At 41.1% G+C, this 60,717-nt stretch overlaps 1 protein-coding gene across 1 annotated transcript; it reads right to left on the bottom strand.

Moving 5' to 3' along the window:
- Positions 1-16,876: 16,876 nt before the first annotated feature.
- LOC137255238 (D-3-phosphoglycerate dehydrogenase-like) lies at positions 16,877-44,276 on the bottom strand. Its single transcript, XM_067792676.1, has 11 exons — positions 44,068-44,276; positions 33,172-33,323; positions 31,621-31,686; positions 31,063-31,216; positions 28,172-28,304; positions 26,775-26,923; positions 25,906-26,058; positions 23,770-23,902; positions 23,068-23,201; positions 17,535-17,754; positions 16,877-17,089 (listed from the first exon to the last, which is right to left on the bottom strand). The coding sequence occupies exons 1-11, from the start codon at positions 44,200-44,202 to the stop codon at positions 16,929-16,931; spliced, it is 1,590 nt and encodes a 529-aa protein (XP_067648777.1). The 5' UTR covers positions 44,203-44,276; the 3' UTR covers positions 16,877-16,928.
- Positions 44,277-60,717: the final 16,441 nt, after the last annotated feature.

Below are 60,717 nucleotides of genomic sequence, written 5' to 3' on the forward strand. Positions count from 1 at the left end.
TGGCCACCGCGATGGCGGTATATGGTCACCATGATGGCGGTATATGGTCACCCCAATGGCGGTATATGGTCACGACGATGGTTGTATATGGTCGCCACGATGGCGGTATATGGCCCCCATGATGGCGGTATATGGTCACCATAATGGCGGTATATGGTCGCCACGATGGCGGTATATGGTCCCAATGATGGCGGTATATGGTCACCACGATGGCGGTATATGGTCACCACAATGGCGGCATATGGGCACCATGATGGTTGTGTATGGTCGCCACAATGGCGGTATATGGGCACCACATTGTCGGTATATGGTCCCCATGATGGCGGTATATGGTCACTACAATGGCTGTATATGGTCACCATGATGGTTGTATATGGTCACCACAATGGCGGTATATGGTCACCATGATGGTGATATATGGTCGCCACCATGGTGATATATGGTCACCACGATGATTGTATATGGTCGCCACAATGGCGGTATATGGTCACCACAATGGCGGTATATGGTCACCGCGATGGCGGTATATGGTCCCCATGATGGCAGTATATGGTAACTACAATGGGGGTGGTTGTATATCGTCACCACGATGGTTATATATGGTCGCCACGATGGCGGTATATGGTCACCACATTGGCGGTATATGGTCGCCACGATGGCGGTATATGGTCACCACATTGGCGGTATATGGTCGCCACGATGGCGGTATATGGTCACCACATTGGCGGTATATGGTCGCCACGATGGCGGTATATGGTCACCACATTGGCGGTATATGGTCACCAGGATGGCTGTATATGGTCGCCACGATGTCGGTATATGGTCACCGCGATGGTTATATATGGTCACCACGATGGCGGTATCTGATCCCCACGATTCTAACTAGGTCTGCCTCCTCGTGCTTTAACTATAATCAATTAGTTCAGGGCGAAAGTGTGCTTTATTACACTATACACAGAAAGAAAAGTATATCTTAAATACATTACTACATATTTTGTTACTGTCATATACTATTGCGTGTTACAACTACATCATTTAGTATGTGTGAAATTTGATTTTCATTCTCTTAATCAGTGAATCCAAACTTCAGCTGTGTGATTTTCATAATATGGTTTATGTATTGTATACATATTGTTGTCGAAATTGATATCCTTAGCTACTGCCTTATCAACATTTCACATCATGTGGTTATGTAGAGATATGTCTCTGATAAAACTAGACCACTGTACGATTCCGGTTAAGTCATAAGCGTGTGTCGATGAATCACTGTCTTATAGTCATGAAACCACACAGGTGACAATTATCACAGACTCACCCAGAGGCAAGTCAAATGTTCACAAACAGTTAGGCAATGAAAAAGTCAACATTCTCTTCATTAGAATAAATCAATAAGAAAATAGCTGAAATGATTTTAAGGCAGTCCGAAAACATTTTCTATGAATGTCGGCACATGGATATGCGTGTTTATACAATATTGTTATGATTATTATGTGATATATTACTATCATATAACATGACATATTAAAATTCAGTCACATGGCCCAGTAAATGTGAAGATTGCGTCTAATCAGTTGGAATCTTTTATGTAAAATCTTTCAAGCAATGAATCACCCGTGTGATAGTCACAACCCAGTTTCATCGTTAATATTCATGGATGGATGCATGGATGCGTGGATGGATGGGTGGGGTGGATGAAGGGATAGGTGGATGGATGGGTGGGGTGGATGAAGGGATCGGTGGGTGGATGGATGGATGGGTGTGCGGTGGATGACGGGATCGGTGGATGGATGGGTGGGGTGGATGAAGGGATCGGTGGATGGATGGGTGGGGTGGATGAAGGGATAGGTGGATGGATGGGTGGGGTGGATGAAGGGATCGGTGGGTGGATGGATGGATGGGTGTGCGGTGGATGACGGGATCGGTGGATGGATGGGTGGGGTGGATGAAGGGATCGGTGGGTGGATGGATGGATGGGTGTGCGGTGGATGAAGGGATCGGTGGATGGATGGGTGGGGTGGATGAAGGGATAGGTGGATGGATGGGTGGGGTGGATGAAGGGATCGGTGGGTGGATGGATGGATGGGTGTGCGGTGGATGAAGGGATCGGTGGATGGATGGGTGGGGTGGATGACGGGATAGGTAGATGACGATGGATGGATGGGTGGGCGGTGGATGAAGGGATCGGTGGATGGATGGGTGGGGTGGATGACGGGATAGGTAGATGACGATGGATGGATGGGTGGGCGGTGGATGAAGGGATCGGTGGATGGATGGGTGGGGTGGATGACGGGATAGGTAGATGACGATGGATGGATGGGTGGGCGGTGGATGAAGGGATCGGTGGATGGATGGGTGGGGTGGATGACGGGATAGGTAGATGACGATGGATGGATGGGTGGGCGGTGGATGAAGGGATCGGTGGATGGATGGGTGGGGTGGATGACGGGATAGGTAGATGACGATGGATGGATGGGTGGGCGGTGGATGAAGGGATAGGTGGATGGATGGGTGGGGTGGATGAAGGGATAGGTGGATGGATGGATGGATGGGTGGGCGGTGGATGAAGGGATCGGTGGATGGATGGGTGGGGTGGATGACGGGATAGGTAGATGACGATGGATGGATGGGTGGGCGGTGGATGAAGGGATCGGTGGATGGATGGATGGGTGGGGTGGATGACGGGATAGGTAGATGACAATGGATGGATGGGTGGGCGGTGGATGAAGGGATCGGTGGATGGATGGGTGGGGTGGATGACGGGATAGGTAGATGACGATGGATGGATGGGTGGGCGGTGGATGAAGGGATCGGTGGATGGATGGGTGGGGTGGATGAAGGGATAGGTGGATGGATGGATGGATGGGTGGGCGGTGGATGAAGGGATCGGTGGATGGATGGGTGGGGTGGATGAAGGGATAGGTAGATGACGATGGATGGATGGGTGGGCGGTAGATGAGGGGATCGGTGGATGGATGGATGGGTGGGCGGTGGATGACGGGATAGGTGGATGATGGATGGGTGGGGTGGATAAAGGATGGGTAGATGATGGATGGATAGGTTGGTTGGTTTTGAATGAAGGGAAAGGTAGACTGGTGGAAGGATGGGTGGGGTGGATGAAGGATGGGTAGATGATGGATGGATGGTTTAGGTAGAGGGATTGTGGATGAATGGATGGTATTTGAAGAGATAGGTAGATGGATGAATGAATGGATCGACGGGTGGATTATTGGATGGATGGATGGATGGGGTGGATGAATGGATATGTTGATGGAGGGGTGGGTGGATGGATGAATGAATGGATAGTTGAGTGGATTGACGAATGGTTACATTTCTTAAATGATGCACCTCCATCTTCTTTCAAAATGGATACATGGTGATTATAAATCTACGTTGTATCTGGCTCTCTTGGAGACCGGTTGTACTGTCTCTCTTTGACTCCACTCAGAATTAACACGATCCGGGCCACCATGAGCCTATTCTTTTTACTTTTGCTTCTGTGTGCGTGACTTTGAAACTCAACCGGAAACACTTCCATTTAAAAATGCAAAACGAAAGCATCCAAAAGAACTCTTGACATAGGGACGTGACCAGATGTATTATGAATAATTAAGCACTGACGACGTGGTAATATTTCTTCCTGTTCAATAAACATAGGTGCAGAAAACAGAGCAGGTAAACACGTAGTAAACACATTAATATTCCATGTACCCGTGAAGGTCCGGTTTGATCTTTAGTAAGCCATGCTTGTCAAAGAAGCGACCAGTGACCTCACCAGCTATTCTCAGATCAGCCGTGGTCAGACAGCTTCAAATCCACTTATTGCGCAGTTTAATTCAAACATTGAATATACGAATATTGCAAGATTGAAGGGGGCGATGGGTAGCCCAGTGGTTAGACCGTTCGCTCGTCAAGCGAAGACCCGTGTTTGATTCCCCACATGGGTTCAGTGAAGCCCGTTTCTGGTGTCCCGTCGTGATTTTGCCGGAATATTGCTGAAAGCGGCGTAAAACCGTCCTCACTTACTTACTCCTGACTAGAGAACAAAAGACTGGAGGTGGTTCGAACTTCGGTTGTTCTTGGGGATAGACTCACTCACTGGGAAATCATTGACAAAAGGTTTTTGATGGCCGAGACGTTGGAACGGATACACCTAGCCACGGATGCTCACCTTCAGTAAAATAACATATAAGAAGTTAGCCAGTGCCCAAAATGCATATTTTGTACGAAAAACATGATGTGATGTATCTGCTGAGACAATGGGTAGATGCTTTTATTAAATTTACCCATCTCAAAATATTCACATTTGAACCGTGGTACATAGACGTCTTGGCCGCATTTAGCAGGTGCCTCAAAGTCACAGAAAAAACACATGCTGCTTGACAACTATTAGATGAGCCGGCGCAGTGAACGCGTTTGTGACAAGCACACGTGGCAAGTAAACTGGACGAATACACTTGGTTGCTGCGGGCAGGTTGGCGATTAAGCACGTGCAATACATGCTGACCGTGGCGTAAAAGCAATACCTCTACTTTTAAATACGTGTCTCGTAGATTTAGTCCAGCAAAACACCATCACGACACGATTCGCACGAGGAAATTGAACTTTTCAATATATAGACGACAACCTGTTTCCGTCATGTTTCAAATGGAATGTTCTGCAGGGCGTTCCCATATATGCAGATTGGGGTCATTTGTCAGGTCGTGGCTCGTCTAATGCTTGTCAAGCAGTAGAAACACATAGTGTCATTCTTTCCATAGGTCGTGATCCCGGACCTGACAAACTGGTTGTTGTCGTTAGTGACTGCTATCTCAAACTTTCACATAACCCGGTAAAACTGGTCCACTGTACGATTCCGAGTAGATCATAATCCTGTGTTTATGAATAACCATCTTACGACCGTGAAAAGGCGAGGGTAGCCTGCCCCACGGTTGACACATTTCACGAACTCACGCAAACAAGAACCAAAAATTCAGCTGAACAAGAAAAACAGTCAAACAATGAAAACATCAACATTCTCCTTCATCAGAAAGATTAATTGTACCGATTTCAAAGACAGTACGGGACATTTCTTATGTATGCGTGCGCACGTACGTGGGTGTGTGCAACCAATACTAAAGGGCAACATAGGGTTGATGAACACTGACAACAATCATTATTAAGCAGACAGACAGAAAGATAGTTTAGTTGAGTCTCACCTCATTACAGTCAAATACATACGGATACATTGGTACAAGACACGCGTTTAAAAGGTAATGAGCCACTCTATACAGAGTTATGAGAGACTATCATTATGAAACATAAGAAGTCATTAAATGAATAGACAGAATAAGAAATATATATGTACAATAAATATATAAACGTTTGTAGAACATTACGAGTGATAAAAGAATGATTTTCTACGCTTTAAAATATGAGCGAAGGCTTTGGCAACTGTAGGAAATATCACAGGATCTGAAAGTATAAAACTAGCACGCTCTGCATCCTGGCGTTCAGAGAAGTTGTCTAGTGCATCACAGCGTTCCATTAGCTCACGTCTGATATCATCATAGAGTGGACATCTTAAACGGACATGACATTCGTCTTCGACTTCATCTGTACAAACAGAGCATGTTCTTTCCTTCGAGTGGTGTACAAGTGTATCGGCCGGTTTCTACTCTTAAAGGCGCAACTCCGCTTCTGAACTTGGCGAACGCACTCCTATGTGATCTGGGGATTTGTGCTGAGACGTAAGGTTCTGTGACGTAAGAGTCCTTGAAGCGGGCGTACAATCTCAGCTTGTTCCCTCCCCTCCCTGACACACCCTGGGTTTGTGTTACTGTCTTCTTCCACTGTGTAGTGAACTCCTCCAGCACTTTACTCTCCACACTTCTCACCACGTGTCGGGGACAGTATCTGTGATGTATAAGGTGGCCGAGACCGAGGTCGCTGAACTTGTGTTGAACTCTGTACGTCCAGTTACGTTTCCGTCTTACAGTCCTCCGCTGGGACCAGAGCCAGATCTGGCGTGTCGTACGACCACTGTCCATATTCCTAAGTCGCATGTAGTGTCTACTGACAGAACACCACTGTCTCGCGATGGGCTGGGCCCAACCCATGTCGCCTGCAACCGCTCCATTTGGGGCATTTTTTCAGTCCAAGGAAGAAACGTTTGCCCCTGTTTTCTACCGCAGTGATGCATGAATACTGACTGGTACCCCATATTCAGCTCCATACTGTAACACAGACCAGATCATGGTGTCGAATAGCGTCGTATACGTCTGATACTGCATACCTCCAAGCAACTTGTATTTTGTGATTAGCAGATCAGGGCTCGACTCGCCGAACTGGCTGCAGATTTAGCCGTCCTGCTGTAGTCTAGGAATTGTGTGAAGAGTAGTCCTAGGTAACTGTAGAATTCCGCTAGGTCCAGAGATACATCATCACATGTATACAGAGATGAGGTTCTTGGTACAGAACAGTTTCTGAAATGCATCACTTTGGATTTCTCACTATTTACAGTCATCTTGTTAACTTGACACCATACTTTAAGGCACTCCAACATTTCATTCAATTCAGCTTCAGATTCTGCTAAAAGGATTATGTCATCTGAATAGGTCATTATTCCGATTTTTGAGTCATTAACAGGCACTCCGAGATCAAGAGAGGCAACTGTAGTTAAAAGGTCATTTATGAATATATTAAATAAAAGTGGGGAGAGTAGACACCCTTGTTTCAAACCACACTTGACATCAAACCAGAGAGTATAAGCACCATTTATACGCACAGCACATTGGACATTCTTGTATAATGAGTGAATAGCGTCAAACATCCTTCCTCTGACTTCTTGATCGAGAAGCCTTCTCCATAAAACATTCCCATCAATACAATCGTAGGCTTTACGAAAGTCAATAAATGCTACAAACGTCGATTTCTTCATGCCCTTTCGTATTTCTATGATGGAAGTTAGACTGGAGATGTGGTCCGTTGTTGATCTGCCCTGTATTAACCCGTTTTGTAGGTCAATGATCAATTCACGCTCTTCACTGAATTTAATAAGTCTGGAATTCAACACTCCACAGTAGAACTTCTATGAAGCACATGCTAAAGTGATCCCTCTGGGCGATAATGGGTCTTCAAGGTTACATGTGGACGACTTCGCAATTGGATTTATTATACCCTTACACCATACATCCGAGATGATCCATGTTTTAAAACGTAAGTTAAAAAGTTTGTGCAAAAAGAGTACTTCATTTTCATTTTTGAGGGCTTCCATGGGTATATTGTCCACACCACATGCTTTTCCATTCTTTGCTTGACTTAAGGCTGCTCTAATTTCCTCCATACTGTCACCGTTCAGATCTGCATCCCCAACTTCATTATTCACAAGTGGCGAATCGTCTCTCTCGTCAATATTAGCATTCAACAGGTTGGAGTATGCGTTCTTCCACGTGTCCAAAACTTCACTGCGCTCTGAACTCACTGATCCATCTTCCAACTGTACTTCCATTGGTGTTCCTTTCCTGCGTTCCCATTCCACCAGAAGTCTCTTCTCTCCAGAAGTCCCGTTTGCTTGACTTACATAAACTGTCCAGATCTGCAATCACTCTCTGTGTATGGGATCGCTTAGACTTTTGCACTTGTCTGTCCAAAGTCTTTCTTTTCTGAACGTAGACTGCTTTCAACACATGCTGGCTCCTCGGCACCCAGTCCAGTTCCTCTCCGCCTGACACATATCCTTCCAGAGCTGGTACAGACAGGGAGTCCACCACTACTTGCTGCGACGTCTCCGCTTCTTCTGGGCACCACTACAGTCCATTTGATTCCATTTGAGACCGATGAATTGCTCACTAACACAAAATCTAATAATTACAACAAAACCAAATTTTGCACAGCCGCGTGAAATCGACAGACCAAATCTGATGATGTGTCTCATAATTTGGGACACCCGACTAAAAAAGTTGTCTAACAAACGATCATCATTTTCTTGTCACCTTTCGCTATTTTGTACGAGGGAGGCCCCTTGCTGGCAGAACAGCCAGGTGGGCAAGGTGCACGTGTGAAATTGAGAGATTATCACACGACGCTAAATCAGTTTATTTGCAAAGTATTTAACTTTTTTAAAAACGAAGGTGAAAGGGGTAGGCCTCAATTTGCTTTGGCTAAGTATCGTTTACGAACTGCACGTGCTGTTGGGATGACGGAAGGGAAGTTAAAAACTATCTTGAAAAACTGTTCAACCTGCACGGACACAACTGAGGGGACCGTCTCAAAACCCACAAGACGTCAGAAAGTCGATTCATTTCAACAACAACTGGTTAGAAACGCCATTAAGTCTCTATATAAACAAAATACCTTTGTCTCTCTGCATATTCTGAAAAAGCATATGGAGACAAATCATTCTTTGGTCATTTCAAAATATCAGGTATGGAAGTTGCTTCACAAATTTGGTTTCCGTTACAAAAACGTAGGCTCAGAAAATAGACGTGCACCGTGAGAGAGGTCTGATATTGTTCGACTAAGAGACCAGTACTTATGCACAATTCGAAAGAAACGTACAGAGGGTTACGGGCCTGTACATTTGGACGAAACATGGGTAAATGCTTCCCAAACCACAGGGACACAATGGTTCGCTAGCTCCTCTTCAGAGTCCTGTGCCAGAAAATTACCACTTGGCAAGGGAGAGCGACTGATTGTGATCCATGACAGTTCCAAGAGTCGGGGATTCCTACCTGGCTGCTCCCTAGTCTTCAAGGAAAAATCTAAAGACAACCGAGACTATCATACCGAAATGAACGGGGTGGTTTTCTTAGAATGGGTACAAAATCAACTGGCACCAGCACTGACCCCCAAAAGTCTGATTGTCATTGATAACGCTCCATATCATGGCGTTCAAGCACCTAATACAAAGGCCCCAACACCTAACAGTAAGAAGGGCGACATGATAGAATGGTTGCAAAACAAAGCAATATCGTATCCAGAAAAAGCAATCAAACCTGTTCTGTATGACATCATAAAGTCAAATAAATCCACACCTGTCTATAAGGTTGATGAGTACCTTACAGAACATGGTCATTCAGTTTTGCGATTGCCACCCTATCATTGCGATTTAAACCCAATAGAACTCATTTGGGGTATCATGAAATCGGATGTTGGAAGGCAAAATGTAACATTCAAACTTCGGGATGTACAGACGATTGTGTAACAGTCAATAGACACCATCACGCAGGAAACATGGCAAAAGTGCATTGAGAAAATTGAGAATGAAATAGAAAGACATTATTGGGAACAAAGTGGACTGGACCATGCCACCACCAAGCCAGTCGTCATCAGGGTAGTCTCTGACAACAGCGACACCGATTCGGACAACAGCGTCTTCTGAAAGTGGCAACACTGACTCCCACTGAACATCTCAAGTGGTAACCAGAGAACGGCTTTTAAGATGACACTATCTTCACCACACACGCTTGTTGATTACCTGGATGTTCTACCAGCAACTGCCCCCTCCCTCCCCCCTCCCCTCGTACAAAATAGCGAAAGGTGACAAGAAAATGATGATCGTTTGTTAAACAACTTTTTTAGTCGGGTGTCTCAAATTATGAGACACATCGTCAGATTTGGTCTGTCGATTTCACGTGGCTGTACAAAATATGGTTTTGTTGTAATTATTAGATTTTGTGTTAGTGAGCAATTCATCGGTCTCAAATGGAATCAAACGAACTTTAGTACTGTACTCCCCTCGCTGGATCGGGAGCTGGGAGTGCACAGTGTTTACAACATAGTCTGTGAAGTCATATACAGAGTTCACATCACATCGTTCCTTAACAGAAGAATCCAACTTGACAATCAATTCTGTTACCATCGCCCTGTCTGCCTCCGACATCTGGCCGAATGTTAGACGTATCACACTTTGTGAACACCACCTTGTCTTCAGCACTCAGTGGAGTCTGTCTCACCTGCCCTCTATCAGACTGCACATTCACATCCCATGACAGAAAAGAGTGATCCAGCTTCAGTATCACAGGTGGATCTATCACACCCACACAGTTGCACCTGTTTACAAATACACTTGATGTTAAAACTTCAAAATTATTAAACATATTAAAACATTCATAAGGGCATAAGCAGTAATCCACCACAGACATACCTCTGGATGGTAAAAAGGTAAAGTCATTCTTCATGTTAATTCTCCCATTGAGCATACAGAAATTTGCATTGATTAGAAAGTCTGTAAACAATCGCCCATGCGAGTTTGTTGCTGAATCTATAATGTCTCTCTTGGGGAGAGAATCAACACCTTCAATACAATCAGACAGTCCAACACATCTGCTATTAAAATCTCCACAGATGTATGTAATACCATCACAATAATAAGAATAAATGTGTTGCAATAAGTTGTCAAAAAGGTCCGATCCATCTACATGTCTGGTAGAATGTTCGGGTGGTAGGTAACACACACACGCTAACAACACAGTATTATTGGTACTTTTAGCCACCAGTCTAATCCAAAGTATACCTTCGTAATCGTTATCTGAAACTAAAACATTAAACAATCCAGTCAGCAACTGTGTGACAATGAAATTGGTAGCGTAGTATGGATCTCGAAATTGGTTGATTTTTACGTTTTTGTGTGTACCTCTCAGACTGCAAAGTAAACTGTCACCAAATTTCAATTTCAGTTTGTTTTGTTTTTCTTTTCTTTCTTTTTCTTAATCAGAGTAAAATATGATAATTACCATTTTAAAAAGTGGAGTTTGGTTTTCAAAGCATAAAAATATGAAAATTGAACAATTAACGGACACATACCTATATGTTGAAGTTTGACTAGAATTCCACAAACCTATGATATAGGTATTACCTGAGATATGCGCAAGCGCCAACCATAGGTTTGTCATCAGTTTGAAAAGCAGAGTTTGTTTCCCCAAAATTAAACAATATGTGTGTGTTGCTTTACATGATGGGGTTTCAATGGAAATGTTGTTTTGTTCCGTCAACACCCCCTTCTATCTCCTCAGCTTACAGCAGGGTGACGTAAAAATTTGATTTAAGGCCGCGTTCACGAACATACTGTAGTGCAATCAAACACCAGGCAAGGCAACGACAAGTACCGTTCAACGGATTTTAAACATATTTTTGTGCACACGAGTGAATGTACTTATTTACAGAGATGAGATAGAAAAAAATAACTGGAGACGCCATACTGGACAAGCGACACGAGTTAATTCTGTTGTCATCGTGTGGTGTTGGTGTTAGACCATGACGTGTAAGAAGCCCACAACATCATCACCCAAAGGCACAAGGAATTCAAAATCCGTTTGGTCTAAAGTGTGAATATTTGTTTATTTTTTTTTACATTTGTTACATTTGACAGAGCGAATATGTTTGTGTGCATAATTATACACGCTGACAAGGATTCTAGTTTTCTTTCTGTGTTTTCATGTGGTCATTGACTGTCCCAGCGGTGCCTCTCTTGCACTTCTGGTGCATGTCCAGAATGACATCACCACACTGTGGTATGAATGACATCACCACACTGTGGTATGAATGACATCACCACACGGTGGTATGAATGATATCACCCCACTGTGGTATGAATGACATCACCACACTGTGGTACGAATGATTTCACCCCACCGTGGTATGAACTAAAAGTTCTCCAGTACTTGCTGGTTCCTCAGCCCAGACATGAGTTATGTTGAGGAATATTTCAAGATTATGTTAGAACAGGAAAAAAACTCTTTCCATTTTCCATCCTTTCCCCCCTAACCATTTCAGGACTGATATATAAATATTACAACAATTTGTGTTATCAAAATGTCTTCTTCCCATTTTTGAATTACATTTAGTTTTTCATTATTGGCTGTAAGAACAAAATAATAGTTCTTTTATCCTTTTTTACACGAAAAAAAGTCTCTTTACGCATAAAATTGAAGTGCCATTTAATTTAATTTCAGATATTTCCAAGCCTAGCATTCTACGGTATGTATGAATTGCCTTTATGATTCACGAAAATTTATCCTAAAGTACACACGACAAAATTGTTTAAAATTCATCAAATGACCACTATCATTCAAAAGGCATGATATACTAACTACGTCATGCTCGTAGAAACTTACTTTCAACTGATCTTAAGTCAGCAGGGATATCGCTAATATACAAAAGTGGTTCTCTAACAAATTCTTCATAGGTACATGGCTTAGTATTAAAACTGTATTTAGTGAAAGCACTCAAAACATCACTATTTTGTAGTGATTCAGATAATACTAATGGGTGTTCATTGCCAAAGGTTAGTAAATTTAAGCATTGTGGACAGTCTTTTATGAAAATGTTGTCCACTTCCTTTGGTAGTCAACACAAAACAGTTTTCTAATCCATGTGATTTTCAGAGCATCAACATGAACAAAGATATATTTATCATTCCAAGCTCTCCTTCCACAACAGGTTTACAGATTACTGAGCGCTTTTTTTGGTCAGGCTTGTTATCCCAAAGGAATCTGAATAAAATACTGTTTAGCTTCTGAGGAAACTCCGCAGGTGAGTTGGGAAAGAGAGAGAAAAAGGAAATTTAATTTGGAGATGAGCAGCCACTTTATTACAGCAATTTCTCCGAGAGTTCCGATGGTTCTTTTCATCCATCTTTTGATGAGTTCTTCAATTTCATAGATTTTACTTTCATAATTAAGTTTGACCATTTTGTCATTATTTCCTGAAAAAAAGTATTCCAAGAATCCTGAATTCATCAGGGTTCCAACGCAAGTTTAAGTCTGGTCTGAACTTCACTTCAGTATCACTCCGGCTTCCTATCCAAACAACTTCTGATTTGTCATAATTGATTTTAAGTCCTAAAATTTGTGCATATATATTTAAAGTATCTGATACTGCATCAAAAGATTTTTAGAGCCATCAAGGATAAATTCAGTGTCATCTGCGTATTGCGCAATCAAATATTCAGTATCATCAATACATATTCCTTGAATATCTTTATTTTTTCTAACAAGTCTAGATAATATTTCTGCACATAGTAAAAGTATAACTTTATATCTCTGTACAGTATGGACACCCATTCACGGATATTTTTTTCCAAATCCAAAAGTGTAAATATTGCTAGCGATAACTTTTTGATTTTTGGTACAGGATTGTCACGTTTCCTGTTTACTCGGTTCCGTCCTAATGCATAACTTATATTGAAACTACTACATTTAACTGGATACATAAATATTAATCGGTATGATTTGATCCCTCTAAGCACTTGTTATATTGCAACACTACGCTCCTTCTTATCCTTGCCCCGTCGTACAGCGTGCCCTGTCATACAGCGTGCCCTGTCGTACAGCGTGCCCTGTCGTACACCGTGCCCCATCGTACAGCGTGCCCCATCGTACACCGTGCTCTGTCGTACAGCGTGCCCTGTCATACAGCGTGCTCTGTCGTACAGCGTGCCCCATCGTACACCGTACTCCCCTGTCGTACAGCATGGTGCCGTGTCGTACAGCGTGCCCTGTCGTACAGCATGGTGCCCTGTCGTACAGCGTGCCCTGCCGTACAGCGTGCCCTGTCGTACAGCGTGCTCTGTCGTACAGCGTGCCCTGTCGTACAGAGTGGTACCCTGTCGTACAGCGTGCCCTGTCGTACAGCGTGCCCTGTCATACATCGTGCTCTGTCGTTCAGCGTGGTGCCCTGTCATACAGCGTGCTCTGTCGTACAGCGTGGTGCCCTGTCGTACAGCGTGCTCTGTAGTACAACATGGTGCCCTGTCGTACAGCGTGCCCTGTCGTACAGCGTGCCCCGTCGCACAGCGTGCTCTATCATACAGCGTTCCCCCATCGTACAGCGTGTCCTGTTGTACAGCGTGCCCTGTCATACAGCGTGCCCTGTCATACAGCGTGCTCTGTCGTACAGCGTGCCCCTCGTACAGCGTGCTCTGTCGTACAGCGTGCTGCGACAAATGTGAATCTGGAAATCGTAGGAAATCTCAAAACGAGGCTCTGCTGGTAGAAAACTTTGCCGGTATGGTACGGAATTAATATTACATCAGTCTCATTGTCTGTTACGGAACTACGATGAATAAGCACTAATAACACATAATAGATGTAACCAGTGAACCAGATGCACTGTGAATCATTTACGACCTCATCAAACAGGAGCTGTCTGTGATTTTTTAGTTAAAGGAATTGGAGTTCGTGTATTTTCACACGAGAATATTCGGATCAGCTGAAAGGTAGGTCATTGTCTGAATAGGTTAATGTCATCAGATACTGTCTATACTTAAGTTCCCAGATATCAAAACGTCACCCAGAGAAGTTATCACAATGCAGACAAATACTTGAATTTTAAATTTCAACTTCTTTATTCCTTCATGATGGCGTTTCGGTATATAAACAACATAAATGTATGGATAATTTTACTCCATTAAAATCAGCAATCCGTTTCACATATTCATCCAAGAGGATCTTCTGTAGTCCAGCTACACGTTTATGAAAGAATATGACAGAAATTGGGATATTTTACTTCCGTTTCATCTAACACTTATAGCGCATGTGAGTTTCATCCAAGTCAGGACTTAACGCAAAAAAAATGACAATAAAAGAACAACAAAAATACATGCAAAGAAATAAATCACTCCAGGAGTCAAATCCACTCAAACCAATCCATTCGTCGTGCAAATGACGTTAGTGCCAAATCAGGTTTTGCACGTGCAACCGATCACGTGATCTTCTCGTCGAAGTTTTCTTAATTTGCACGAGTTTGCATTGGCCTCAAGAATTGTAAAAAAAAACACTTTTAAACCACAGTTCTAACGGTACTTTAAATGGTTCACGATTGTCAAATGTGCAACGTGAACGTGTCGTTGGCATGTTGCAAGCGGGTAGATCAGTTATTGACGTGGCGAGAGCAATGGGATGCAGCTGTCGTACTGTGTATGACTCACGTGACAGATTTCTGCCCGCTGCACGAACCAGGGCCGAGATGTCTGGAGGTCGTCTGTCCTCACAGATCATTCGAAATCGGTTGGGGGCTGCAAGTCTCCATTCTCGACTTCCATATCGTGGGCCAATATTGACGCCAACGTCAATGTCTGCTGTGGGCCCAACGTCACCTCTGATGGACCCAGAGAGACTGGAATCGTGTTGTCTTTAGCGATGAATCCAGGTTTACCCTCAGATTCGCGGACGGCAGGCACAGAGTCTGGGGACAACGTCGTGAACGGTATGCCCAATGTTGTGTACAGGAAATCGACAGATTCGGGGGCGGAAGTTGCATGATGCGGGGTGCTTTCTGTGGGAACAACCGTTCTTGACTTCTGGTCATCCGTGGAAACACCACAGCTGCTACCTACCGCGACCAGGTGCTCACCCCTGAACTCGTTCCTTCCATGGCGGCTCATGGTCCAGATCTGCAGTTCGAGCATGATAATGCTCGGCCGCATACCCCGATGTTCACACGAAATTTCCCTTGAAACACTGGAATCAACGTCATGGACTGGTCATCGCGGTCCCCTGACCTTAATCCAATACAGACGTTTGGGATGTACTTGGGAGAAGGCTTCGTGGTCTTAGGAACCAACCTCAGAAATTGCAGGAACTTGGCGCTGCCTTTCAAGGGCAATGGCACAGAATCCCCAAACACGTGTTCACAAGCATCAGGCAGTCAATGGGGAGACGGTGTTGGGCAGTGGTGAATGCATCGGGCGGCCATACACAATAGTGAACTGAGAAATTTCGAATCTTTTATTCTTGTGACTTGACATTTTGTATACCCATATTTTGGAAAGGCGGTGTAGCCTAATGGAATTGATAGTGACACTGCGAGTGTTTCGAGTACATCACACAGATCTCAGCAAATGAAATAATAACAATTTAACCATCTTACCATCTCTTCTTTTATAGTGCCCTGAAGAAAGAATGTGAAGTTTCTTTTTCGACTCAGTATACTTTGGCGAAGCATACAAGCTGCACATCTGATTTCTGAAAATCCGAGAAATGAAATAACACCCCATGTCCCGAATGTAAATTAATAATTATAATGTTGCGATTTTGTATGCATGCGATTCTCAATCTCAATCTCAAAATAAACTGCTTTGATTTCCCTTTGGCAATTTGATTTTAATTACGTTTAGTATCAATCAGAAAGGGGATTTGAGACCAGACTAACAGCTGTAAAGGTTATTGCCACAATGAATTATTATGATCGAGTTCAACAAAAATCATCACATGTCCTGTCTGATTTGGTGCAATTCGCAAATGGACTTTCATCAAGAAACTGTTTTGGACTTCTCCTGAAAGGGAAAAATGACTATGGTCGCTATATATATATTTGTACAAAACAACCTTAGTGCTAAGTCAACCTTAAGTATATGTTAAGAAATGGGGTGAGTGAGTTGGGTTTTATTCCGCTTTTAACAATATTCCAGCAATATCATAGAGGTGGACACCAATAGTGGGCTTCACACACTGTGCCCATGTGGGGAATTGAACCGGGGTCTTCAGTGTGACGAGTGAACGCCTTCACCACATGTGGTGGGTAAGCTCCATGTTTTGTGTGTGGAAATTTAGAGAGCTGGCCAGACATGCAGGTTGATGCTGAAAGTAGGGTGTGTGTCACTGCTTGCATTCCGACCATGTAACAACAATGACTTTTGTATCTCGAAACTGCTTAAGTAGAGTTTACCTTATCTGAAAGTAATTTTATTTTCTCATATTTTGCAACTGACTTATTAAAAAGCTGTGAAAACCTCTGATTCTCTGATTTTTCGATAGTAAATATATGGCATGCCGTCCAGTAATAAAGGCTGCCATTGTTTAGTCCTATCTGGGATTAGCAAAGCACCTACAACCATCAAAAGCTTGAGGCAGCACACCTTTCTAAGCTCATTCAGAAAAAAAAGCAAAACATTTGCCCCTACAACAGATATTTTGTATTACACAACAAAGTCTGAAGTGAGTTACAGATGTCTAAAACACAATCTGGTGTGCCGCCTGCAGTGAGTCTCCCACCACGGTGCTGAAACTGCTGTTAAGTGACTTGTCTAGGTGAACCACACCCCACAGGGCAGAATCCACCTCCTGAGACAGGGACAGGCTTGTCAGTCTCGACCCCACCTTCTCCAGCCCATCTGAAAATAGGGAACATCAACATTTGGTGGCTGGCTCTTCACTTCTTGGGAATGATAATTTTAAGCATAATTTATCAATATTTTAATCTTAAAAGTACAAAAATTGCTAACACTCCCTGTACCATAGGTTTGTCATAGGTCAAAATTCTCTCTCTCTCTCTCTCTCTCTCTCTCTCTCTCTCTCTCTCACGCACGCACGCACGCACGCACGCACGCACGCACGCACGCACGCACGCACGCACGCACGCACGCAAAATGAGTACCTTTCATGATTACTAGATTTTTTACCCATTATCTTCAGTCATATAAAAACAAAATGAACTGCTTCATTACAGTGAACAATCATCAAAAACTTGGGTTTGATGGGATCTTCCTATCCAGGTTGTTATTGCAGATATGTATAACATGATGCATGTTGACAACTTCATGGAGTTTCGGTACTTACTTGCTACTGAAAGCAGAGCAGAGTTGTTCCCCTTGAATACTAAAGCTGGCCCTCTAAGAACTGGGGGAATGGAGAAAGCAGCTCCCTGGATCTCAACCAGAGTGGCATTGGATCCAGACACAGTTCCTTTAAAAGTGATTGGTCCCTCGCTAGTCTGTATCGTCACGGCAACAAGACAGCAGAAGGAACCTGGGACGGTATCTTCATGTTTCACATCAACCTGGAAGGACAGAAGCAGTATATGAATCAATCAGTGAGTGAGTGAGTGTTATTTTATTGTAGGGGTGGGTATTGCACAGAATTTTCATACTGCGACTCAAGAGGATATATTGCAAGGATTGCAAATTTTACAATAAATTTATGCAGCTCTCTTCTTGTATTATAGCATATGTGGAAGGTGCTTTTGCTACATAGAACAAAAGTTGTTGGCCTTTGATCACCTGACCTCTGCCCTCTCGCTATGGGCACCTGTCAGTCATCCTACATCTCTTGCAGCATGCTCAAGCCTCACGAAACAACCCGCAGTTGTCCTTCTCAACTTGGCGCCGCTGTAATCTGTGATGTGGGGCAGGTCGGATGGGAATCCATCTTGTGAGATAGGATAAGTATATAAATATACAACTTATTGTAAAATTTACAAATTTTTAAACTTATTCTATCTCTGAGGCCGAGAAAAGTATCCTTCCTTCGATACTAACTCTACACTTGTGATAGGTTGCTTCAAAAAAAACCTTGGCTTACACAGAACAGAACGCCAGGGAGTGGGCGCTCCCAAGTACCTGTGGTTTTCAGACGCAAGTTTTGACAAGCAAATGGATGCAGTTTGGCAAGTAAACCCCGCTCCTACGCGGATTTGTCAGGAAACCCCAGCTCGAACAGACGCCCAACTGGTAAAAAAAGGCATCGCCCGGTCAATGCTCAACTAGTTTAACGTTCTGTTCCAATCTCCCTGACTTACCCCAAGTACGAAAGGATTAGGAACACTTAGACATCCACAAAGGGTAATCGGAATCAACACTTCACAGACTTAATTGATCAGAGAGTAGAGGTCAACAAGTGGAATAACAATCTTCTCAGCATGTAACGCCAGACTAGCCCACAGTCTGTCAAAGTCATGCATGACGGTATGTCCATGCCCTAGTTCCCTAGGTGAGTTGATCTCCCCAGTTGAAACAGTACTTAAGATGTGGATAACATCGACATCTTTTATTAAGTACATAGCTATTCGATCTCACAAACGAACGCTTATCTGCGATTCTTGGAGGAAGAAACTTGCTGTGCCAAGCCCAAAGGCCTAAACTGATGACGTCCCTCAGCCGACAGATAATGTAGATAGTGTGAGGCAGAGACTGTCTCTGACAGCCAGAAACAACCCTCCAGGATGCTCTGCAGTGAACAGTTCCTATGTAGTGCCATCGTAGATGCTAATGCTCAAGCCTCATGAAGTTTCGCTGATGATGGTGGTTGTAGTCCTGTGAAGTTGTAGACTCTCAAGATGGTAGAACGGAGCCAGCAAGCCAGGGTGGTCCGAAAGACTTCCCCAGTAAAGGCCGTTGATCAGGTTGATGAACAGTCTTTAGCGTAGCCTGCGACGACTTCTAGATGCGACGACGTCCAGGTAGATCCGCAAAGCACGTACTGGGTACAAGGGCAAGTCTTCCGTGTCTTCTGGACCCACAATTGAGTACAGAGGTGGAATAGAGAACAAGCAATCCTGCTATCCGCGCAACTGGTTCTTGGTGATAAAGTCCCACCTCAAGCCAAGGAAGACCTTACCAAGATGCGTCCTCTCATCTGAGACACATCCAAACCATGCAGCTCAGATTTACAGGAAGCAATCGCCAGAGCTATCAACAAGGTTTTCAATGTGACTTGCTCAAAGTCCTTCTGTTCCAAAGGTTCATAATCCGGAGACGTAAGATGAGCCTACACCACTGATAAATCCCAAGTCAGAGGATGGAATTTAAGTGTATGATCAGCTAACTTGTAAGACCTTCAGGGGGGATTGTAGTCCTGGAACAACAGAAATCTTCAGTCCTGAGGCTGCCGCAATAACTGTGTCAAGCACTGCCAGATATGTTGGTAAAGTAGAACCTTTCAGCTTCTTAAGAGTTCCTCAGATGCTGAAGATACTCAGCAACATCTGGGGTGTTGTCGTTGTAGGAGATCGGAAAACCTTAGAACTCCATCGACAGCGAAATGCGTTTCTCTGCAACCCCTTCTCTGATATGCAGTTCTAAGAACAGTTGAAGCAGATGTAACTGAAGCTGTCCTCAAATTGTCAGTGCTTGTAAAGATGACAGAAGTCCTAATAATTCCTGCCATTGATGAAGGGATCCGGGTTGGGTCAACGCAAGGGGAATGAGCCGAAGCATCTTGAGAAATCAGTCCCTCGGAACAAACAGTTTGTTGGCTTGCATGTCGAACACTGCTCTGATGAACTGTAGCCATTGATGGGATCAGTTCCGACTTCTGTCGATTCACAAGCCATCCCAACTGGTGAATTCCATATGGCAAACAAGTAGTGACCAGTCGCTCTGAGCTTGTATGCAATCGTCTATGTATGCCTTGAACACAATCCCGATGGGATGAAGGAAGCTGACTATGGGTTTGGTGAATGTGGAGCCAGACCTAGAGACTCTATGGCCAGTTTCTGCAGAAGTGATGCTATAGTAGAGCGCAGGACCTCCATCTATGAATGGGATAAGTCCGAAGTACAGGGGAACAAGCAAGCGGAGGATTGGCTGTCACTGAGGTTAAGATGTCTTGAACATACTGGTCTCCTAGGATCGTCCAATTCGGGGCATAGACGCCAAGGCGTCCCCCCCAATAGTGATAAGTGAACAGGAACTGATGGAACTGGAAGCACTAAGCCTGAAACTGTCACCTTTGAGTCATTGTCTATCCTGCTTGTGAGACCCCAAAGATACAGACTTGACAGCTGTCTGCTCTGTGGAAGAATGTCGTCGCTTCCCTCTACGACCTCTTGAACCATGGCTACGAAAGGACTGAGGTGAACCAGAGCGCAGATCGTGGTTCATCAGGGTGTACCGAGCATCTGCTTTAGTGAGGTTCATATTCAGAGCGGGTATCATCTTACGAATCGAAGCGTCAAGATGCTAAAGTTCTCTATCCTCGACTAAAAACGGCGAATAGGTGCATTGTTTGGATCCAAGCAATGAAATGTCATCATCCACCGGTGGTGAAATGAGCCATGCGGCGCAGCAAAGCCATCCTTCACTTTCCAAAGATTGTCAAACACCGAATCCAAAGAAGACACCAATTGCGCAATACAAAGCCTAGGAGGGAATGTAATGGAAAAATCACCGGCCTTCATGTCAAAACACATAAGCAGATCAGCAATAGTAGAGCTGCACGGCAATGGCAGATTATCGGCAATCCAAACTAAAAGTTGAGAAGTGTCCACTCTGTCAACACACAAGTCCGATACCGCTGAGCCATCCGAAATATGATCAATTGGAGGTAAAGATGTAGGAGCCGACGACAGAACCAGTAAATGGATTGCTGAAGCCATTGCCTGCACCAACGCATTGAAGTTTGACGGTGGAGCCACCGAGGTATCCACCGTGAGTGACCAAGAGACCGGGATGATAGTCTTAATTGTTTTCTTTCAGCATAAAGCATAATGGCACATCTGTACACGCCATGTGCTTTTGCTCGACAGCCTGTGACAGGGAGAACAGGTGGCACTCTCTCACATACTTGCAGCCATGTGCAACTCAGGGAAGCCTGTAAACATCAAGTTCTCAGATACCTCACGCTAGTTAACAGATAGGATGCATAGGCGGAACCACAGTAGGAGTCAGTTACAATAGGGGTAAGCTCTCAAGGAATACATCTATGCCTTGTATCCAACATATGCGTTGAATCCAAGGTGAGCAGCGCACTGGTAGTATTCGCCGAATGCCCATTAAGCGACAGCCGAACTTGAGAACCAGTGTGGGTTGAAATTGACAAGAGCAGCGGACAGGATCCACATGCCTGGGAGGCGCTTTGATGTGAGAACCGTGAACTCAAGGTGATATCATCATAAGTAGGGAGCAGTGCACTCGACTCACATGAAGATATCTGTGCCGTAACAATTAAATGATGGCATAAATGTGATCTATGGCAACACTGTAGACGAATTCGGCAATGAATCAACTACTGTAATCGCCGGTCCAGTCATATAAGCACCAATCACAGAGGAGAGATGAGACGAACAAGACTGTGGAAGGACTGGCATTGATCAATGTGAAGGACTTGCAGAGGATAACAAACCCACCCTAAATGGTGACGGATCATCCACTTGAATAGGTGATGATGATGGCCGGAATAATTGAGACAAATTCTCACTCAAGTAAGCTTCAGCTAAAAATTCTTCATCCGCTGATGCAGCCTATCCATTAATTTCTCGCAATGGTCAACTTTCGATCCTTCTTAGATGAAGGAGGTAAGTCATCCACTTTCCGCTGATCATCATCAGTAAGACAACAAGTTTAAGCTGCAACTCTCGTGCATTCATCACTCAGCTGTTGGCAATACATGCACCTACAATCCCAATCACAGCGATGCCATAGGGAGAGAGTGAAGTATCATGGCTGATAAGCTGACCATGTGCTGGGAAGGGAGGTAATACATGGGTGAGTGTGTATTTTACGCTTCTTTTAGAAGGGAACTTCAAGGGATTTCAGGTGTTCCACTACCTTCGCCAGGAAAAGGAGATAAGCAATTAAGCATGAGTCAGGATAAGGAAAAATAAAAAAACTTTTAACCATGTCAGAATGTAGGACACCAGAAACAATTGACATCACGAATTAACATCAACACACCGGAATTTTAGACACAACTTGACCTGGTCAGGACATTTCAGAGATCACTGGTCATTAATGAGTAAATATTTATAACATCCAGATCCAAAACATTGCAATGCACTTGAACAAAATATTATGAACACAACTTCAGAACATAAATATCCGCAGATATCCAAGAGTTCCAAATGCATGTCGAAAAACTGTTTTTCAATCAGGGTATCGCAATACATATCAATTTCATGTCTTAACCAGTCAATCAGTTTTATAAACCCGTTTTATTGTGCAGCCCCATGATATTGCACACAAAACAACATTGTTTCAGTGTATAATTGTTTGTTTATTATTTAATATTATTTAATACCACAAACGTCAATCTACCACCTTGGCAAGTACAGGTGAGTTGAGGAGGGAACTTAATGGCAGCGAACTTCACCACTCACCTTCAGGCCTGCTTCTTTGGATAGTACAGGTGTGCTAACAACTCACCTCTAGGTCATCCCACTTTGCTGGTACAGGTGCGTTAATGATTCAATACATCTCGGACTTCACACTTCAGATGTATAGGTGGGTTAACAACTCACCTCTAGGTCATCCCACTTTGCTGGTACAGGTGCCTTAATGATTCACATCTCAGACTTCACACTTCAAATGTACAGGTGGGTTAACGACTCAACTCTAGGTCATCCCACTTTCTTAGTACAGGTGATTTGATCACTTACCTGCAAGTCTGCCTCCTTGGCTAGTACAGGTGAGTTGACAAGATTGAGCACATGGTCACCAGATGCTAGGTTGCGCAGGTAGCCGGCCAGCACAGCTGCATTCAAGTACTTGCCCGCATTGCTCAAAGATGCACCTGGAAATAATCGTATTAGAGTCAGTGATTAGGATTCTTCAGCAATATTCCAGCAAGATCTCAAATGCACTGTGCCCATGGTGCATGCACAGTGAATAGGTTCATGCCATGAACTGGGAAGACGACTTCCTAAAATCACAGCAAGTGATGCATGCAAGGATTATCCCAGGGGTCGCAGTTAGAGGACAAGACATTTTTCTTATGATTACAAGCATCTTCGGTCTGCAGTTGGGGTTGAGGAGTTTGACCCGACCTTTTGAAAATCAACACATTGATATTTTTTTTTGCATTGCCTGAGCCAAGGGGGGTTCAGAGGGTTCAAACCCACTGTACCCCATCTTTTAAAATTCCTGGATCCACTCATGATGCAGTTGGGATATGACATGACGTGTGTTAACCAAGTCAGTGGGCCTGATCACCCGATAACATTTATCGTCTGTGATGACATGCATCTGTTCCTGAAGATCAATTCTAACCCGTACCTTCACAGGTCCACAACACAATGAAACCTAAGCTGTTCAAAGCAACCGAAGCTTGCCTCACTCACTCAATCAATCTAAGGCATTACCATATGTTGTGAGCTGGACACTCTTGGAGGCGCCAGCAGCAACAGCTGAAGCCAGACTACCCAGACTCTCTCCTAAACTGACCAGCGGTTTTGTCTCTGGACTCAGGGCATTAGCCAGGGCAGGAGCATTTATCTGCAACAGAAGGTTAAATCTACATGAACATCAGCAGCATCTTCACCTACTCTACACCAACATCAACAACAGTAACACCATCTTCACCACCATCACCTACTCTACACCAACATCAACAGCAGTAACACCATCTTCACCACCATCACCTACTCTACACCAACATCAACAGCAGTAACACCATCTTCACCACCATCACCTACTCTACACCAACATCAACAGCAGTAACACCATCTTCACCACCATCACCTACTCTACACCAACATCAACAGCAGTAACACCATCTTCACCACCATCACCTACTCTACACCAACATCAACAGCAGTAACACCATCTTCACCACCATCACCTACTCTACACCTACATCAGTGGCAGTAACAGCACCATCTTCACCACCATCACCTACTCTACACCAACATCAATGGCAGTAACACCATCTTCACCTACTCTACACCAACATCAATGGCAGTAACAGCACCAGCTTCACCACCATCACCTACCCTACACCAACATCAATGGCAGTAACAGCACCATCTTCACCACCATCACCTACTCTACACCAACATCAACGGCAGTAATAGCACCATTTTCACCACCATCACCTACTCTACACCAACATCAATGGCAGTAACACCATCTTCACCTACTCTACACCTACATCAACAGCAGTAACAGCACCATCTTCACCACCATCACCTACTCTACACCAACATCAACAGCAGTGACACCATCTTCACCTACTCTACACCAACATCAGTGGCAGTAACAGCACCATCTTCACCTACTCTACACCAACATCAACAGCAGTAACAGCACCATTTTCACCACCATCACCTACTCTACACCAACATCAACAGCAGTAACACCATCTTCACCTACTCTACACCAACATCAATGGCAGTAACAGCACCATCTTCACCACCATCACCTACTCTACACCAACATCAACAGCAGTAACAGCACCATCTTCACCTACTCTACACCTACATCAATGGCAGTAACAGCACCATCTTCACCACCATCACCTACTCTACACCAACATCAACAGCAGTAACACCATCTTCACCTACTCTACACCTACATCAATGGCAGTAACAGCACAATCTTCAATACCATCACCTACTCTACACCAACATCAATGGCAGTAACAGCACCATCTTCACCACCATCACCTACTCTACACCAACATCAACAGCAGAAACACCATCTTCACCTACTCTACACCAACATCAACAGCAGTAACAGCACCATCTTCACCACCATCACCTACTCTACACCAACATCAATGGCAGTAACAGCACCATCTTCACCACCATCACCTACTCTACACCTACATCAATGGCAGTAACAGCACCATCTTCACCACCATCACCTACTCTACACCTACATCAACGGCAGTAACAGCACCATCTTCACCACCATCACCTACTCTACACCAACATCAATGGCAGTAACAGCACCATCTTCACCACCATCACCTACTCTACACCTACATCAATGGCAGTAACAGCACCATCTTCACCACCATTACCTACTCTACACCAACATCAACAGCAGTAACAGCACCATCTTCACCACCATTACCTACTCTACACCAACATCAATGGCAGTAACAGCACCATCTTCACCACCATCACCTACTCTACACCTACACCAATGGCAGTAACAGCACCATCTTCACCACCATCACCTACTCTACACCAACATCAACAGCAGTAACAGCACCATCTTCACCACCATCACCTACTCTACACAAACATCAATGGCAGCAACAGCAACAGCTACAAAGGAAGTTGAGGTGTAGGCTAACGGTAAGTAAAAATGTTAACATAATGTTAGCACTTCTAGAACAAAGCGGTTGTTTTTCATGGTCTGGACTGTGTTGGTTCTGTGATGCTACTCAACTGAAATACCATGTCACAGTTCACTATTGTATTTTATATTTTTGCAACTAAAATAGAAGCATTTGAAGATGGTTATAATGAGATGCCTCAAAATGAACGCACTGCTCCAAACAGGCTGGTTCCATTGGTGAGGTCCACAAACTGTTGGGCAATCTCCTCGGCGACACGAGTTTGTGCCTCTATCGTACTGGCTCCGAGATGAGGCGTGGCGATTACTTTTGGGTGCTTCACTATAGGAGAATCTTTGGGGGGCTCCTGGTAAACAAGGAAATGAATAGTAAGAGGATGGGAATCAGTTAGTCAATAGGCAAGTGGGTTGGGATTAGTTAGTCAGTAGGTAAGAAGGAGTGGGGGGATTACTTAGTCAGTAGGTAAGTGGGTGGGGATTAGTTTGTCAATAGGCAAGTGGGTGGGGATTAGTAAGTCAGTAGGTAAGTGGGTGGGGATTACTTAGTAGGTAAGTGGGCGAGGATGAGTCAGTAGGAAAGTGGGTGGGGATTAGTTAGTAGGTAACTGGGTGGGGAAAAGTTAGTAGGTAAGTGGGGATTAGTTAGTAGGAAAGTGGGTGGGGATTAGTTAGTAGGTGAGTGGGTGAGGATTTGTTAGTCAGTAGGTCAGTAGGTGGGGATTAGTCAGTAGGTACATGGGTGGGGATTAGTTTGTCAGTAAGTAAGTGGGTGGGGGTAGTTAATGAGAAGGTCAGTCTGTAATTGTGTGAATCAGTGGACACTATGCACATATTTGTGTAGTAATAAGAATTAATCAATCAAGAAATTACAGGTATGACTTGTGACACACCTAATTTGAACTTATCTAATCATTTTCTTATCCTTATTATGCGAACAAATGAATTCAAAATTATCATTTCACAAGATTAAAATGACATCTTCTTAACCTGTACAAATGTGAAGATGACCTGAAGCCCTCATGAGACAATGAGAGTAAAATGTGAATCCTGTGACAACAGTTACCTCTACAAACACGTCCAGGCCAGCACCAGCACACTGTCCTGACTCCAGCGCTCGGAGCAATGCATCCTCATCAATGATACCCCCTCGGGCACAGTTGACCACTCGCACGCCCTTCTTACATGCACTGAATACTGTGTCGTTTATCAAATCTGAAACAGTAAGACATTCAGTTATAACATGACACCCTCCCAACACTGTCCATACATGGATACAGAGGGAGCATGGGATTTATGGGGGTAACGGCATGTGATGATGGGGGTGCAGGGTGGGCTGTTGAGGGTAGGGCCTAGGGGTGTGCAAGCACACTAAGGCTTGTTAATCCTGATGCATGACAAAAACAGAATGATCGGTCTGCATTGTTGTTCATCTCCCTAGATCCAAATCTGCACTTTCTGTCTTCAATAATTTCAAAAATGTTTGTTTTTTCACATTTTACCTAATATTACAGTTATTACGTTTGTTAAAAATGATCAGGAGAGAGAAATTATGAGCATCAGCCTTGTTAATAATCAACTGCAAATTAAACATGATTTCAAAACCAGCTTCTATCCATTTATTTAATTTATAAAATACAAATAATCACAACATTTTCTGAATATTTTTTACCCAAATATACAATCAAAAAAAGTAAAAATATTACAATATATATAGATAAAGTACATATATGAACATCCTCACTGATGCAGTATACTTGTAATACCTAGCAGTCCACATGCACACATAGCAGAGCACATGATAATTTGGCTATCCACAATGTGTTACTTTTGTGTATGTTGTCATCATATTGCAGCTATACGATAATGGCCTGTGGACCACACAAACCGAGAGTTGATATTATAAACAAGAAGAGACACTGATGACAGACAGAATACAGTGACACATTCTCGTCCCACGGAGGTTACTCCTGTCATATCTTCCTATGCAACTTCTGTTCAAGTATGGTCACATTTTCCCATTGACCAAAAATCCCCAATGGCAAAAAATCCCAACCCAGATTATCTCCCTTCTTTCCATCCAATCCGATCGTTTGTTTCATTAACACAAATCCATTATGGTGGCAACCATGGATTTAGCTGATCTATGCATGAAGGTATAGATTCAGTATTTCATGTTTAACTTTCTGAAAAAGCAGAAGCTAGCACAACAGGGAGTGCAGGAATCAGTTGTCACGATATTTTTGTTGATGTGACACTTATTACATGTAATGGCTAGCTTTCCGGTGTCAGCGAGGACGTTAGAGACACCATTGATCCAACTTGATCCAACAAATAAATCTGTGCAATCAATCACGAATCCAGAATACAAGTACCATGAAAAGGCAACAGTAGAGAAGAGGCTACACAGTGGGTATGATGGTGACAGTGAAGGAGTAAACTGTGATGTCATATTTCACCTACTTTTTGTCTGTGGGATGAGAGGAGTATGAACTGTGATGTAGTCGACTTGAGGCCAGATTTGTTCCATAGGCAGCCATTCAACACCCCACTCAGAACAGACATCACCTCCAATTATCGGGTCGTATCCTATCGTCTGGGAAGAAGAAAGCCATTGCAGGATTAAAAAAAACAGACATAATGACAGGCTAGCTGACAACCTACAAGACTGCCATGTAGGTCTTCTCCGATCTCCATGAATGGAGATATCCTATCTGACGAAAAGTTCTGACTTTTATGTGCTTATCTCATCAACAATGTTATGTTGACCAGTGGTGTGACGATTAATCGATACGCATTGATGCATGAGCCACAGTTACAGTGAACTGATACACAGTTTCACACTATTGTATCCTGATACAATACTTCACAGGGGGCATGATGATACATTGATGTTTTACTTTCAATATTGCTGAATCACGATATCTGTCAAGGAAGATTTACTTTTGTTTGATGATTAAAATATATGCATAACTTATTTTCCCGTCATAAGTTTCTCAGAAATTCTTGCATCAGGAACTGTGTCAAACAAAGCACTTGCATTTTATTAACGTTACAAAGTCTGCGTATAAACTTAATTTTCTCATTTAAAAAAAAAACACTGAAAAAAGCTTGTGGCATTTATCGAAATAATGGTTTTGCTTTGATCTTAAGGTGTTTCATAGTTAGGGATAGAATTAAACATTTTAGTATTGTGATAGGTGTTGTATTGCCACCTTTGTATTGGGATTCATACTGGATCACAGCCTCTGTGCAGAATACTTTGGCAATATATTGTCATGACTAATATTTTAGTATTGTGATAGGTGTTGTATTGCCACCTTTGTATTGGGATTCATACTGGATCACTGAGCCTCTGTGCGGAATACTTTGGCAATATATTGTCATGACTAATATTTTAGTATTGTGATAGGTATTGTATTGCCACCTTTGTATTGGGATTCATACTGGATCACAGCCTCTGTGCGGAATACTTTGGCAATATATTGTCATGACTAATATTTTAGTATTGTGATAGGTGTTGTATTGCCAGCTTTGTATTGGGATTCATACTGGATCACAGCCTCTGTGCAGAATACTTTGGCAATATATTGTCATGACTAATATTTTAGTATTGTGATAGGTGTTGTATTGCCACCTTTGTATTGGGATTCATACTGGATCACAGCCTCTGTGCAGAATACTTTGGCAATATATTGTCATGACTAATATTTTAGTATTGTGATAGGTGTTGTATTGCCAGCTTTGTATTGGGATTCATACTGGATCACAGCCTCTGTGCAGAATACTTTGGCAATATATTGTCATGACTAATATTTTAGTATTGTGATAGGTATTGTATTGCCAGCTTTGTATTGGGATTCATACTGGATCACAGCCTCTGTGCGGAATACTTTGGCAATATATTGTCATGACTAATATTTTAGTATTGTGATAGGTGTTGTATTGCCACCTTTGTATTGGGATTCATACTGGATCACAGCCTCTGTGCGGAATACTTTGGCAATATATTGTCATGACTAATATTTTAGTATTGTGATAGGTGTTGTATTGCCACCTTTGTATTGGGATTCATACTGGATCAGCCTCTGTGCAGAATACTTTGGCAATATATTGTCATGACTAATATATTAGTATTGTGATAGGTGTTGTATTGCCAGCTTTGTATTGGGATTCATACTGGATCACAGCCTCTGTGCAGAATACTTTGGCAATATATTGTCATGACTAATATTTTAGTATTGTGATAGGTGTTGTATTGCCACCTTTGTATTGGGATTCATACTGGATCAGCCTCTGTGCAGAATACTTTGGCAATATATTGTCATGACTAATATATTAGTATTGTGATAGGTGTTGTATTGCCAGCTTTGTATTGGGATTCATACTGGATCACAGCCTCTGTGCAGAATACTTTGGCAATATATTGTCATGACTAATATTTTAGTATTGTGATAGGTGTTGTATTGCCACCTTTGTATTGGGATTCATACTGGATCACAGCCTCTGTGCGGAATACTTTGGCAATATATTGTCATGACTAATATTTTAGTATTGTGATAGGTATTGTATTGCCAGCTTTGTATTGGGATTCATACTGGATCACGCCTCTGTGCAGAATACTTTGGCAATATATTGTCATGACTAATATTTTAGTATTGTGATAGGTATTGTATTGCCACCTTTGTATTGGGATTCATACTGGATCACAGCCTCTGTGCGGAATACTTTGGCAATATATTGTCATGACTAATATTTTAGTATTGTGATAGGTGTTGTATTGCCAGCTTTGTATTGGGATTCATACTGGATCACAGCCTCTGTGCAGAATACTTTGGCAATATATTGTCATGACTAATATTTTAGTATTGTGATAGGTATTGTATTGCCAGCTTTGTATTGGGATTCATACTGGATCAGCCTCTGTGCAGAATACTTTGGCAATATATTGTCATGACTAATATTTTAGTATGCCCATACCTGCACTAATGCACACAAGACCATGCATCTTTATAACATGACCAGTGATTTAGGTTTAACAATCCACTTGGCAGACTTCCAGTTTCTTCACTGTGTGTCAACTTAAGTTTTCTGTAGTCTGTCGCGACACAAGCCTGGAACCTCATTTCCATTCCGCCAAGACCTTTCATCAATGTTAAACCCATAAATGAAGCATGTCTAGATTTTCTCAGGTTCTCAATTTTCAGTTCGAAAGTACTATTTGTTCCTATCAAAATTATGAATATTCTGAGACCATGTGGAAGTCTAACAGTAAAGGTGTCCCCAAGGGAAGTAACTCTGCACAACACCTGGGCTCTCCCGTGCCCCAATAACTGCATGAGTTAGTCAGTTACCCTCATTCCAAAAGACTGCATTCTTTGTGCCACTTCTTTCCCTATTCTCCCCAGGCCAATGATCCCCAGTGTCTTGCCGTTCAGTTCTGAGCCCATGAATCTCTTGCGGTCCCACTTTCCCTCCTTCATGGACTGAGCAGCTAGAGTTAGCTCCCTGAAACATCATATAAGTGAACGAAGCAGTTCAAATGGGATTTCTTAATGCCAACATGTTATTCCTCAAAGATGGAATATATTTTAAATTATGATATGACTCTGTTCTCTCCAGAAAAGGGCTGCTTACTTATTTACTGACAGATGAGACTTTTCTGAAGCTTAACAGTGTGACGTTTCATCCAAGACTAACTGAAATAATTCTAAATTAATTTCAAATAAGCCAGTATGCTGTTCTGAAACGGTGAGTGAAGTAAGTCACACCCAACCACTTGAGACAGGCTAGATTTCTGGAAGACAGACACATACATGCATACACATGCACACACACGCACATATCTACATAAGTGTGGTGCTCGTGTATCCCATATTACCCCATTACTACTTCTAACTGATCAAGCTCACCTGGTCATAGCTATAATGAGGGTACAGGTGTGTTCTGCAGCACTCAGTGTGTTCCCGCCAGGTGTGCTAAAACAGAGAAACTACAGTCCAGTCAAAAAGTATCTTATAGTATGGCAGTTGTATCAATAATTTGTCATCTCAATATAGACAACGTGAGTGAGTGAGTGAGTGAGTGACTGACTGACTGACTGACTGACAGATTTTTGTCCACAAAAAATCTTAAGGCATGAGGAAAAAACATAAAAATGAAATCAACAGTCAACATACTCCTTCTAAATACTAAAAGTATTTTACATTTGGCAATTTATGAAATGAATATGGTGCAAAAACAGTCTACTAACAATTTCCTTGTAAGTTTATATTTTCGGCCAATAAAGAAATTAGAATTTTATTTTTAGAGTGGAGAAAATTAATTTTCAGTTTTTTTCTTAATCTTGAAAAATTAAGGCCATGGGATAAGTAAAGCATGAAATAAAATTGGTCTGAACTGGAACCTAACTGCCAGTACACAAAGTCAGCCACTTAACCCACTCCACCACAGCTGTAACTGACTCTGAGGGTATTGGTTCCAATCCCAGATAAGACCAAAACAAAAGTACTAGAATCTGTACTTCACTTTTGTGCTCTCTAAGTTTAACCTTAATCAGGATTGTAGTCACCGAGAATCTTGAATGTGCTTGCCATTTCAGCGAGTAAAATACTTTTCTATACAATTATGTTTTCTACATGTTAACATGAACAGGCGTTTTATATTGTAAGGAATCAGGTACACAGCTAGCCATAGGTTGCAGAACTGTATATATATTTAGATACATGTACTATAGAGGACTTTCACAGCAAAAAACATGCGTAACCCCAGGCATTTTTGAAAATGGTAGCCACGCCCTGGTGAATGTGCTCAAAGAGCATCATATCATTGTCCTTATACCAATTCCTACAGGAGAGTTATTATCATGAGTACTTTTAATGTGCTTACCATTCTTGCTGTGTATGATTAGTTTAGGAGGTTTAAAGTTACAAAATATGAAAATGTCAAGAAATTGCTAAATTTGGTATCACATTGTGGAAAAATGTGTCAGAGCGTTTGGCACATTAATTAAGTTCTAAAAAACAAAAAAATTAAAAGAAGACTGATTCAACAATGATAAAAAGATTTTTATAGTTACAAGTGATTTTTTATATAGTAAATTCACTCTCGACTAATATTCAACAATAAAAGAAATATGATACCAGGGGTTATTAACATTATCTCAAACATCATACACAAATTAAATTTGACAAAGGGAAATAACTCTTACCCAGGTTTACCTCATGATAAATGCTTGTGTGGTAAAAATATCATGTAATATGTTTAGAGGGAAGATAAAGGGAAATAACTGCGTAACATAAATATGTGCTCCCATTGTCGCATACACGGTATGTGCACAACCCAAGGAATCCAACCTCTTAAAGATATGAATGCATTTATATATTATCATTGGACCTACAAAGCACACACTTCCATAGTTCAATGGCCATCGTTGTGTACGCTCACAACATGATGGCACTTACTTCATGACGATAACTCCTCTCCGCGTCGCAGCCTGACAGTCAATGTTGTCCACACCAGTCCCTGCTCGACCAATGATCTTCAGATTTGATGCCGCATTTATAACATCAGCTGTGACCTTGGTCGCCGACCTTACTATCAAGCCATCGTATTTCTGAAAAAGCAAATTGATGTCTAGATTTAGTTCTGTGAACATTTAACAAGACATCTGTACTGAGTCCTGAGCACTAGACCCTGGTCCAGAATGACAAGAGTCCAGACAGATGGTTAAAACAGTCCACTTTCACAAATAGCTTGTATTAGACAAGGGCACCACCACTGATACCACAATCTGTTGATCTGGCAGGTTGTTGTCACTAGTGAATGAATGAGTGAGTATTGTATTACATCGCTTTTAGCAACTGGCAGGTGATTAAACTTCAAATTCATTCTACCATAGCTACATGAAAGGCTCAAATTTGATTGGTCAATCAATAAAATCAGACGGTGCATGTTCGGTTCCAAATGAAATTTAGAGCCTATCAATTCTGCAAAACATTCATCTAATTTCCCAATGCAGGACATTTATCTCCAAACTTGTTTTCATGAAAATGAAGTAAGAATGACTTCATCTTTGTTGATCAGTCTGTATTATCGGACATGCCACAGCAGAGGTCACAAATCAGTCATGAATTCTGGGATATCATCTGGATACTCATGGGAGAAAAACAGGGGTGGGTGGTCAAAGCAAGCCCTCTCATTGGTTAACACTTGCTATCGTCTTCCATTTGTGTCAAGATTGTTTGGTTCAGAGTCAAAATCAGCTTTCAGTCTTCTTGTAGAAGACACAATAAAGTGAGTGAGCAATATTCCAGCAACATCATGGCTGGGGACATCAGAGAACAGCAGCAAAATGGTAGGTGTCATGAGTGGTGATCGATAGGCCAATCGCCCATGATTAGGTTTAGATGAAGTTTTAATCAATTGCATGAAACAGCAATGTAGTGATCGGCAAAGCAGGCGGGTGGGGTACACCGAAGTGTCCGGCCTTGTCCAAATATATTGTACTGTGAAGTGTTTCAAGTCGGGGGTCATCCCAAAATTTTCATATTTAGAAAAACAATATCTTTAATCCTCGAAATGACATGAGGGCCTGTGCACACAGTGCCTATTTGAGCACCAATTTGTCAGCCAGGGTAGCACTAGAAGTGCATACAAGGGGTTCAAAAATTAATTCAAATGGAGGGGTGATTAGGTTGGTTGGTTGATTATGTTCTTAACCTTAAAGAACTCAAACAACAGTTAATGTGGAAACATTTATAAGGTAGATGTTTGACATTTAAGATTCAATCAACAATCCCTACTAGATAGAACTTTGTAATAGACAGTTGATGGGACAGTACATTAGGTCATTGCTGCACTCTCAATACACAACATGTAATTATATGAACTTCTTGGGAGCCAAGCTTTACCATGTTTACCTAGCAGTTTCACCATATCTGCTGTATCATCAATTAGCATTATTGCGAGGGATGAGTGTTCTAGTTGCTCGGCTTTCCAGATGTTGAAGAATACAAATCACATGAGGATTTCAATTATTCATCACTTGTTATGTTAATCAACATCTGGTACACAAAACAACTCTACTAGAAGCTGCTGAATTGCATGACCAGATGCAATGTTAGAATTTTACAAGTATTACAGTTACAGAGTAACATAACTCTGTGATTTGAACAGCTCTGTACCTAATGGATTCTGATATAAAATCATCAAAATTCTGCAGCAGTTTTACTAATAAACATTTCAGGTTGAAACCACAAGAATGGTAAACTGTTTATCACAGAGAACTCAATTTCACTTTCAATTCATTGGAGGATTCAATTTCTTACGAGTGAATCACACGTTAAAGGTTTAGTCATTATTCGAAAGTAAAATGAGAAGCTTAAATTTTATGAACACAAGTGAACTGGTTTATAGAAAAGACAAATTTACAAAAGCCATTGATCAGCTGTGTGGAATATTGCTTACAAATGGTGATGCTGTTCTGCTGACCTCAACCTATGTGGACACCTATTCGATTCCCAAGGCTGAATACGGGAACGGCAGTTATTGCAGGTCATATATTGTTTTTCATGCCTTACACACATTATTGACGGTATAACTGGTGATTAATTTGAGTGACAGTTCGTAAGTTAATGTTTTGGGAGGGGAGATACGGGCGGAACTCTCACCCATAAACATGATAAATATTGTCTCATATTACTCTAAGCCGTATCCTCAAGTGCGCAAACCTTTTCACTATATTTCTCTACTGTATAGAACTAGTACAGTACGTTGATCAGAAGTGTGATATTATCTTGTGAACATTTTCTAGTCAGTTTATCGAAATTATCTACCAACCCTGTTAGTGAAGTAGAATCATCTTCCAAGACTTGGCGGACAAGTTCTAGTTGCCCACATGATGGTATTGACCTTAAAAGTCGTCATATGTTAATTCTGTTTGTGTCCAGAATAAAGAGTATAAATATGTCCATAGTTGAAGAGTAAAAATCTAGGTCATTGTGTAAAGAGTTAATATAGGGACTGTGGTAATGGCAGTGATTGATTTATATTTACGTACGCTTCAGTTAGTGTTGCAAGTTGCATAATAAAATAACTCAAATAACTCAAAACATCTTTATTTGTGTTTCAGAATATGCTTTGCATTTCTGTATTGCACCATCAAACAAGACAAAACAATACAGAACATAGAAGAATTCATGGCTCGGTTGTCTGTTCTGTTCACACCACGGATGCTAAAGTTGTTAATTAAACTTTGTTGTATTTCATGTTACTTTTAAAAAACTGAAATAAAACATTACTAAACACAGAATATTCAACTTTATTTTAACTTCTAATTCAGTGATTTATTTCTTAACTTTGAGATACTGTTACGTTATTGCACATGTTTAACAAGATTTCAGCCGTGGGAAAGTCCCAACTTAATTTCATAGCATTCAAACACTGATGAACATATACATATAAAGATTATAGAATCTGCATGAGACATGTAAACAGTACCAAAAATTTAATGGTAATGCTAGTTTTCAGGGCACCATCATTTGCATATGCTTGAGGTCTTTCACTGTCTGACCTCGGAGGGCACTTGTAAAGAACAAGGGCTTCTGCAAGTGATAATGCCCTGAAAAATAGTGTGTTACCATTATTATACAAGGGGATGTCAATAAGTTTTGAGCCTTGAGCATTTTTCATACCCAGGTGTCACAGTCTAAGGTACGACATTGAACCGTGGGGTGTAGTTGATGTGATATATAAGTTTTGGTATCCTGCACTCAGAAGTTATTGAACAGCTCACACTGACAGAAAGAGACCCCCCTCACGGGAGTGAAAATGAATAAAATTGAGTATAGAGCAGTAATTAAGTTTTTAGTTCTTGAAGGAAACTCGGCGAAGAACATTGAAGAATTTTAGGCTTTCAGCAGTTTATGGGAAGTCTTCCCCTTCATCTGCTACCATCAAATGATGGGTCAATGAATTTAAGCATAGTAGAGAGAGTCTTGAAGATGACCGCCGTCCAGGTCGCCCAACAACAATCACTAGTCAGGAAAACATTGACGGAGTGCATAGACTTGTGCTGGAAAATCGTCGAATCACACTCCACAAGTTAGAGGAGACCACAGGCATTTCACACGGATTCATCGAGACAATTCTTCATGAACATCTCGTCATGTCTAAGGTGTGCGCAAGATGGGTGCCAAGAATGCTTACAGATGAAATGAAGCAAACAAGGGTCACCATAAGCAACTCCATGCTAACCAGATACAACAAGAATCCAGAAGATTTTCACTTTAGGCTAGTAACCTGTGATGAAACCTGGATCCACCACTATGATCCTGAGAGCAAACAAGAATCCATGGAATAGAAACATGTCACTTCTCCCAGGACCAAAAAGTTCAAAGCCTCCAGATCAGTGCAGAAGGTAACGGCGACAGTCTTCTGGGATAGCAAAGGCGTCATCCACATAGATTACTTACCAAAAGGAAGACCAATGAATGGGGAATATTACGCTAACTTGTTGAGGCAAGTGTGACAGTCAGTCAAGGAGAAGCTCTGGGGCAAGATCAGACGTGGTATTCTTCTACATCAAGACAATGCTCCAGTACACACCTCTCACGTTGCAGCCGATGCTGTCCAGGAATGCGGGTACGAAATCTTGCCGCATCCCCCTACTCTCCAGACCTGGCACCAACTGATTACCATCTGTTCCCAAATCTCAAGAAACACTTGCGTGGTCGTAGATTTCAGGATGATAATCAGCTTATTGCTGCTACTGAGGCTTGGTTTGAGGACCAAAATGGCGCCTTCTACAGAGATGGCATCAGCGACTGGCAGAAAAGATGGAACAAGTGTCTTGACTCACAAGGGGACTATGTTGAAAAATAAATGTGGTTCATACCAGTATTTTGTGTTTTTTTATGCAAGGCTCAAAGCTTATTGACATCCCCTCGTAGCTAAAATGGATAGAAGTTTTAATAACTGTGTCAGTTTTGAAGCAATTACTCCTTGGAACAAACGACGGAGGTCAATGAACCACTTTTTACAAATATGGAAACATCGTAGAACAAGACAGATGACATGAGCATGATGACATTTGACCTTGACCTTTGACCTTGACCTTTGACCATACTACCTGCCATAAATGATTTCAGTGTTAAACAAGTTTAGACCTCCAGTCGATGTTTTAATTGCTGCATGTTGAAATTTATGGTACAATTGTTAAAGTTGGCACTGGAAAGAAGTGCACAGGGATATGTGACAATTGTGCGTCAGAACTATTGTCAGTATGGAATCAAAGTTCAAATAAGTGTTAGGTGACTGGGCACCAAGATCTGAGCTAGTTATGACGCCACCTAACAGACATGATAATCGCCTCTCGTCAAGCAATTTGGAGGCATTATCAAGTTACAGAGGCGTGCTCATTTCTAAAGAACATACAGGCATTTTAAAGATAATTCAAACCAGTTTTGTTCTGATACCAGATATATAACCAGAAATTTTATGAAGGATCTGAAAATACATATTTATGAAAATCCTTTAAGCTTTATTGTCAGTTTACTTTCAATAAAATATTCTGACTTTATCCTTGCCAGTGTTTTGCTGAATACAAATAAGGGCAAACACGCTCTCCTGTCATGGCTCCTGAGCAGCATACCAGTGACATAACAATATAACGGTTTTGAATATAGCCAAAATAACACTCAATCCAATGAAGCTGATAAAATATACTGAACATCATTGAAAACGCACCACCCCTAAAATTGTGGATTTCTAAGAGCAGAAGTGAGCAATCTATGTACATTTTACATATTTGTGTAGACCAATGTTTGATAAAGAAAAGAAGCAAAAAACAATCAAGCAAAACAGTGAAGATTTAATGCAGCTGACAATGAAATAAAGATGGGGTCAAAATGGAAAGTCAGTAGCGTGTATGACCCCCGTTAGCAGCAACACAAGCTGTGCAACGTCTCCTCATTGAACGGATAAGTCTCTGAATAAAGTCCTGAGGCACTGCATTCCACTCTTGCTGCAAGGCATTGTCGAGTTCCCCAAGGTTGTTGATCTGCGGACGACGTGCGAGGCGTTGGCCGATGTAATCCCACAAGTGTTCGATGGGTGACAAATCTGGTGACAATGCAGGCCAATGAAGTAGAGGAATGTTGTTGTTAGCCAGATACTGTATCGAAACACGTGCAGTGTGGGCTCGTGCATTGTCATGTTGAAATGTGTGCAGATCTTGATGCTGGTGAAAGAAGGGAACGACGTTGTTCTGAAGAATGTTGTCATGGTAGTAAACGGCATTCACTCTGCCACGACAAACAATCAGAGCGGTTCTGTGGTGATAACCTATCCCTCCCCACACCATAATGCTCCCTCCCCACACCATAATGCTGTCTCCACCCCACCGATCGGTTTGCACAACACAATCCTGATGATAACGCTCACCCCGTCGACGCCATACCCGTAGACGCCCGTCAGCATTTCGCAAGTGAAAACGCGACTCGTCGGAGAACACCACACCATGCCAACGTCGTAACAACCACACACGATGCTGTTCAGCCCATTGTCGGCGTTCACGGCGATGCCTGTCAGTCAGGATGGGTCCAACGTAAGGGCGTCGACAACGTAACCCTGCCGCACAGAGACGGCGTCGGACGGTGGAAGCGCTGATCAAACCACGTCGACCCTGGACAGCGTTGGCGGTTCTGGCAGCGGGCAAGGTTCGATCCCGAATATGGCGCCGTACAATGTCTCGATCTTGACGAGGGGTGGTAACACGTGCCTGACCTGGGCGTTGCCGGTCCCTGCTGGTTCCTGTTTGTTGGTATCTGTTAGCAAGCCTCAGAATGGTCGAATGATGACACCCAAATCGTCGTGCAATGTTTCTGCTTGAAGCGCCGACCTGCAACATACCCAAGGCCTGTTCTCGTTCCTCTGGTGACAATCTTGGCATGGCGAAGAAACTTTACTTACGAAAGTACTGCGAAAATGAGAACGGTTTTGTGCTGAAGGTCATTTATACCCCTGAACGGCATGCTTTCTGCATGCAATTTGTGCCCTTCGTGTGTGATGTGCATGAATTTTGTTGTTTTCATGTGATGTGTTTGATGATGTGTTCGAACGATCCGTTTTTTACTGTAGAGCGTTATTTACGATCTAGTGTGTTATTATCAAAATTCCCACCATTAATTTTCCATTTCCAAAAGATTCTATTGCCTTATTTCAAAATTTACAGGTGGTGCGTTTTCAATGATGTTCAGTATATCTTTGGAACAGCTGTGTATCCGGGTAAAATATGAATAGAAAAATTCCAACTGCACATTGAAAACTATCTGTTAGATGTTAAAATGTTAGATACACAAAAGTTTAAAACATGAGTGCGGATATATTCATATAAAATGCTTGCATATTGTATGCTTGCATATTGTATGCTTGCACACTGTATCCCATCAGTATGGGATGAGTGAGAAAAATCAGGTGAGAAAAATCAGGTGAGAAAAATCAGGTGAGAAAAATCACTGAAATACCTGCATATTTGAAAGGGTTTATGCTCGGAGTGGGCCGTGGCTGACTGAGCCAAGAATATTCACACCTTTCACAAGCTTGTGCTTGTGAGCCGGCCATCGTCTGTTTAGTGAGTGACTGAGTGGGCCATCCTACGATATTGAATCAGTGGAATCAAAGCAGGAAATAACATTCTATCCGTAGTAACTCCGAGTTACCCTCAAACAACGGTTGAACAAATCTTTAATACAACATGCAAAATACTGAAGCGTCTACAAAACATTAAAATAACAGCAGCAAATGGGATGATTAAGTGACTAATTAATCTCATTAGTTACTCTCAGTTACTCCCTGCTACCCTCAATACAGAAGCGTCTACAGGTTAACGAGGTGACTCATTAGTGACTGAGTGGGCCACCCTTATTCTCGTCAGTGACTGAGTGGGCCGCTCATTTTTTGATTATGCAATTGGGTAGTGGCCCACTCCAGGAATATACCATTTGAAAGCCCTGGGTAATGGAAAATAAAATATCCACTCAACATTCAAAATAGCCATTCCCAAGCAAATGGAGTGGGTACTATCACTGAAATACCCACATGTTTGAAAATTAAATATCCACTCAACATTCATTATACCCACTTCCAATAAAGTACAGTTGGTGCAGTACCCACATGAGCTAAATCTCATCTGGAGCTCTGTCATATTCATCTGTCCTTGTTTTAAACAATGCTTTTGTGTAGATTTTAAGGGTATGGAATAATTTTCATGCTGTATTTGCTACAGGACGGTATAATAAGAGCTTGAAACAGTTCCACAATGACATGGCTATGAGGCCATAACATTTGTGAAAGTGGTCGTAATGTGATAGACAGGTGTATTGAATGTAATGGTACTCCTACAGCTGACAGTGATGTTATTATTCATCAATGATGCAGTAGCTAGTACTGCTTTAATAAATAAACATCTGGTGACTGTTTCATGTACATATACTTGCACGCATACAAAGCTCAAGGTTTTTTTTAGCCAAATAGGAAACAAACTTGGAACCCTAAATTGACACGATTTTTTGGGCATATTGTGAAGCCTGATGGTATTATCAGTAGTTGTTGGAAGGCCGGAGTAGAAACACATCAATAGAAGGGATCACCACAACACAACGTACCAATGAACATGTGGCTATCATGCACACACTGCTCGTGAAATCAAACATGCACAAATTGTCACCACCATTAGTGGGTATAACACTGTACAAAAGTTGGGTCTATCACACCTTGTTCAACAATGACATGTCTAACTCAAATTGAAAGAAACCAGCTGTTGGACTTTTGGAAGATTGATACACCACAATAGAGCCAACAGATGACTTCCTCGGAGCGGCCGTCCCAGGGCCACCACCACTCCACAAGATCAGCATATTGCAAATCAACATCAGCAAGATCTGTTCCAGTCAACCCTCCTACCTGTCAAAAATTTAATGATGCCACCAGTCTTGGTAGCCAGTGAAACATTTTCACTCAATTTTTGGTCTATCTGACCCTGTATGAATTTCTAGTATTCAATGTTGAAAATTACATACACATACTCCCTGTACTAAGTCTTGACTTGCGTTACTTTTGTGTGTGAGTATATATTTGTCATGCACAACACGTGTGTACGGTTAAAGTGTAACTTAGTATAATAGAATGAGCAGTTGCGGTTACCAAAATGATACATCCAATGCAATGTGACATTACTGTCAAATGATTTCAAAACAAGCATAGTGACTAAAGTAACATAATCCTCCGCTGCAAATTATTAAATCAATCTTCATACTGAAACCTCCGAAGAATTGTTGTGACCCTGAAAATGACCTGAAGATCACCAAATTCAATTGAGCCTTATGCCATCCCTAGATAAACCTTTATGTCAAATATGACAAAAATCCAGCGACCGGTTCTTGAGATATCTCGTTGTACATACATTTCGGATGGAGCCTAATACTAGGCTATTTGATGATCTCTGATGTTTACCACTTCCATTAAACCTGCAGGTACTGTGGTGACACACCTCCACCAACAACCATGACACACTTGGATTCAAAACAACAATCACAGGTTTTCTCACCAATAACTGCAGCACCTCACACAACTGGGCTTTCCACTCGTCAATATTTTAAGGATTTTACCACAGTGCATGTATTTTTTAACAAAGATCATAATATGAATTCTTTTAGTTTCAAGCAACTCCAACAAGAATTCAGCTTCAAAGTGGGACATTTAATGCATGTCAACGCACAGTTATATTATCAATATAATGACACTGAACTGAATTTTCTTCAAAACTTCATCACTGTGTATTTCAAACAAGAGATATGAAACAGCATTCATTTATCCATTACAAAATGCATCGTCTAAATACAAGGTCATATTTAGTTATAACTGAAAGATTTTGTGTTTTGTGTGCAAGAAATAATTAAGTCTTTTCAAAGTATGCATCCATGACATTTATGACCACTACAAATAACTTACATCATGTTTATGTAGTAGAGCATGGTGCCTCAAAGGTGACATCCTTACCATGTCAGCTTGTTAACGAGGTTACCTAGCTCTTTGGTAATGTGGGCAAGACAAACAACTTGAGATCAGAAGGTCCATAGTTCGAATCCCAGCACACGACTCAGAAATTTTGTGGTATTTATATGTATGGATGTCGGTCTGATTTAATCCTCTATTATCAAGAGATAGACAGACAGACAGACAGGCAGATATATAGGTGGATGGGTGGGTGGGTATGTAGGTAGGTAGCGAAGTGGGAATTCATTTATTTCCAACAAACATTTCAATGTAGATCTAGTATTAAGTACTTTTAATTCGAACGCTACCTCAAAACAAATAAAAACAGGAGAAAAAATAAAATGGCCACCACATCGGTTGCATCAGCCTAAAGATGCCATGTCAGCAATGTCATGATGTCCTAAGGCAGAGTTCAGTCAGCTGACAGAAAAATCCAATACATTTCACAAAGAAAACATGAAGATGATGAAATCGCTGCTCCGTTAAAACAGAGGGACATGCTGACACTATTCGCGGAAGACACGTCGCCAGCATATTCCTTGCAAGTCACTAAGTCACTGACCTGCTGAGCTGAACATAACTTAATTTATCTGAAACAATGTTAACGAAATCTTGAGTGCATTGTCAGTGTAGACCTGTGCCCAGTCAACAAACGTGGACTGGTCCTGGAACTTGACATAAATATCAGCTGATTGATGATGAAATCTTTCCAGGGGTTTTCAGTGTACTATTTTCCAGATAACTATTCTCATCAACCTCAACATTCTATCGATTATACTGCAAGGAGCATCTTAATGTGCTTTTCTCGGCAACAAAAGCTTTCCTGGGCCAGTTACTACTGTAAATCTATTGTGAAATAGTTTATATAAGATAAAAAAGAAAGCACTGGTGTGTAAAAAAAACCCGAGTCAATCACAACCAGTGACAAATAGTGAACATTCATTTATATCGAATGTGATTGGTTGGATGCACATAATTAGTACTGATAACAAAATCAAATGTAATCAATACTTCAATGGTATCCAAAACAAATACAAACTAAAGTTAATGGATACTCATACTGAATACTAACTTAACTGTGCTTACAAAAATAATTACAGATCAAGCTATGACAAGTTGATTTATCTTTGCCTCTATTAAATGTTATATTAATCTACAAGCACGAAAATGGCAAACAAAAAATAATAAATCATCAGGCGTTGGGTAATGACAAATATATGAGAAGTAGTTGTCCATACAACATTATATTATACATATGTAGGTCATTGCCAGTGTAAACTTCCACTCTAAATATGTCAACTCACCGGTATCTCTGCGAGTAATTCCTCTTTTGACAACTTGGTATTTTTTATCACTTCGATTCCATTATTTTCCAAGATCTTCACACATTTGGGGTCAACTTCATCGCTAATTAAAACTCTGCGTAGTGCAATAACCATTTTGCTTGGGTCGGGGCTCTGTCAACGTAACAGGTGGTCGCATACAACAGCTTGGTGACAGTTATCCAACAGACAACGAAATAAGGGTTCAGCAGTTTATATACATAGCGCGGAGGGATATTTCATTTAAGTAATGAGACATAACAGGCGGTACAAAATGCATAATTGAAATTTTTTTCACATGTATATAATCCCCACTTGGGACATGAAATGTATTAAAAGGTGGATGAAAGAGAGACGATTTTCACATTGTTTACATAAGGACTATATTCCTGGCGCATTTATTGTCATACTGTGTGTCACGTGTTTTCTTTCTTACAATGAAGATTGCTGATTGAAATTTCACATGGAGACGTATTGGGGTATTCGACTTTTTGTGTTTGAGACTCAATCGATGATTTGCTTTGCATGCATAAGTACAAATACGAAGACATGTATTATTGACAAAATATTATTTATACGAAGATCATATCGATGGATATTCAATTTTTGAATGAATGCCTTGTACGAACACTTGGTAAAGCCCAAAGGCACTCATTCATTCACGATGGAGAGAGAAGTAATATGCTAATAGCAATAAAAGAAACAACAATTGCAACAATGATATGATGATGATATATGACTCTGGGTTTCACATACCATATGATGTTCCCTTTCACATCGATCTTTAGCACCCTTACTCAGACCGAAGTTTTCCATGGCAGTCCTCACTACTTATGTAATGTTTATTATTCTTTTTTACACAAAACAACCGTAGAAAGGGCGAAATAACAGCCTCATAGCTGCAATCAAACAACGTTTAGTTTCATCGAAGTTTGAACTACAAGTTCACTTTCTTTTAATTTCTTTAGGAAATTAAATATCGTACATGTATGACTTAATAAGCCACCCATTTGTTAGTTTTCATAGCGCCCGGGACGTTAATTGTGGAAATAAATAAATAAATAAATAAATAAATAAATAAATAAATAAATACGTTAAAGAATGAACAGTCAACCTTTCAAATAGGCATCACCCTAATCTATAACGCCGAAGTAATATCAACAATTGTGACGTCTTGCGCCATTCTTTGTTTGTACTGTGTTGGTCACAACAACTGACCATTGTGACGTCACATTCCATCCCTGGAATGGGGCGAAGATCGGGATCGTTAGGGTACAAGTCCAAGATAAATATAGGCTTTATGTTATTAACTCTTGTGATCGTTTGCATTCTCTGCAGGTCTAGTTCATGCACTGGGTGGCTAACAAGGTCAGAGGCATTCTAGAAGTTATAAGTAGTAATTCGGAATGGCAAGTCTTTCTTGATAACCAACTCTTTTCATTGTACAAAACCGACGATTCGGTATATATGGATAGTTTTTTAATAACGCGTTTTGGGCATGCTTGAAAACAGTATAAGTATTTTATACGTAGATTAATTGTAGAGCTTCACAATTGTGTTACGTCAACGTTTACTAAAGCAATGCACGTAGAACGCTTTGGAACTGCATACATCATAAAGTATCACATACGTCATCCTCTGCATAATTAACATCTATTAATGAGCACGTGCACAGACTTTTCAAATCAGATGTAGCTCTAAAATGCCCATTTTCCGGCTATTTGCGTAGTCTGATATTTCTAACGTTACTTAATTAAACGCGCGGCAATATTCAGTCCGTATGACGGCGATCTGTAATGACCAGATATCCCAGTGATTGACATTAAGAACATCGATCTACACAATGGGATACGATGACATTTATCAACGAAGTCAGAGTGCCTGACCACCCGATCCCTCGGGTCGCCTCGTATGACAAGCAGCCATTGCTGAAGACGTATTCCTACCCGGATCTTCACGGATCAGTCAGACGGTGCTGCCTGCTTCTCTTATAAAATAAAACAATGCTTTATCCCCCCGAATAGAAGGAAATTTGTTCTACACGTTTAACTAAGAAAACACATACAATACAAGAGATACATATACAGAGGACCACAAAACATACATACATTTGTTAAATATTACTAAATTGCTAGCAGCAAAACCCAACGTGAGGTAATGATAACTGATGAATGAAACATATACTATTTAGAGCTATCGTGGCGACATTAAATATTATGCTGAGGAACATTAGCACAATTCAAACTCCATAGAAACCGTAGGGTGGTCGAGAGGCTGAAGTGTTGGCTTGTCATACACAAGGTCTGGATTCGATTCCCAACATATTAAACAACATGCGGGATGAGATCTGTCGTTATTTGCGCTGTTAGAGATAATAAAAGTGATATCAAACTCATTCGCCCGTATATTGTTTGCATAGCCCATTGCTTTAAAGGAAGCAGTTTAGAAGTCAGAATTTGGATGATACGTTAAGTTTTCAATTTTGAGGGATGAAGAATGAATTCAACCTCAATGTTCTTTCGCCAAGACCTCAGAGAATATATTAAAATGTATCCATCCTAGATGTTCTATGATTTGGCAAGTCTAGATTGCCTCTGAAGATATAATAGAGCGAGAGAGTCAGGCCAGGATTCGATTCCCCACATGGGTGCAATGTGTGAATCTCATTTCTGGTGTCCTCCGCCGTGATATTGCTGCAATATTACTAAGAGCGGCGTAAAACCATACGCACTCACTGACTGTACAATTTACAGGAAACTGGACTCACCATGCAACACCTAAACTATGCCTTTGTTGCAGTCTTTACGGGACAAAAAAGATTTGCAAGTAAACTACATGGCGAGGGAAGTCCAACATGTCAATTGGATTTGACAAGAAAATGCGAAAGGTTTCAAAACGTTATTGGGCTATAACACTCACTCACTCACTCACTCACTCATCCACACACTCATTCACTCACCCACCCACCCACCCACAAAATACAGTGCTTCCGACTACAGAACTCGGGGTGTATATATACTTTATTTTTTGGGCTGGATATCTTCTATCATAGTATTTCCTCTAATAAGTGTACGGATGCTATTTTTTTTCAACGGACTTCCAGACCAGGCGCTTGTCAGGGGCCCGGCCTGTAATTGTCAGTGAACTGCTTTACCCCAACGCTTACTGTAGATACGGTATACACTAAACTCCGAGGATCTTTCAGTTTATACTTCATTATGTCAGTAAGTTTTCTTCGCTAACCAGGAGTTTTGCATTGATCGATGATGAAACACAAGATTACCTGGTGCGGATTCGATAGTATGAAAGATTGTTGCCATTAAGCCGGAATATTGCTTACTATACATTTATATCAGAGGATACGCACTATGTATGTGTTTGTTTGTGTGTTTGTTTGTGTTTGTTTGTTTGTTTGTTTGTGTTAGTGTGTGCGTGTGCGTGTGCGTGTGCTTGCGTGTGCATGTGTACGGAGATGTTTCTGAGTGATCTCAAGTTATCTCCATCGGGCAGCATTTATCAATCATCTACCACCACACAGTAGATCTTATCTGACACACAGTAGATCTTAGTTGACATTTCTACCTTTAACCCCCTGTACAAGAAGCTCAATGCTGTCTATTCATCGCATCGTATATTATCACAACTCAGGCAACCACTGATAAGCCGCACAAACGTGCCAGCATGTTACCAAACTTCCAAAGTTGTGTTATACGTTGCATGCCACCTTTAAGCTTAAGCCTTAAGTCTAGGAGAAAAGTATGACGCTACTGAGGGTCAGTGGGTGAGCATGGTTTTACGCCGCTTTAGCAATATTCTGGGGAACCACTAGAAATGGACTTAAATTCTCACACTGGACTCGTGATCGTCAGGGTAACGACGGACCCTGGACCCTTTAACCATCAAGTTTCCCTCCCGAGTTACCAACTCCCCTTTCACAAGCACTAAGGTGATTGTAAGTCACTAAGGTAACCTTAGTGCAATGATAAAGTATGAGGGTTAGGATTAGCCTTAGTAAAGGTTGCTTCGTGAAATTAGACACTGGGCTGTGTAATATTTGACACCCGTGAAATGCCAAGACGCGCATGTTAGTAATGGTATATATACTTTGAATGATGTACGTGTATGTGACGTTTAAAAGCAAAGTGTTGTTTTGTAATTGATTTTTTTAAATGTATGCATTCCTAGAGACCGAGGGCGGCGGCATGCGGGGGACATTTAGTGTGTCAACTTTCTTGAATGAACATGTTCTACAGAAGAAAACATTTCCCGTTATATTCACAAAATATTTATAATACAAATGAGCTGAGAGATTATCTCTATTTCGGTGACTTGTCAGACATGCTAGATTTACATAGGCTGTATTGGCTTTATTTGTTTTAGGCTCTGTATGACAGACCACAAATGAGATCCACGTATAGCATCAAAGAGTGAGTGAGTGAATGAGTGAATGAATATGTTTTCAGACATATGTCTCTCAGGGCAGGAGACACAAGAAATGGACTTCATATACTGTACACATGAGGGGATTCGAACCCAGGTCTCCGACGTGACGAGCGGGCGCTTTGACCACCTCCACACCCACCACACACGTCCACCCCTACCACCCACCTCCACACCCACCACAAACACCTCCACCACTCACCTCCATCTCCACCATACACACCAACCACACCCCAACCACAAACACTCCCCCCCCCCCCCCCCCACCACCACATACACCCACACCCACCACAAACACACCCATCCAATACAGTGGATAGCACAGACACAACGTCACTCCATCTCATTGATATATTTATTCATTTTAATTTACATCAAAATGTCATGGTATTTCATCCAGCTTTTCTCAGAGGTTTAGCTCCTAATTCTTCCAATAAGCCACACGCGTCACTAGTTTCAAGCCTGTTTCATTCATTCACGAAACACTGACCCTTTAAATAATCCATTAACAGATGATCGTCATTTCTATCTTGTCATCAGCTGTCAGGAATACAGCCTGGATGTGATGAGTGAACTCAGGAAGGATGAAGGGGACGCCTGAACTGAAAGGTCTATGCTGATACAGAGACGTGACGTACGTATTAATGTGGAATTATACTGGGTAAAAACAATAGGTGAAGACGGGTTGGTTTGTTCTGGTATAATTTCTGTATACATGTATTTTCATGAAACCGCAAATTTTTATATCTGATAAACTGACACATACTGACTCCAGACAAGCTTCAAATCGCAAATTTAGATTGACATACAGTTATACCCACCAAACTGTGATCCTTATCCCATACTTCGAACAAAGGGCAGACACAAGACCATGCTTGGGCCAAGTGGGGAGGACAGGGTGGACATTAGCCCATGTTTATGCGGACTGTTAAGGGTGGACATTAGCCCATGTTCTGGCGAACTGTTAAGGGTGGACATTAGCCCATGTTTGGGCGGACCGTTGAGGGTGGACATTAGCCCATGCTTTGGCGGACTGTTAAGGACAGGGTGGATATTAGACCGTGTTTTGGCGGAATGGTGAGAATAGGGTTGACATTAGCCCATGCGTAGGCGAAATGTTAAGGGTGTACATTAGCCCATATGTTGCGGACTGTTGACGACAGGACTGTTGGACATTAGCCCCTGGTTTGACGAAATGGCGAGAATAGGTGGGCATTAGGCCATGTTTTGGGCGGAATGGTGAGAATAGCGTGGGCATTAACCAATGTTTGGGCAGACTGTTAAGGACAGGGTGGATATTAGACCACGTTTCGGCGGAATGGTGAGAATGGGGTGGACATTAACCCATGTTTCGAAGGACTGGTGAGGATAGGGGGGCATTAGCATATGATTTGGCGGACTAGGGAGAATACGGCGGACATTAGCCCATGTTTGGGCGGACTTCACGGGATAGGGTGGTCATTAGCCCATGTTTTGACGGACTGGTGAGGATAGGGGGAACATTTACCCATGTCTTGGCGGACTTGCAGGGATACGGTGGAAATTAGCCCATGTTTTGTCCGACTGTTAAGGATAAGATGAACATTAGCCCATGTTTTAGCGGACGGTTAAGGATTGGGGGAACATTATAACCCATGTTTTGTCCGACTGATGAGGATAGGGTGCACATTAGCCTATATTTTGGCAGACTGGCATATATGCTTGGCAGACTGATGATTGCCTCGCCTCCTGACATATGACGCTATGTCATAAGGCGAGGCAATCATCAGTCTGCCAAAGCATATTGTCATACCTCTGTGCTACTCGTACAACCGATATTGACATATTCAGCTTTGCTGGGTGTCTTGTCCAGTATAACATCAAACGGATTGGAAAGATCATCATCTTCAACATGGGCGGCTCAATAACTGTTTGGTATCTTCTTGAGAAAGAAGATGAGGAGAAGAAAATGACAGTAACTGAGAAAAAAAAAACACAGAGGGAAGTTTTATAATGGCACTACATGTACATATACAGGGTATTGTTTTACTTATTTCTCACCCATGGAATAAAATGAGACATATTTTTAATTTTGTTAAAATGCTCCCGAGTCGCAGATTCGTTAGGCGAGTTTTTATTCAGAAAATCTAGCCTGCGTTTATATAACTGATTTCAGACTCTCGGGAAAGTTATATTATGGGTTTAAGGGCCGCACAAGCCTCCAAATAAAGTTACTGTAATCAGTTTAAATCTTTTCTCAACTTCCAGAGACAAAATGACAAACTGTCCTTTCTCCATTAAACTGTGTCACGCTTTCATCATCATGGGGGCCGTTGACATCTCGAGCCGGTGTTGACACTAAGGTCAAGCGACACAAGGTCAAGGTCGACAGATAAGTTTTCCACTCTGTAATACATAGCTGGAGGTGGCTGGTGGTAGTTTTCCTTGAGAACAGACGCATCTGTGACAATGCCACCTGTCCAGTCCAGATAGCCACATGCTTGTCCATCACAGACGGCGATTGCTTGTGTACAGAGTGTATTTAGTTCGTCTTGTCATAAATGGAATACAAGCTATCACACTAAACCTTTTCCGGATAAATAAATTTCAAGTGATTTCCTGAACCGAAAACGAGGGGTTGATCTACCAACGGACTCTTGGTTGGCTGGGAATAAAGTAGGCGGAGTCTGGGTTCCTTCTGAAGGCTTATATATCATCTCCCCGCAACGCGATTATAGGGAGTGGGTTATCCCGGTTTTAATGCTCTCGGTCCGTGCGTGTGTGCGTCCTCCCGTCCGTGCACATTCGTCTTTTCCTCCTCCCCCGTCCGCCACATAGATAGGTATGGTGGCGTAACACTTGGTGTCTTTAGGTAGTTTGGACTTCAGAATAATGCTTTTGAGTTTCCATGCCAACAAGTTTGACTTCAGCTGAAGTTGGTGCTCAGATACATCAGATCATGAACTGGTGCCTTTTTGCTAGTTTTTGGATTTCTGAATAAAATGTCTTTGGCGTTTCCATGACAGCAATTTTTACTTTGACATTGGTAGTGCGTAATGCTCTTTTCTGGTGCTGAACTTATAAAAACCTTTCAGTATTCTCCTTCCATTTTGCAATACAGTATATTATAGTATATATATTATTGTATCCCAATTGCGTTGGTCGATATTCATGATTTTGATCACTGGATTGGCTGGCCCAGATTCGATTATTTTAGACCGCCGCCACATGGCTGGAATACTGCTGAGTGTAAAGTGAAACTCAACTCACTCACTCACTCTGTGCATGCCAAGACATTTAACATAGCCACTAGTTGACGTACTCATGAAAAGTATGTCGTCATTGCGGGGCATATTGATGTTTTTGTATTCTGGTTACACTTGAAAGGTGTGTGATTTTCAAACGTCCGAACACGCTCTACTTCACTGAATATGTACCAACAAGATACTGAAGACTTCACCAGACACAGGCATACATCTATCAATACAAACACTCCTAGGCCAATAAATAACATCCAGACATTCAAAGCTTCAGGTATATTTCTTTTCACACCTGTCTCCGATTTCTAGAGACAAAAGTTAACTGGGCTTTTCGGTCGCATATGATCCCACAAAACCAGCTCATGCTAACATGTAAAAGCGCTCATAAAATGTCAGTTGATATTTCCACTCTCCACTCACTTCTATTAAACCTTATTCCTTCAATTTCATCTACCCGATATGTCATATATACTGGTCAAATGTAGTTAGAGACATATGTAAATTTTGAAATTATGAATAACGATCTATATATTCAGTGACACACTGATGAAACCTCAAGCATAAAAACAACAGTATCCCTAACGGTTGGTGTCCAGTATATAATGCCTTTCATGTCAAATGCAATGAATATATTTGAGAACTGAACTGAATTGGAAAAAAAGAAAACAGTTAAGAAAAAAACCAACACAAGAAAAGCAATAAAAACGACATACAAATTCCAACTAATTAAAGCATTCTGCTGATATTCCCCCTACAACTTCTGGCACATTTCGAAGTCATACTTATCTCGAAGTCATCACGACTTGTCCCTTTGTTGTCTTCTGTTGTATAGTAGTAAATACAGTTTACAGTCTGGGGATGTTCTACAACGAACACCCTTGAATATTCGGGTTAGAATTGATCGTAAGCAACCCATGCTTGTCATTAGAGGCGGCTAACAGCATTTAACACTTTAGAAGTACGAACCATGCGCAATGTATGTACTCGTCATAGAGAATTCTCGACAGTGGTTAAGGCGTTCGCTCGTAACACCGAAGACACGGATTCGATACCCCACATGGGCTCAATGAATGAAGCCCATTTCTGATGTCCCCCACCATGATATTTCTGGAATATTTTTAAACGCGACGTAAAGCAAAACTGATTCACTCATTAAGCAATTCTACCAGGAATACGTGAAATACTCGAATTTCTACCACGACTACGTGAAATGTGTTCATTTGATTGGACAATCAATAAAATGAGATACTATCACTTTGGACTGAAAACGCGTGTGATTTCATCACCGCTTCGCTACTCATATTTTCAACACTGATAGGCGACTGATCAGCTTGACCACCAATATGGCCGACATCAATACAACAGACGTGATGGAAATGTTAGCAATAAAACATTTATTAAAACTCGAAAAATACAAGTATATGATTTTTCCTCCACATTTATTACGGAACCTCACTATCATATTACTTTATATTATAAAAACATTCAAACTCACTTACAAATTATTGTAGAGCCCTAGTCTATATTAAACCTTGGCAAAGTATTATCTGTCACACTGCCACACTGGGTGGTTTAACGAATCACACTGAGCTAAAGTTCAGTTTGACTGTGTACAGCCCCAAACATAAACAAACACTATCAAACTTCTCAGAGTGAGTGAGTGAATGCTGCCTGTCATTGAGCGTTATTGCAAGCTATGTTGGTTGTCATCCATCGACTACTTGTCGAGCAACCAGAATACATCCACAAACAAGTGACTTCGTTTGTGGCAGTTGGTGTGTTAAACACAAAATGGCTTCAATCCACATCTTAGATTGTTTAACAGAGCTCTTCGACCGTGTCAGACTACCTACCACACGTCCGTCACTGGCTTGAGTGAGGGAGTAAATTTAGACTTTAATATTCAAGCGATATCGCGGCGACACCAGAAATGGGCTTCACAAATTGTACCCATTAGAAACTTCTAACTATAAACTGTATATTCATAATATCTATCCCATCTCACATGCATTTTCTCTTGTTCTTATAACCCTGGGGGCGTCGGGGTAGCCTAGTGGTTAAAGCGCTCGTCACGCCGAAGACGTGGGTTCGATTCCCCACATGGGTACTATGTGCGAGGCCCATTTTCTGGTGTCCCAGCCGTGATATCGCTGGAAAATTGCTAAAAGCGGCGTAAACCAAACTCACTCACTCTTATAACCCTGAAGAGGAAACCATCCTGAACAGTTTTCAGCCTCTCCTAACATCTGGCCCAAACGCACCAGCTCTATCCTTAGTGGTCAGGCTCCCTGATTTGTCACCGTATCCCAGTTGCATAGATTGACACTCACACTACTCACCCATCATCAGTCATCACTGATAGCACAGCTCATGTTCCTACCACAGAAACACTACACATACACAACAGAGTATCCAGGAACATGGTCTGTTTGTGTGGGTTCAATAATAGCTTGAGTGTGCCTCTCACATGACTGTAAACTTGACCTTGTAACGATCAAACAAAACCTGAAGAGACAACAGTACATCACGGGCATCCTAGAATGATGGTTGTACCACATTTAGATGGCCATCCTCTGAATCCAGAGTGAGTCTCCAAGGACAATACAAGGCCACATCACGGCATTGGTGATTTCATATTTTAAGAAACCATGGCAACTTGCTTTCCTCCTCGTGGGTCAGTTAATCCAGATAATCATTTAAATTGAAATTTAGATAAAATACTTTCCTATCGTCAATGTTAATGTTGATACTAGGAAAATTATATAACTTGCTTTCCTCCTCGTGGGTCAGTTAATCCAGATAATCATTTAAATTGAAATTTAGATAAAATACTTTCCTATCGTCAATGTTAATGTTGATACTAGGAAAATTATGTGTTACAATAGTTTCTTTCATGTGAATACACCCAAGTCTCAAGTACCACTACTTATACTAGAATTACAATGATTTGGCGTGGGCAGTGAACAATGGTTCGCCTCTTCCAGATATGTTACTTACAAGGCTGACATAGAATTAGTGATTGTTTACTAAAAAGAAAACTCATCCACCCATGCCCTTTCTAAGCAATGGGGTAGAAGACTAGTCTAGTTGTTTAAGTGTTCACTTGTTGCACCAAAAGACCAGATTTGATTCTCTACATGGGTATTATGTATGAAGCCCATTTCTGACCTCCCACTAATGATATTAATGGAATAGTTTCAAAATTGTCTAAACCACATGACCAGTGGTTGCCATAAAGTCAACTATGCTTGACGCAAGAGGTGACTAACAAGATCAGGAGGTCAGACTCGCTGACACGTCATTGGTTCCCAGTTGTGCATATCGATGCTCATGCGGCTGATCACTCGATTGTCTAATCCAGACTCGATTATTTACAGATCACCGCCATATAGCAGGAATATTGTTGAGTATGACGTAAAACTAAACTCACTCGCTCTTACGTTAAGCATGAGTTATTCAAGACCCATTCTAACCCGTATCTTCACGGGTGCAAATATTACGGACAAACATATAGTGTACTGTACTACCACGTAAACTGACCTGGGCAAAGCATTCTTAGCACTAAGACTATCTTAAGCCTTTGTTGGAGAATGGGAGTTATGATCACTGCAGCACGAAGATCGCATTGTGCAAGTGTGCCCAAACCCTCAGTCAAAACCACAACTACACACACTACAAACACTTTCAGGATTCCAACAATTTTATTTCGAACAATACTGACTATAACCAATCTGGAATCGATCTCAGATAATCTTTGACAAAATATATGTCAAAATGTTGATCATACAAAGCTGAAAAAATGTAATAAATAATTCATACTGACCACTAAACAAATTATCTGCTGAAAGAAAATCAAAATGAAAATACAACCTTGACCTTTCATGAGCAAAGGTATGATAGGCCTCACCTTGGCACCTGGGTATTTCAAAAATTCCTGATGGGACTCAATGGGACCAATTGTTTGGATTTGTTGTCACACCAAAAGTATTTAGCATTTAAAAAGGACTGATATATTTAAACTTTAAGTTAAAATAAGCATAAACACACCTCTATAAAATCTTGTTAGTGATAACAAACTGGATCGTATTCCAATAAATATTGAGTAGTATATTGATATGAATCGTATGAAAGCTATCACCTCTATTTGCTAATGTTTGCTTAAGCAGTTTAAGAATCTACCTTTTCGGCTCATATTTCATTTTTGCGATAGATTCCAACTTCACAGAGACCTGATCATAGTGACTGTGGTTATGATGTTCTTTTGCCTGTTTTTACATAATAATCAAAACTGCAGACTAGGGGTAGATTAGTATATAATTGTTACATTTAAAAATCTCCTGCCTTCTTTAAGAAACAGGATGTTATATCACCGCCAGCTCTAACCAATACTATAATAAAATAGTATTGGACCGAAGTTCACTAAGAGACAAAGTCAATATATTAATGGACGCTTCCAGTTGCTGTCGGTATAAATATTCAAATAATGTATGCAGAGATAAATAAGACTAGAAAACTATACAGCAATTTGAAAAGAATATATAAACATCATGAAGAAAAACGGGTGGAATGTTTACCTCCCAATCTCATGCAGAGAATAAGCACCCATATAGCCAGAGACAATCAACAACTGAGTGAGTGGGCATTGTTTTAATCTGTTTTAGCAATGTTCCTGCAATATTTTGGCAGGGGACACCAGATATGGCCCCCACACATTGTACCCATGTGGGGAATAGAACCCGGGTTTTGGGTGTGACGAGGAAACGTTTATCCACTTGGCTGCAACACTGCCTTGAGAATTGAAAAAAATGGTCAAAACTTTTAAGCACCACTGGTTTTGGAGATGTTTCTTGGTGAGAAAATGTATTTATAAATATAGAAAGTTTTTCTGTTATTTAAGATTTTACTCAGATTACTCCGATGCATTTAAACTGAAAAATTGGCCTTGGAAAATTTGAAAAATAAACTGTATATTCTTAATATTTATCCCATATTTCACATGCTCTTTCTATTGTTCTCATGACTCTGGAGTGGAAACCACCTTGAACTGAAGTTTTCAGCCTCTCCTAAAATCTGGCCCGAACACACCAACTCTATCATACTTGTTCCAGTGAACTGCTGAGTGGCATATTTAGAAGCAAGTAAAGTAGACAAGGACAAACTTTATGGATGAACAACATTTTTATTTGGGAGATATAACGTTTCGAGACAAGAATCTGTATCGAAACATTGCATATCTCGAATAAAGAAGCTGTTCATTCATAAAGTTTGTCTTTATCCGAGACACAAATCCTCACATGACAGAGGGAGAGATCTTGAAAATCTTCAAGCTCCACGTTGGAGGACAACTGCAGAATACAGAGCACTCTGTCTCCCTGCCCTGGTTCTTCACAACGAAATCCCATCCGTGTCCCAAGAAGACCTTGCCAGATGAGAGTCTTGATCACAGACTTTGTGTACCCCTCTGCTATGTGTAAATTGGCATGGCTCCAACAGCCGAAAGCTATAAATACACAATACCTAAAAGAAAGACATCAAATGTAACATTATATTTGATTGTCTGGTCTTTTCGGAAACAGCAGTAGCTAAGTATTTTACGACCATAGATAAGTCGCACCCAGGCGAAAGAAACTTCTGTAACAGACTAACCAATCTGAAAGATCATTGGACGGACTAAAGTTCTGGGACTGTAAATTCCCAAGTACTTTCATCCCAGACACAACTAAGGTAATGGCATGACATGTCGAGCAGCTTGAGGTTTGGTTTGCTGGGTTTTTTCACCACACTCAGCAATATTCCACCTATATGGTGACTGTCTGACAAATCTAGACCAGACAATCCAGTGATAAACAGTATGAGAATCAATCTATGCAAATGGGATACAATGACATGAATTAACCAAGTCAGCGAGCCCGACTATCCTCTCAGTCGCCTCTATTGAAATGTACTGGTTGCTGAAGAACAGTTCTAATTGGACCAATCTCACTTCACATAAAAGAAATAACACCAAAACCAATTTCCTGTTTTCCACAAAGACATTTACATCACAGATGCTTTAAAACAGCATCAGAAACTGATATGGATCTCATAGAGAATGGATATGAAAAGTGATAAAACACTAATACATTTTAAACTATAAATACCCTTATGGTCATAAGGATGGGTAGATCACCTCCATGTGAACTTGAAAAATAACTAGATTAATCAAATGACAGAACACCTGTTCAAAAACAAAAGGAACAAAAAGTTACATAGCTTCAAGATTTAGCAGTCAGTCACCAACAACATGTGAAACAATGGTGGAAAGACACATGCCACACGTGTCAGGAACTTTATGTCAGTAAGACATTTTTTTAGCTGACTTACAAGACTGACAGAAAAAAAATGCAATGAAAAAAACTTATTTGATTTCAACACAGCTGTTCATAGAAAAATGTGAATAGAAATATTGGTACAAATGCATGCTCTAATCTATGCTCAAAAACAAAAGGAACAAAAAGTTACATAGCTTCAAGATTTAGCAGTCAGTCACCAACATGTGAAACAATGGTGGAAAGACACATGCCACACGTGTCAGGAACTTTCTGTCAGTAAGACATTTTTTTTGCTGACTTACAAGACTGACAGACAAAAAATGCAATGAAAAAAACTTATGTGATTTCAACACAGCTGTTCATAGAAAAATGTGAATAGAAATATTGGTACAAATGCATGCTCTAATCTATGCTCTAATATAATAAAAACTATCAAATACCTTTCATTTTACTTAGCACTTCCAGTTTGATTATGGGACAAACCAGGAACTGTATTTCTGTGACTTATCACAGTCAGCCACAAGCCCAACTTGCAGACAACTCATAAGCAATAGGAGGTCTAACCTTCACGGAATAAAATGAAAATGAACAAAATATACATGTGTAACAGTCCAGACATTCAGGTCAAAGGAAACAACTGCACTTGTAGGGGAAAATGATTTCATATTCCATAGTGGAAACTCTGAATTATCACACTTCAAAAAGTTGAAAAAATAAATAAAATCATCCACTACTAACAGGACATGGGTTTAGTGCCCAATGGTTTCTCAGCTGCATATAGTCTCCATTACAAATGAATTTTATAATTTTCAAAATGGATTCTACTTAAACATGAATCAACATAGTTCCAAAATACAATTTCAGTCAAACCATCTAAACATGATAGGGCAAGAAGTAGGCCTAAACTTTGTCATAAATAATTAAGAAGTGTCATTCCTAACAACTTCAAGTCTTTGAGCCAAGAATTATATTTCCTCTTTGACCAAATAAAATAGAGGCTTCATGTTTATACACCTGCCTCAGAATCTTGATTACAATGCCTCTAATCGTGTGAATATTGCCCTCTTTACACCTTTCTGCTGGTAAAGATTTTGAATCAATATTTCCACACTTTTCCTAAAAAAGCAATTCTTTGTCCTGTGATAAATATTTTTTCTTCTACTCTCATGGTTTCCAATTACTGTCTAATTTTGAAAAAAAAATCCTTAATCTACACAGTTCCACAACGGTCTCAGATAGACCAAACATTTACCGACCGTTCAGAGGGTTGACCACATGTCATGCAGGAACAACAGGTCATGGACGGACATGTAGCATAACATCATATATTTTCTAAAAAATCTGGTATATACCATCTAATAACTATAAACATTTCATACAAGAATCTGCAGTTATAACGAACACGAAGGGACCACAAATTTCTGACTGCTATCACCATACATCATTATAAACATTTCATACAAGAATCTGCAGTTATAACGAACACGAAGGGACCACAAATTTCTGACTGCTATCACCATACATCATTATAAATATTTTGACCAAAATATACAGGTTTCTGGAACTAATATACTGGTTAATTGCACATATCACTGCATTTTAAATGTACTCATAATAAACTCCTTTATTCTACAAAGATTTCTTTTTATACATGACATCAAGGAACGTTCCTTCAAATTTTTTATGGATCATGAATGCTTTGGGGATATATTGTTTAAGTGTGACTGAGCATAAACTTTCATAAAAAATATCCACGAAAATATGTATACAAGATCTTTTGGGGTTCAGTGTACATCGAAGTGCCCATTTAGTTTACAGCACTTGAAAATGGGTTGCTATTTACTTGTCATCTCTCAGACATAAAAATACTAGCCCACAGTAGAAAACACACAAACCAAACATGGAAGAGCCATTCTTGAGAGACATGTTTAGTAGACTGAAATATCACTCAGAGTGAACTTGACCTTTCCATCAATTCAACATGATTGGCTGACCTTTCACATTAGTGGTGACCTTGAACCACACAAACCAGGAAACATTTTCAATGCATTAGGGAGTGAGCTTAACTGCATAATATATATAGAATCTTAAATATTGAAATGGCACTGATGAAATATTTTCAGTCTGTGCTGGAGGCTGGCCTAAAATTATGAAAATAATACTATTTACGATTCATTTTATGGAAATAATGAAATTTGAACAGCTCAAATGATTCAAAACTTGGCACGTTGGAAAACTCTGTCGCACTCCCAGCTTGCATCTTACCATAGTCTAGGCAAGTTTGAATGCCAACATGCAAAACACAGGAAACCACATCTGGATGATAATCAATTAATTAATGCTGCTATTATTTTTGTTTCTACTAACATGGATTCGGGATAATGTATCAAACGAACAATTCCATTTCTCCAGTAATTTATGTTTTTCACAGAAAAACATCACTCATATCATTTCAAGCAAATTGGATGAGAAGAAATCGGTGATCCATATTAAAAAAAGTGCTGCCTAAGTTTGCTATTCACATACATATAATTATCCTTAAACATGTCACAGTAGACTCAGTCCCTCAACACACAGTCAAACATTTGTTATTTACAGAAACATGAATGTGCCACTTGTTGAAGATTGTTGTTGATGCCACT

The sequence above is a fragment of the Haliotis asinina genome, chromosome 11, assembly GCF_037392515.1.
Source record: "Haliotis asinina isolate JCU_RB_2024 chromosome 11, JCU_Hal_asi_v2, whole genome shotgun sequence".
NCBI classification, from domain to species: Eukaryota; Metazoa; Mollusca; class Gastropoda; order Lepetellida; family Haliotidae; genus Haliotis; species Haliotis asinina.

Bases quoted from the DNA above. Each gene is read 5' to 3' on its own strand.
- LOC137255238 (XM_067792676.1), bottom strand. From the start codon at position 44,202: ATGGTTATTGCACTACGCAGAGTTTTAATTAGCGATGAAGTTGACCCC. The intron at 17,755-23,067 runs GTAAGTGATCAA...CTGTCCTTCCAG, and splicing joins CCAAGGAGGCAGACTTGCAG to GTTGATGTGAAACATGAAGA. The intron at 17,090-17,534 runs GTAAGTACCGAA...CCCTATTTTCAG, and splicing joins TGCTCTGCTTTCAGTAGCAA to ATGGGCTGGAGAAGGTGGGG.